Here is a 71005-nt window from a genome sequence, read left to right as displayed (position 1 = left end):
ATTGAGGATCAAGGTAAAGTTGGACTCACATTAGCCATGTCGCAGACAGTTACACGGTCACAGATAGGTGCCAAGTCAAAACTGTGCACTTTGTTCTTCACACTAAGAGCGATTTTGCAGTCGCCACAGCCGAAATCTGCCACCACCAGAGAGGCAGGCCTGGAATCAACACAAATGGTCTTACAAAGAAAGCCACACACTATTTCAATGTGGATCCCCCACCCCAGAACCAATACAGGAAAAATACAAAAACTATGAAAACAGCCATTTTAAATACTGCAAGTACGTTAGTCAGATAAAAGCATAACACAACTCACTTGTGGCGTATGTAGGAGATGATGGCGTCGACAGGATTAGCTGGCCAGTGCTGTACCTGTGCCGTGAAGCCCCTGTGGTAGATGCTAAAAGCCTGGGGGTCCTGTCTGAACATGCGTTTAGCCTCCCCACTAGACGTGGTGTACAGAACCTCGTTAATATAACGGAACCGTGCTGACTCCAAACGCTGCTCCATGCGGGACCTCAGAGCAGCCGAGCGGTCTGCAGGAGCCTCTTTCACCTCCTCTGTGGTGCGTATCTCCTCCTCCTGCTCTGCAGGTTGCTCTTTCTTTTCCGGGCTCTGGCCATGCAGCATTCTCCTGAGCTTCTCTCTCCTACGGTCCTGCCCTTTGCTCGCCTCCCGTTTCCTTCTCTTACTGCCAGACGGCTCCGGGTGATGCTCCGCCCTAACCACCTCCTGAGGTTTCTCCTCTTCCGTCTTTAACTCTTTACCTAGTGGGACTGCTTTTACTTGACTGCCCCCCTTTGTCTTTTTCTCTGAAAAGTTCTTATTGTTTTGGACTATTTCTGTGCCTGGAGTGGAAGCAGTCTCAGTGAAAGTCATCCCTTTTCCCTCTGGGACCTTTTTCCTTTTCTGTGTTTTACACTCACCCTCTTTCTCCTGTTTGTTTTTCTTTGTCTGGCGTTGCTGTGTCTGGACAACCGCTGTTTCCCTGTTCACATCAGAAGCTGATTTTGGTCCATCTTCTGTATCCTTTTGCACAGTGGTCACTGCTTTTGTGGTTTTTGGGGGTGTGGTATTCTCTCCATTTTGAATTTTGAATTTGTTTTGACATTTCTTCTTGTTCTTCATCTTGTTTTTCCATTGCTTTCGGTTTAATCTCTCAATCTCAGCATCTGCTGCAGCTTTTCCTTCATCCTTGATAGATTTTGAATCTTGTTTACTACCACCCTGAATGGACTCTGTATTTTTTACCTTTTTGAACACTAGGAAAATGAGAAAGAAAACCTCAAACATCTTTTCAACTTAAGACAATCAATTGACAGTTGTGCTTGTGAAACAACTCACCTGCTTTTATTGGCTTCTTAGCTAAAGGCACTGCAGCCTCCTTGGCACCCAGATCTCCACTGTCTTTCTCAGTCTCTTCTCCTGAAGCAGCTACTCTCTTGCGTCCTCTTTTGCTTCTTTTCTTCTTCCTCTTGGTGTGTGGTGTCAGTATGGCCTCTGTTTCACTGTCACTGCCTGCTTCCCGAGGAGGGGTACCATTGCTCTTGCTCCAGTTTGGTACTGACCCCAGTGTTTGGAGGGTCCGTAACAAACTCTTCTTCTTCCCAACACTTTTCTGTTCGAAAAAGCAGAATGACAGTGTCAAACTGAATACCAGTGTAAACCAGAATTCAACCCTCTATTTGAATTTGTGGTCACTGGCAGCATGAGTTATGCCTGGCTTGCTAGCTACATAGGTACATTTAATTATAAAGAAGATTGAGATGGCATCTCACCGTGATATTGGTACTGCCAGACAGTTTGAAACTGCTGATGACAGTCTTGGTCAGAGCTTTGGCTTCTGGGTCATCGTTCCACTCATCCTCCTCAGCGAACATGCTTGACCAGCACTGTAACCGTAACTGTAATGCATTAAGTGAGCAAGTAAACAAGAACGCACGTGTATTAGAATAAGTGGTCTCTAGACTAGTTTGATGCTTTTCGGTACTGGCAGTAGATTCCAGAAAAGCTTAAATCAACGCTAACCTGCTTCTTGATTGAACAAGCTAATGTAACTAGCTAGCCTTAGCTAGCGTTTCAGACATTACAGTATTTGGCGGCCATACGTCAAAACGGCTAGCAACATTCATTCCATTGCAGAGACGACAACTTCACTCACCTGTCAGATGACTTATCAACATGAGATGTTAACGGACTTAATTGAATCGATCAAATGTGTAGGTTTAGAAGGTAACCGGTGGATATTGCCAATTTCTGTTAAGCCACGTTTGGCTCGCGCATGGACCAACACAAGCGCATGTGAATGACGCCTCTCCCGCAACGGATGGTGGGACATGAGTCTTATCTGGTTTGTATGACTACAAATGGAGGACACAAAAAACACTTTTTAAATCATGAAACAATGGAAGTTACGAAATTAACCTTTATTATATAAGAGGCAGAGTTGTACAAAATAAAGGGCCTGTGGTTGTTCTCTAATGTGCTGATTTGACAACACTGTTGGGTGACATATTGACAAACTGTATGTGATTTTGTAGCTCAGTTGGTAGAGCATGGCCCTTGCAACGCAATTGTTGTGGGTTCGTTTCCCACGGGGGGCCAGTATGAAAATGTATGCACTCACTAACTGTAAGTCACTCTGGATAAGAGCGTCTGCTAAATGACTAAAATGTAAATGTAATTCTGTAACTGTCCCAGAACCAGAAGAGAATGGTTGCAGAGGCCCTCCACTGGCAAAATGTTCTCTCAAGACATAAACGTTTATTGGTATGAAACTAAAAAATAAATATACCACTAAAAGACAACATAGCATAAAATATATGCAGTAGTAGACATTTGATATGACTACGAGGATTCATTATCTGCACCTAGTCCATTATTGTTGTACATTTAAACATAATAATATATGCCATTTAGCAGACACTTTTATCCAAAGTGACTTACAGTCATGCATACATACATTTTCCGCATGGGTGGTCCCAGGAATTAAACCCACTACCCTGGCGTTACGAGCAGCATGCTTTACCAACTGAGCTACAAAGGACCATGTTTGACCCTGAACTCTCAGACTCCTGTGTTGTAAAACATTGTTTAGAACATCACCTGTGCAGTTTATTATAACAGACAGGCTTTTAATCCCTGAGTGGAGATTCTTCTGTCCTGGTCAGTCCAATAACGGAGTCCTTCTTCCCCTGAGGATAAGTGTCCAATGTCCTCCTCCTCCCTCACGGTGCTTTGCCTTGTTGCCGCTCCTGTTTTCTCTGTAGGTAGCGAGCACGGGCATCGCTCACAGAGCTTTCATCGTTCCGTTTCTCCAGTTTCTTGAACGCGTCTTCAGCAGACCCCTCTGGAAATAAACCAAACACACAGAATGACCTCTATTAGATTGTCAAGCAGACAAAACAAGCATACGAAGCATTCGAATCACCTGGGGGGCTTGAACAGAAAAGGCACTACAGTAACTTATCTTGTCCAATAGGAATGCTCAATTACATTTTCCATTAAAAAAAACTTTGCCCATATTAGAGGATTTTGAATGACACCTGTACTGTACATAATAAAGGAGCAACTACAGAAACATCAAATGTTATACAATTCTTTCTATACCAGTAAATTAATACTCATCACCAGAGTCCATCACCCACCTGTTTGTCTTTTAGCTGCTTCCTTAGTCTCCCACTTGGCCACCTCCTCGTCTGTCACCTCCTCTCTGGCCACGCTGCTCAGCTCGTACACATCCACCTCATGGAGCTTAGGAAGCAGGTCCTTCACCCAGTCATAGCGGATGGGGCACACCGTCCGGATGTAGATCCGCGAGGTGACCAGCAAATCATGGAAGATCACCCAGTCCAGCTGGGGCTCCTGGTCAAAGAGCTATGGGAGAGGGGGAGTCAGGTTAACATGCAGGAGAGATGGTGAATCTAATATACATTTTGGGGATTTTATGGACTGTTCTGAATTGAACAGAATATAGTCCTGGAAGTCTTTACCGTTGATGATGGATGAATGTGAACCATGGATCCGTGTCCATCCATCGTGCAAAACACCTTCCCAACTGACCTGAGAGAAAACCACAACATCTTAGTTATCTTTCTTGACTTTTTAACATTACTGGGATAAAAGCCGTACCTTCTTGCCACGTTGGTGAAGTAACCAGCGCATAGACATCTCCTGAACAGCTCACTCTTATTGCCATCAAACTTCTCCATAGGGAAATCTCTCTTCTGGAAACAACAGACATACCATGATTATAAATCTGTACATACATGCTCAGAGCTTCACATCATAGTTTTAGCTACACTAAAACTAATAAGATAAGTAAACAAACAAACAACAAACTGACCTGTTGTAGTCGTAGGAGGATCTCTCTGAGCTGGGTCTCCACGCTGAAGGCTGACTTTAGCGCTCTCCAGTGTATATAGTTGTCTTTACACCACGCTGACGGGGCATCACTACAGTAGACAGCAAAACAAACTCATGTTAGATGGAGACCCATGAACATGAATGCAGTGAATATAATGCATCTTATTAAATACATTAAGAGGAGTGAAGGTTGTATACCTGGCCTTGCACTTCTCAAACACACTGAGCAGCATGGTGAAGTCATTACAGCTGCCCGCCTGCACTCCCAACTGCCTGTGCTTCTGATCTGCCTCCTTCTGCTTCTCTGGATGTCCTGCAGAGAGAGCAATGCCAAACATTTTGATTAGAACTATGACTTGGGATTATGTCCGACTGAAATCCAATGGAATAAAACGATAAAGTCCATGATGTATACACGTGTATTCCTGACATAACGTAGCCGGCCGCGACCGGGAGACATGGGGCGGCGCACAATTGGCCCAGCGTCGTCCAAGGTAGGGGAGGGTTTGGCCGGCAGGGATGGCGTTTGCAATGCCAGGGTTGTGGGTTCGATTCCCATGGGGGGCCGGTATGAAAAAAATAATGTATGCACTCACTAACTGTAAGTCGCTCTGGATAAGAGCGTCTGCTAAATGACTAAAATGTAAATGTAAATGTATAACCACATCTTCATTGGCTAAACCCAGGCCTCAGGCCGTTATTGTCTACCTGGTCTGATGAAAATGTTCTCCACAGACAGCATGGCAGCTACAGGCAGCAGGAGGTCCTCAACGCCCAGGGAGGCAGCCTGGAGCAGGGCCCGGGTCAGCCCTGGGGGCAAGGGGAACTCTACCATCAGCTCACCCAGCCGGGTCACTTTACCTCTCCTATAGACCCCACACAGGGGAGGGGGTTATTGATAAGAGCTAACAAGAGCTATTAAAGATTGAGTGATAGTCATGAAGAACTGCAAAATACTGTATGTGGTATGTTCCCTCGGTTCTTGATGGTGAAAACAGCAGAGTTGTATCCCTATGTGGTTGTAGATGTAGCTGGTGGAGATTAGTATAAAGAATGAGAGATGTACACGGATATACATTATGTCTACATCTCTCACCTGTCGATGGCGTCACATTGGTAAAGCCGTTTCAATGCTTCTAGGATGAACCTCTCCTCTGGACGGTCCAGGTAAGGGAACCTTCGAGAGACACACCAAGCAACCATGGCCTCAAATGACTTGTTGGATTGTATTGTATTATCAACAGTCTTGAAAACGGACACTGGTTTCTCTGAGCACTTGAGGAAGTGGAGCTGTACCTACCTGATGACATCATGAACTCCCAGGCACTTGAGTGTGAGGATAACAGCGGTGAGACTGGTCCGCTGGATCTCTGGTACTGTGTACTCCGGCATGCACTTCTCCCAGAACGCCTGACTGTAGATCCGGAAGCACTTCCCGGCGGAGGTTCTCCCTGCCCGGCCTGCTCTCTGCAGGGCCTCACTCCTACAACACCACACAACATCACAGTCCTGTTCATTAGGCATGAAACAAAAGGAAGCAGACTGAAACAGGGACTTCCGGGACTTACTTTGAAATCGGAACCACTTCGAGGATGTCCATGCCAACCCTTGAGTTGTGGTTGAGTTGCTTCACAAACCCACTGTCAACAATATACCTGCAGTGAACAAATTACAGTCATGAAATTTGAGGCCTTGCCATTCTGTGATGGATAAAAACAGCTCTATGCTGCTCTGATATGCCTTGTGGTGACTTACTTTATTCCATTGATGGTGAGGGACGTTGCTGCAATGTTGGTGGCCACCACACATTTCCTTATACCCGGTGGGGGAGGCTGGAAGATCTGCTTCTGCTGATCTGTGAGAAGGACACAAATCATTCATATTATTTAAAAATGAATTTAAATTCAGTCATGAGTCATGACTTTATACTTTTGATTTAGCAAGCCAATGACATGCTAAACCGTGTCCACTTGAGTGTGAAAGGGAACTCAATCTGTTTTTCTATATGTGAATGTCACAGTCAGGGGTACTCGGACAGTACCGCAAACCTTACCAGTGGGCATAGATCCGTACAGGGGCAGGATCAGCATCCCCTCCACTTTACGGTCCTGCACATCGTAACGATAGTCTATTGATTCAGCCTTCTCATACAGCATGTCACAGGCCTTCTCAATTTCAGACTGCCCTGTTATAAACAGTTGTATGGAAAAAGTATTAACTTGTAATCAGAACATTAATATTCTGGAGATTATGTGTAGATTATCATTAGGTTTACCTGTTAGAAACACAAGGATATCCCCAGCCATCTCACTGGTGTGTATATCCAATGTCACCTTGACAACCTGTCACAGACAAGAGGTTTGTTCATACTCGAAGTTTCCCCCCATACATTTAGTAGCAAAAAATTATTAAATAAACAACTTTGCCTTTTGTGAACTAACAACCGCACATGACTTGTATTTATTTTTCTACCAGCAATGCCTTCTCTGATAGCTACTTTATTGAGGAAAAATGTACTTACTATGACTAAGATATGTGGCTGTCCCACCTAGCTATTTTAAGATGAATGCACCAACTGTAAGCAGCTCTGGATAAGAGCATCTGCTAAATGACATAAATGTAAAGCAAGGAGTATACAGTATTACATTTACATTTTAGTCATTTAGCAGACGCTCTTATCCAGAGCGACTTACAGTTAGTGAATACATATATTTTTTTTATACTGGCCCCCCGTGGGAATCGAACCCACAACCCTGGCGTTGCAAACGCCATGCTCTATCAACTGAGCTACATCCCTGCCGGCCATTCCCTCCCCTACCCTGGACGACGCTGGGCAAATTGTGCGCCGCCCATGAGTCTCCCGGTCGCGGCCAGCTACGACAGAGCCTGGATTCGAACCAGGATCTCTAGTGGCACAATTAGACCACTGCGTCACTCAAGATGCAGAAATAAATAAATAATATTTCTCCACTCCTGTTCCCAAGTCCACATTTGCCTACATTTGGTGTAAAATTTTACTGCAAGAAATGCTTAATTCTGCGGGAGTTTTTATTTTAGCTCAGTTGTACGCTGCTTTGCGATCTATTAACAGCAAGAGTTGCATTAAATAGTCGCAACATGTTGTAATGATGCATTTGGCGATGTTCAATTCAATCGCACAAAACGTATAAACGAAAGCATTCACTGTGAAAGTTGCTAAACCATACCAAACCACTGAATTAAACTTCGACAATGTCCTTTTTGCCTCCGTGGATTGATGTTAACTTTTTCTGCCAGTTCCCAAAAGCATTATCTGGCGATTGGCTGTGTAGGCAATTTGGTGTGCATACAGTTAAGCCCTAAAGTTTAGGCTTATGCACTAATACCAGATAGCCTAAAATAATGAATAAAAACCTAAATGTAGACTATATAAATTGCACAGTAATTATACATTTATTGATTTTTTAAAGGTATTATTTCTCTCTATTCAACCCGCCTGCCCTTCAGCCACACAATATTTAATGACCCTAAACCCGTCCACCCCGCAGTTATCCACTGGGACTGTGGGTTATGAGTCAACCTGCGCATCACTAGCTGAGTTTAAATGAGCTAAATCCTGGGATGGTACAATCACTGAATTTATTCATTATCATACATCATACTAACAGTTGGCCTGTCAGTAAAAGCAAGCTCACTCCCTACCTCTTTAACGTAAACAGAGCTCTCTGTATCTTTTGGTCCTATAGCACAGCCAAACTTGGAGGTGACAGGGAAGGTTCTTCCAGGGATGGTGAAGACAGGACAGCCTCCCAGGAACACAGAGAGCTTGTCTGTCTCCAGGGTGGCTGACATTACCACCACCTTCAGGGGGACAGAGCGACCCTTAGAGGCCTTATCTGGACTGGAGAGGGTCTGCTTCAACAGACCCAGCAAAATGTCCTGCAGTAAAACACGTTACACAACTGTTTAAAGCTACAATCTGGGATTTGTTTCTCAGCAAAACAGCAGCCCCACCACTTGCTTTGGTATACAACTGAGGGATGGAGTTGGGGATATAATCAGATTACTGTTTTGAAGTAGTTGAGTCTACTACTGACCGTGTTAAGGCTCCTCTCATGGGCTTCATCCAAAATGACCACACTGTACTGAGACAGAACAGGGTCTGCCAGGATCTCTCTCAGCAGACAGCCGTCTGTCATGTACTTCACCACCGTGTCCTGACAACACACAAACACAAATCTCCTTTCAGAGACACACATTTGCTGATATACACTACAATCTAATTATCTTTACATTTCAGTGACAATACGTAGACCTATAGAACACTTTCAAGGTGCCTAACACATAAGCGTATCTAATAATTTATGTGAAGTATCACTTTGAGCAGTCTAGTACAGTGTTTCCCGACCCTGGACAAGCACACCTGTTTCAACTTGTCAACTAATCATCAAGCCCTCAATGAGTTGAATGAGGCGTTTGTCCAAGGCTACAATGACAATGTGTACTGTTGGGAGATTCTAGGACCAGGGTTGGGAAACACTGGTCCAGTAGGTAGGTGTCTTGGAGCTCTCTCACCTGTGTCGTGCAGTCATCGAAGCGCACTTGGTATCCGACCTCTCTACCCAGACTACAGTGCATCTCCTGTGATACCCTCTGGGCTACAGTGATGGCTGCTACTCTCCGAGGCTGGGTGATGCCAATTTTACCATTATTCCAAAATCCTACACAAGAAATACAAGTTTACACCTATCCAAACCTTTCAGACCACTCTATAAGGGCAGATCATAGACGAAGGCTATAATAAAGGGTATAGAAGTTTGGGGTCAATTTTGAATTCTGTAGACACAGGTCCCATGGCACAAGCTTACCTGCTTGATGCAAGTATTGGGGAAGTTGAGTCGTTTTCCCACTGCCAGTCTCGCCAGTGACAACCAAAAATGAATTGTCTTTGACAGCCTGTTGAAGTTTGGCCTTATGTTGATATATCGGCAGGTTCTTTGATTCGTCTGAATCTCCCTTGCTCCACTTCGCCCTTTTCGACATGATGGACTCTATTGTTGTTCAACTATGCGAAGGGGAATGATGACAAAAGCTGGTTCCAATAACTTATTTTACACGTATACACTAACAAAGAGTAAACACATAACTGCTTACTTATATAGAGTTGTAGGTCTGACTCTCCGCCACAATATTCTAACTTTTAGGTCGTACAGATTCCAAGTTACACACGTTTCCATCGACAAAACGATAAAACACAGCGACTTCCGGGTACAATGCATTCTGCGTTTTCATTGGTCCTTGTCGCGGCCAAATATCCTGACGTAATACTCGAAGCCGCTCCCCCATGTCTGAAAAGCCACTGCTGAAGTATTGCTTTTATGCACAATTTTCAACGATTAAATGGAATAATATGCAAGAATTGATGAGAAAACGTACAATAGCATTAACATACAAGGGTTCGATTGCAACAATGAGTCAATTTTGTCAGTCTTTTATGACAGTAAATGTACAGATAAGAGATGTTCGGAACCATGGACAGCATCTTGGTAGATCCTCTGCACCTGCATAGGGGAGCTCCCTAGTCTCAAGCACTACACATCAGTCAAAATTAAATACATCAATAAAACAAGAGTAACTGTGTCCCAAATTATTTACACCCGAAGGATGACAGGTCCACCAGAGACAATGGTGTGCTGCAGAACACTCTACCTATGGTGTTCTCTCAGCACTCCCATTCACCTCCTCCCAGGGAGAATAGACATGGGACTTATTGATAAGACATGTATCCAGAGAATGGGACCTATTCCAAAGCAAAGTAAACACTTGGCTTCGCTTATATGATAAATGATTCTGTTACATGGCATTGAGCACCTGGTTCCTTTACAGACTTCTGTATCACAATGGACGTATACCTGGGGGGGATAGTGTTATTAATTGGCAGACAAAAGTGTCCGTCCACAATATGTATATTATTTTCACTGTAAACAGGAGCATTCAAGCCTCTGTGCCCAGAAAGTGGTGATGAATACCGCTCAGTTACTGAAAAGTATCTAATAATTTTCACACAATGCAATTTGAGTTGTATATGATTTAACAGGCACTCAGACTTTGTAAACTCATGGAATTTCACAAAGGAGAATAGCCTGACCACAAACTAATTGTGATGTGACGGATACTTGACTGGGGCCGGGGCGGCAGGTAGCTTAGTGGTTAAGAGCGTTGTGCCAGTAACCGAAAGGTCGCTGGTTCTAATCCCCGAGCCAACTAGGTGAAAAATCTGTCGATGTGCCCTTGAGCAAGGCACTTAACCCTAATTGCTCCTGTAAGTCGATCTGGATAAGAGCGTTGGCAGGTAGCTTAGTGGTTAAGAGCGTTGTGCCAGTAACCGAAAGGTTGCTGGTTCTAATCCCCGAGCCGACTAGGTGAAAAATCTGTCGATGTGCCCTTGAGCAAGGCACTTAACCCTAATTGCTCCTGTAAGTCGATCTGGATAAGAGTGTCTGCTAAAAAAAAAAAGACTAATTGACTTGACTCCCTTACTGCAGACCACTGGCAGAAACACAGTCCTGTGGCTGTCAGCACTGTAGGGACACCTGACAATGGAAACAAGAAGTCCTGAACACAGTGGTTTACCATTGAGAAATAAGTCAATAGGGATTGCTTGTCTGTGAACAATTGCAATTGGCTTGTAGTTATTGGTTTTGGTAATAAACATGTAAGAGCACACAGTCAATGGGGGGGTCCCGTCAGGGAGAGTAGAAGTACCTGAAAGAGGAGTCTGAGGAGAAAACACAACCAAGAATCAAATTGCTCACAATATATAGCAATTGGCTGAACAAACGCTACCTATTAAATTGTTTTAATGTGGTTGCACTGGAAAGACACATTTCATGTTTTTGTATTAAAACATGACAAATAAAAACCCTTGAACACACAATACAACTAAATGTTGAACTGATGAGCTTGCATACACAAACTCATAGCACCTTTGGCAAAGCTTAGCTCAGCCCGTAGAATTTCCTCACTCTTCAGTGCTGGTAGTGGGTAATCCTCCTCTGCTTCCTCTTTTTGGGTATCCATGCTGAGTTCTGACACACTGGTCAATGCATAGCTGCAGTGGAAGGTCATCCTTAGGAAGGGAGAAATCACACGCTAACATACAGTGAGGGAAAAAAGTATTTGATCCCCTGCTGATTTTGTACGTTTGCCCACTGACAAAGACATGATCAGTCTATAATTTTAATGGTAGGTTTATTTGAACAGTGAGACAGAATAACAACAAAACAATCCAGAAAAACCCATGTCAAAAATGTTATAAATTGATTTGCATTTTTAATGAGGGAAATAAGTATTTGACCCCTCTGCAAAACATGATTTAGTATTTGGGGGCAAAACCCTTGTTGGCAATCACAGAGGTCAAACGTTTCTTGTAGTTGGCCACCAGGTTTGCACACATCTCAGGAGGGATTTTGTCCCACTCCTCTTTGCAGATCATCTCCAAGTCATTAAGGTTTCGAGGCTGACGTTTGGCAACTCGAACCTTCAGCTCCCTCCACAGATTTACTATGGGATTAACGTCTGGAGACTGGCTAGGCCACTCCAGGACCTTAATGTGCTTCTTCCTTTGTTGCCTTGGCTGTGTGTTTTGGGTCATTGTCATGCTGGAATACCCATCCACGACCCATTTTCAATGCCCTGGCTGAGGGAAGGAGGTTCTCACCCAAGATTTGACGGTACATGGCCCCGTCCATCGTCCCTTTGATGCGGTGAAGTTGTCCTGTCCCCTTAGCAGAAAAACACCCCCAAATCATAATGTTTCCACCTCCATGTTTGACGGTGGGGATGGTGTTCTTGGGGTCATAGGCAGCATTCCTCCTCCTCCAAACACGGCGAGTTGAGTTGATGCCAAAGAGCTCGATTTTGGTCTCATCTGACCACAACACTTTCACCCAGTTCTCCTCTGAATCATTCAGATGTTCATTGGCAAACTTCAGACGTGCCTGTATATGTGCTTTCTTGAGCAGGGGGACCTTGCGGGCGCTGCAGGATTTCAGTCCTTCACGGCGTAGTGTGTTACCAATTGTTTTCTTGGTGACTATGGTCCCAGCTGCCTTGAGATCATTGACAAGATCCTCCCGTGTAGTTCTGGGCTGATTCCTCACCGTTCTCATGATCATTGCGACTCCACGAGGTGAGATCTTGCATGGAGCCCCAGGCCGAGGGAGATTGACAGTTATTTTGTGTTTCTTCCATTTGCGAATAATCGCACCAACTGTTGTCACCTTCTCACCAAGCTGCTTGGCGATGGTCTTGTAGCCCAATCCAGCCTTGTGTAGGTCTACAATCTTGTCCCTGACATCTTTGGAGAGCTCTTTGGTCTTGGCCATAGTGGAGAGTTTGGAATCTGATTGATTGATTGCTTCTGTGGACAGGTGTCTTTTATACAGGTAACAAGCTGAGATTAGGAGCACTCCCTTTAAGAGTGTGCTCCTAATCTCAGCTCGTTACCTGTATAAAAGACACCTGGGAGCCAGAAATCTTTCTGATTGAGAGGGGGTCAAATACTTATTTCCCTCATTAAAATGCAAATTAATTTATAACATTTTTTGCATACGTTTTTCTGGATTTGTTTGTTGTTATTTTGTCTGTCACTGTTCAAATAAACCTACCATTAAAATGATAGACTGATCATTTCTTTGTCAGTGGGCAAACTTACAAAATCAGCAGGGGATCAAATACTTTTTTCCCTCACTGTACAGGTGTAACTCCATTATATCTTCCACACTATAAATGACAATCTGGATCACTGTAATTTTTACCTAAAGGGGGTATCTCGAAATATAGATCCTTGTTTATGATGCAAAAGTTTATCTGCCTCAACGTTCACCCAATAGATAATTTACCCAATAGAAAATGTAAAAAAATAAAAAATCTAAATCAAGGGTACTTTTGAGATATTAATATTTTAAATGTTGAATAAATGAATGTGAAAAATTGTATTTCAGAGTCTAGACATACTCTATATTTGAGAGCACACTATAAGGAGTATGATGACACCAGAATGTTGGTTCACAGATCATAGGGTCTTACAGGAGGCATGTATAGGTCTAAAAGGGCCTAAAATTGCCACTTTCATCATGATTTTCTAATAAATTGTTTGTGTGATACAAATGTAAAAGCCATGTAAACATTTTCCTCCCAATGAAGTATTGTGAGAATTTCCAGAACAATCTGTGATACCAAAAATATTTTCTGCCTACGCTGGTGTGGAATCAGCCAATAGATTATTTTTCCATCAACAAACTGAAAGTAGGCCCAAGGAAAATTATCAATTTGACCTGATAGGGAAATAGATCTGATAGAGAAATAGACCATCTAAATGGTACACACCTGTGATTGAGCGCCACACTAGGTGAATGAAAAAGCAAAAGGTAATAGAGTGGTGAGTCCTGGTTTTGGGCTTGCAATTATGGCTGTGGCTGGAGGGGATCTGGACTGTGTCCAGGTTCTGAGGGGGGAATGTGGCATTCTGGAAGATGGGGATGATAAACCCTTCCTTGTCGCAGAGCCCAGGAGAACTTCTCGATGGTGGATTGTCAACCTTGCTGATTTCCTCTGAAGGGCATTTTTACAGACTGCTGATAACTGATATAATCTCACACTATAATGCCACTGAATACATTCTTTCCACAATGCAACTTTTGTATTATATAACGGTAACGCAAAGATTTTGTTACCTTTCAGGATGTCATAGCCTTGATGACCACTGTCAAACTGGCAATATCTCCCTGGCACATTGGAATAAAAGTGAGGTTTAACGTCAGCCTTTATGTGAAACAGCAACAACAAAAAAAAGAGATTGAATATTAGCGGAAATAGTTAGCCTACTTGACTTTTGACGAGACAGCCATAGTAGGGAACAGAAAGACAAGGATCCGGTCTGTCTCTCTGAAGAGCAATATCTATTGCCCTATAGTGTCCACCATGTTCATCTGTGTGAATTTTAATACACAGGACATTAGTAATTAGTAAAAACCACACATATAACCAATGATGTTCCCATTTAATTGATCAGGATGGAATATATAAGTTACTTACCTTGGACATAAATTGATGATTTGCTCTTTAGGAATGTAGAGAGACATATACCCATTATGACAGCTCACAGTGTCATTTATGTCTTTGTAAACTGCAGCTCTAGTTCATACTGTACCTTTCAGATGGTCAGTGCGGTTGAAAGTATGGATTATATACCTCTCGCTCCGCGCAGATTCGAGTAACAATAACAAATAATCTCTTCATCTCTGATGGTCAGCAAACAGTGGACATTGGGCCTGGGTGACCATCCACTGGTGGGGTGACACAGCTGGGGATCAGTAGTGTCACGCTCTGGCTCCGGGACTTTGTATTTTGAGCCAGGGTGTGTTCGTATTGGTTGTGTTTTCCTTGTTTGGTCAAATGACTCCCAATCGGAGGTAACGAGTGTCAGCTGTCGGCTCGTTATCTCTGATTGGGAGCCATATTTAAACTGTCTGTGTTCACCTTGTGTTTGTGGGTTTTTGTTCCTTGTCAGTCATTGTCTGAGGACGTTACGTATCGTTTATTGTTTTGTATTCGTGTTTGCACTTTACTATTAAAGTATGTTCGCTCAACACGCTGCGCCTTGGTCCTCTCTAACCAACGATCGTGACAGAAAAACCCACCAAGACCAGACCAAGCAGCGTGTCCAGGAGCCATCGCTAATTGATCTCCGTGGCAGCTTCGACTGGGTCAAGCCCATTGAGGAGCTGAGTGAAGAGGGTTGGAGACAGAGGAGCGAGAGGTGGGAGAGAATGTTGGAGGCCTGGTCCACGGGGAGGAGAGACCCCCAGAAATTTTTTAGGGGGGGGGCTCACGACATCGGGGCAGCAGGAGGCCGCTATGGAGCGGTCCAGCGGGGTTGCAGAGGAGGCCGCCAGGTTACGGAGGCCACTGGTAGAAGAGGGGATGGAAGGAGTAGAGGCACGGCGAGAGGTACTGGCGGGTGTTGCCAGTCCGGTCCGGCCCGTTCCAGATCCCGGTGTAGAGCCAGTGGTGTGTGTCCCCAGTACGGTCCGGTCTATTCCTGCTCCCCGCACCAAACCTACGGTGTGCGTCAACAGCCCAGCCCGGCCCGTTCCTGCGCTCCGCACCGAGTCTGTGGTGCGCGTCGCCAGCCCAGCCCGGCCTGTTCCTGCTCCACGCACAAAGCCTACGGTGTGCGTCGCCAGCCCAGCCCGGCCTGTCCCTGCTCCACGCACAAAGCCTACGGTGTGCGTCGCCAGCCCGACCCGGCCTGTTCCTGCCACTCGCACCAAACCAGGGGTGCGAGTCGCCAGTCTGGTCCAACCCGTTCCTGCTACTCGCACCAAGCCAGGGGTGCGAGTCGTCAGCCTGGTCCAGCCCGTTCCTGCTACTCGCACCAAGCCAAGGGTGCGAGTCGTCAGCCTGGTCCAGCCTGTTCCTGCTACTCGCACCAAGCCAAGGGTGCGAGTCGTCAGCCTGGTCCAGCCCATTCCTGCTACTCGCACCAAGCCAGGGATGCGAGTCGTCAGCCTGGTGAGGTCCGTTCCGGCTCCACGCACCAAGCCTAGGGTGCGTATCGTCAGCCAGGTCCGGTCCGTTCCTGCCTCACGCGCTAAGCCAGGGGTGCGCGTCGTCTGTCCTGATCCAGCCAGCTGGGTCAGATCGGATCGGGGCCATTACGGGGGGATTGAAGTAGGGTGGTGGTCAAGCCCGGAGCCGGAGCCGCCTCCGAGGAGCAACACCCACCCAGCCCTTCCCTATTTGGGGTTTTGAGGCGCGGTCGCAGTCCGCGCCTTTAGGGGGGGGTACTGTCACGCTCTGGCTCCGGGACTTTGTATTTTGAGCCAGGGTGTGTTCGTATTGGTTGTGTTTTCCTTGTTTGGTCAAATGACTCCCAATCGGAGGTAACGAGTGTCAGCTGTCGGCTCGTTATCTCTGATTGGGAGCCATATTTAAACTGTCTGTGTTCACCTTGTGTTTGTGGGTTTTTGTTCCTTGTCAGTCATTGTCTGAGGACGTTACGTATCGTTTATTGTTTTGTATTCGTGTTTGCACTTTACTATTAAAGTATGTTCGCTCAACACGCTGCGCCTTGGTCCTCTCTAACCAACGATCGTGACAAGTAGGGTTAATTGCCTTGAATAGAGCCTTTCTGATTCACATTGGATAATACATTGGTGCATGAAAGAATCTCAAACCATTGAAACAAAAATTATTTAACTTTATTTCATATTTGTTTCACTTTCAAGACAATGTCATATACAGTTGAAGTCAGAGGTTTACATACACTTAGGTTGGAGTCATTAAAACCAGTTTTTCAACCACTCCACAAATGTCTTGTTAACAAACTATAGTTTTGGCAAGTCTGTTAGGACATCTACTTTGTGCATGACACAAGTAATTTTTCCAACAATTGTTTACAGACAGATTATTTCACTTATAATTCACTGTATCACAATTCCAGTGGGTCAGAAGTTTACATACACTAAGTTGACTGTGCCTTTAAACAGCTTGGAAAATTCCAGAAAAAGATGTTATGGCTTTAGAAGCTTCTGATAAGCTAATTGACATCATTTGAGTCAATTGGAGGTGTACCTGTGCATGTATTTCAAGGCCTACCTTCAAACTCAGTGCCTCTTTGCTTGAAATCATGGGAAAATCAATGGTAGACCTCCACAAGTCTGGTTCATCCTTGGGAGCAATTTCCAAACACCTGAAGGTACCACATTCATCTGTACAAACAACAGTACGCAATTATAATCACCATGGGACCACGCAGTCGTCATACCGCTCAGGAAGGAGACGCGTTCTGTCTCCTAGAGATGAACGTACTTTGGTGCGAAAAGTGCAAATCAATCCCAGAAAAACAGCAAGTACCTTGTAAAGATGCTGGAGGAAACAGGTACAAAAGTATCTATATCCACAGTAAAACGAGTCCTATATCGACATAACCTGAATGGCCGCTTAGCAAGGAAGAAGCCACTGCTCCAAAACCGCCATAAAAAAGCCAGACTACAGTTTGCAACTGCACATGGGGACAAAGATCGTACTTTTGGGAGAAATGTCCTCTGGTCTGATGAAACAAAAATAGAACTGTTTGGCCATAATGACTATCGTTATGTTTGGAGGAAAAAGGGGGTGCTTGCAAGCTGAAGAACAACATCCCAACCGTGAAGCACGGGGGTGGCAGCATCATGCTGTGGGGGTGCTTTGCTGCAGGAGGGACTGGTGCACTTCACAAAATAGATGGCATCATGAGGAAGGAAAATTATGTGGATATATTGAAGCAACATCTCAAGACATCAGTCAGGAAGTTAAAGCTTGGTCGCAATGGGTCTTCCAAATGGACAATGACCCCAAACATACTTCCAAAGTTGTGGCAAAATGGCTCAAGGACAACAAAGTCAAGGTATTGGAGTGGCCATCACAAAGCCCTGACCTCAATCCTATAGAAAATGTGTGGGCAGAACTGGAAAAGCGTTTGCGAGCAAGGAGGCCTACAAACCTGACTCAGTTACACCAGCTCTGTCAGGAGGAATGGGCCAAAATTCACCCAACTTATTGTGGGAAGCTTGTGGAAGGCTACCGGAAACGTTTGACCCAAGTTAAACAATTTAAAGGCAATGTTACCAAATACTAATTGAGTGTATGTAAACTTCTGACCCACTGGGAATGTGAGGAAAGAAATAAAAGCTAAAATAAATCATTCTCTCTACTATTATTCTGACATTTCACATTCTTAAAATAAAGTGGTGATCCTAACTGACCTAAGACAGGGAATGTTTTACTAGGATTAAATGTCAGGAATTGTGAAAAACCTAGTTTAAATATATTTGGCTAATGTGTATGTAAACTTCCGACTTCAACTGTACTTTATTTACAAAAAAAGAAAAAGAAAAGTACAACCCAAACAGAAGCGAGACCAAGGAGTTGAGACCTAGTATCCTCGTCATCCCTGTCTACAGGTTGTTGAGTTGGTCTGTGCTGTTGTTGTAGATAGGGTTTTTAAATTCACATTCTGGGAGAGAGAGAGAGAGAGAGTGGTCTTAATGTAAGATAAGTTATAATGATTATGATTATACAGTAAGTTGTGAGAAAAAACCCAACTTACTCTCTTTGGGTTTCTTTCTCCAAAGGCTTCCTGCAATGAGAAGGAAACAAGGTTTTAATAACAAAATGCTAGAGTGCATATTGATTTGTATCAGAGGTTACTGTAAAGCATAGTGCGTAGGATACCTCTTTGGCGGTTGGCCATTTGGGATCTTCCCTCCTGGTTGGTTTCTGCTTCATTTGCTCTTTGGTGGTTGTCCATCTGAGCTCTGGCTTGCTGGTTGATCTCTGCTTGGTTTGCTGTCAGAGTTCACGACAAGTCAATGTAATTCATAAAAGGATCACTGCAAGCTGATACTGTAAATTGCTCATTACAAAGCTCTGACTTTACCATAGTAATGCCGTCCGAGACTTGATTGGCGCAATCTGCTCATCAGTTCTGGGGAAGGAAAGTCCATAAAGTTCAGTTACTTCTGAATTCAACGTGAATACCAAGCGGGGATGAAAATATTGGTATCATTGAACAAGGGAAAATGATTATGTTGACTGTATGTTACATACAGTATAGCTCACCTCTATGAAACCCCTGTCTTCTTTTCTCACTCAAATCTCTCACTGGTTTATTTTGGTATCTAGCTTGTTCGTGCTGGTTTCTTGGTGGTTCATGCTGAATTCCAGTTCGATCATGCTGAATGGTTGGATCATGCTGAATTCTGGTTGGATCATGCTGAATTCTGGTCGGTTCATGCTGCATTCTGGTTGGATCATGCTGAATTCTGGTCGGTTCATGCTGCATTCTGGTTGGATCGTGCTCATTGTTTTCTGTTAAAAGGAGGGAAGAGAACAGTTCAAACTACAGTGGGGAAAAAAAGTATTTAGTCAGCCACCAATTGTGCAAGTTCTCCAACTTAAAAAGATGAGAGAGGCCTGTAATTTTAATCATAGGTACACATCAACTATGACAGACAAAATGAGAAAAACAAATCCAGAAAATCACATTGTAGGATTTTTAATGAATTTATTTGCAAATTATGGTGGAAAATAAGTATTTGGTCAATAACAAAAGTTTCTCAATACTTTGTTATATACCCTTTGTTGGCAATGACACAGGTCAAACGTTTTCTGTAAGTCTTCACAAGGTTTTCACACACTGTTGCTGGTATTTTGGCCCATTCCTCCATGCAGATCTCCTCTAGAGCAGTGATGTTTTGGGGCTGTCGCTGGGCAACACGGACTTTCAACTCCCTCCAAAGATTTCTATGGGGTTGAGATCTGGAGACTGGCTAGGCCACTCCAGGACCTTGAAATGCTTCTTACGAAGCCACTCCTTCGTTGCCCGGGCGGTGTGTTTGGGATCACTGTCATGCTGAAAGACCCAGCCACGTTTCATCTTCAATGCCCTTGCTGATGGAAGGAGGTTTTCACTCAAAATCTCATCATACATGGCCCCATTCATTCTTTCCTTTACACGGATCAGTCGTCCTGGTCCCTTTGCAGAAAAACAGCCCCAAAGCATGATGTTTCCACCCCCATGCTTCACAGTAGATATGGTGTTCTTTGGATGCAACTCAGCATTCTTTGTCCTCCAAACACGACGAGTTGAGTTTTTACCAAAAAGTTCTATTTTGGTTTCATCTGACCATATGACATTCTCCCAATCCTCTTCTGGATCATCCAAATGCACTCTAGCAAACTTCAGACGGGCCTGGACATGTACTGGCTTAAGCAGGGGGACACGTCTCGCACTGCAGGATTTGAGTCCCTAGCGGCGTAGTGTGTTACTGATGGTAGGCTTTGTTACTTTGGTCCCAGCTCTCTGCAGGTCATTCACTAGGTCCCCCTGTGTGGTTCTGGGATTTTTGCTCACCGTTCTTGTGATCATTTTGACCCCACGGGGTGAGATCTTGCGTAGAGCCCCAGATCAAGGGAGATTATCAGTGGTCTTGTATGTCTTCCATTTCCTAATAATTGCTCCCACAGTTGATTTCTTCAAACCAAGCTGCTTACCTATTGCAGATTCAGTCTTCCCAGCCTGGTGCAGGTCTACAATTTTGTTTCTGGTGTCCTTTGACAGCTCTTTGGTCTTGGCCATAGTGGAGTTTGGAGTGTGACTGTTTGAGGTTGTGGACAGGTGTCTTTTATACTGATAACAAGTTCAAACAGGTGCCATTAATACAGGTAACAAGTGGAGGACAGAGGAGCCTCTTAAAGAAGAAGTTACAGGTCTGTGAGAGCAAGAAATCTTGCTTGTTTGTAGGTGACCAAATACTTATTTTCCACCATAATTAGCAAATAAATTCATAAAAAATCCTACAATGTGATTTTCTGGATTTTTTTCCTCCATTTGTCTGTCATAGTTGACGTGTACCTATGATGAAAATTACAGGCCTCTCTCATCTTTTTAAGTGGGAGAACTTGCACAATTGGTGGCTGACTAAATACTTTTTTTCCCCACTGTAGGTCCATGTAGAAAAGAAAACAACAACATAAAAATTCTATTCCAGTCCATTGAATGAAAATGGGGAATATAAAATAATAATCCTACCATAGATAGGTCGCTCATTGCCGGCTCCTAAAGTAAGACAAAAAAACAGATGTGAGCATCAGTCTGTAAATGCAACATGACTGTGTACTTTGGTAAATATAGAGTGATGTTGTAATGTTAATAATAATAATCTTAACCACATGGACATTATTACATTTACGTCATTTAGCAGACGCTCTTATCCATTATATCCATTATATCCATTATAAGACACTGTGTGTGTGTATGTGTGAGTGTGTGTGTGTGTGTGTGTGTGTGTGTGCGTGCGTAGCCTACGTGTGTGTACGTTTTTTACCTCTCTCCTGTGCCACGTCTCTCCCGACATTGTCACTACATGTGACGTTCTCAGGAGGTGCACTGGATCCTGTCATATTATACAGAATTCTACATTCATTTTATGCTTCAATCAGATTTGAAAGGGGTGCTCAAATGCCATAGTGGTAAAACTTTATCTTTCAAAAAAAAAATGAAAATTAACATTGAGGATTAGAACAAGAGCATAGAGGCCCAACCTGCATAGAAATGGGTGTTGATGTAGTCGGGTGTTCTTTCACTAGAAACTCCTAAAACAAAAAAAGGGACTTTATTAAAGTACAAGTACATACACTACCGGTCAAAAGTTTTAGAACACCTACTCATTCAAGTGTTTTTATTATTTTTACTATTTTCTACAGTGCGGTCCGGCCTGTGCGGTCCGGCCTGTTCCTGTCCCTCGCACCAAGCCTGTGATGCGCGTCGCCAGCCCGGTCCGGCCTGTTCCTGCCCCTCGCACCAAGCCTATGTTGCGCGTCGCCAGCCCGACCCGGCCTGTTCCTGCCCCTCGCACCAAGCCAATGGTGCGCGTCGCCAGCCCGGCCCGGCCTGTTCCTGCCCCTCGCACCAAGCCAATGGTGCGCGTCGCCAGCCCGGCCCGGCCTGTTCCTGCCCCTCGCACAAAGCCAATGGTGCGCGTCGTCAGCCCGGTCCGGCCCATTCCTGCTCCCCGCACCAAGCCTGTGGTGCGCATCGTCAGCCCGGTCCGGCACGTTCCTGCTCCCCGCACCAAGCCAGGGGTGCGCGTCGTCAGCCCGGTCCAAGCCAGGGGTGCGCGTCGTCAGCCCGGTCCGGCCCATTCCTGCTCCCCGCACCAAGCCTGTGGTGCTCATCGTCGGCCCGGTCCGGCCCGTTCCTGCTCCCCGCACCAAGCCAGGGGTGCGCGTCGTCAGCCCGGTCCGGCCCATTCCTGCTTCCCGCACCAAGCCTGGGGTGCGTGTCGTCAGTCCGGCACAGCCCATTCCTGCTTCCCGCACCAAGCCTGGGGTGCGTGTCGTCAGTCCGGCACAGCCCGTGCCCGGTTCACCGGTGCCTGGTCAGGTACCGGTCAGCTGCTCCACACCGGAGCCTAAGCAATCCGCTCCACCGATGTCCAGTCCAGCTCCAGCCAGCGGGACCAGACCAGGGGCACTACGGGGGGGTTATTAGAGGGTGGTTGTCACGCTCGGAGCCGGATCCGCCTCCAAGGAGGAATGCCCACCCGGCCCTCCCCTGTTCGGTTTATGTTTGGCGCGGTCGCAGTCTGCGCCTTTGGGGGGGGGTACTGTCACGCCCTGGCTCTGGGACTCTTATATGTTGAGCCAGGGTGTGTAGATTCTATGTGTTTGTATTTCTATGTTAGGATCTAGTTAATGTGTTTCTATGTTGGCCGGGGTGGTTCTCAATCAGAGGCAACGTGATTCAGCTGTTGCTTGTTGTCTCTGATTGGGATCCATACTTAGGCAGCCTTGTGTTCACTTGTGTTTGTGGGATCTTGTTCCGTGTATGGTTTGTGTATGTACCCAAGGACTTTACGTATCGTTTTGTTGTTTTTGTTCGTGTGGTGAATAAAAAATAAAAGTATGTTCGCTTATCACGCTGCGCATTGGTCCACTCCTTTCGACGATCGTGACATACGGTGGAAAATACACATGCAGAGATCATCCGTTCACCCACACCGTGTCTCACAAAGACATGGCGGTTGGAACCAAAAATCTCAAATTTGGACTCCAGACCAAAGCACACATTTCCACCGGTCTAATGTCCATTGCTCGTGTTTCTTCACCCAAGCAAGTCTCTTCTTATTATTGGTGTCCTTTAGTAGTGGTTTCTTTGCAGAAAATCGACCATGAAGGCCTGATTCACACAGTCTCCTCTGAACAGTTGATGTTGAAATGTGTCTGTTACTGGAACTCTATGAAGCATTTATTTGGGCTGCAATTTCTGTGGCTGGTAACTCTAATGAACTTATCCTCTGCAGCAGAGGTAACTCTGGGTCTTCCATTCCAGTGGCGGTCCTCAGGAGAGCCAGTTTCATCATAACGCTTGATGGTTTTTGCGACTGCACTTGAAGAAACTTTCAAAGTTCTTGAAATGTTCCGTATTGACTGACCTTCATGTCTTAAAGTAATGATGGACTGTTGTTTCTCTTTGCTTATTTGAGCTGTTCTTGCCATAATACGGACTTGGTCTTTTACCAAATAGGGCTATCTTCTGTATACTCCCCCTACCTTGTCACAACACAACTGATTGGCTCGAAATAAATTCTACAAATTAACTTTTAACAAGGCACACCAGTTAATTGAAATGCATTCCAGGTGACTACTTCATGAAGCTGGTTGAGAGAATGCCAATAGTGTGCAAAGCTGTCATCAAGGCAAAGGATGGCTATTTGAAGAATCTCCAGTATAAAATATATTTTGATTTGTTTAACACTTCTTTGGTTACTACATGATTCCATATGTGTTATTTCATAGTTTTGATGTCTTCACAATTTTTCTACAATGTAGAAAATATTAAAAATAAAGAAAAACCCTTGAATGAGTAGGTGTTCTAAAACTTTTGACCCGTAGTGTACATCACATTTCACAAACAAATCAGGCTACTTTGAAATGTTCCACCACTGCATCGGTGCAGTTCCTCTTTCTACCGTGCATACTGGGTGGCATTAAGACATGTGTTTAGGCCTGTTTAAAGTGTGCAATGTGCATCATTTTAGTAGGATATGTAGCTACATAACTGACATGGAAGCAGCTTGCAAAGTTGCACAATCAGCCTCATTACATTTACATCAGAAAGAAAGGATGCTGCTTAATGCTCATAGGAAGATTCGGATTAGCCCAAATAACTGTCAATGTACTCCGTGTGTTATACTGTATAGTGTGCAGTATGCCATGCTAGCGGCTTCATCCATATCATTCCAATACTGAAGTAAGACTGAGGGAGTCAGACAGAGGAACATGGAGGTGCTCACGTGTCCATTTCACCCAGCAGAAACAGCCACTCAGGAGCACTATGAGGATGGCCACACCACAGATGCTGAAAAACAACACTTGCAGATCTGTGCTGTCTGAAGAGAGGAAGAGGAGGTTTTATTTACATGTATCTTATAGGAAACATTAAGCAAGAGTGCTGCTAAGTCTAACCTGACCAGAAATGGGTTGACCTTTACAGAAAGTGACTGTGGAAGTAAAAACCAACCACATGCTGTGTATACAGCGTGCATCTCTGCAGTTTGCATATACAGTATGAAGCCTGCACCAATTATTTTGACTCATTGCTGGTGACTTGAAAGGGTCCTATATTTTCGGATACAAAAGTATAAGAGATTATTGTTCTAATGTAACACTAAAGTGACTTTCTCTTGATACAAATATTTGGTTGAGGTTGCAAGAAGGAATCAAACCTACAACTCAGGAATTGTTACAAGCACCAACTGAGCCATTGGAACAATATACTACTGTAGATACTAGCATAGTGTTACCTTGATCAAGTTCCTCAACTTCCACTCGATGGCACTGGTCATTACTCTGTAGCTCACAGCAGTAGGAACCCAGGTCTGAGGCCTGAAGGACATCGATGCTGATGGAGAAGTTCCCCAGAACTCCCTGATTGGGGAAAGCCTTCACTCTGCCTTGCCTGGGGTCCAGAAAGTCCACCTGATAATAATACATTCAGATTTGATTTATATATTATTTGAAGAGCGCTTTTCATTACATGCAGAAATTACAAAGCTGTACATCAAAATTAATGTTAAAATGCTTTAAAAAAGCTAACGTCTCAAAGCAAAAAATAAGTCTAGTATTGTATATGATACGCAGACAACTGAAGGAGGCAACAACCTTCCCAGACGACGTGATGTTGACCAGGCTGACACCAGAACCAGAGCCATGGTTCCACACCACCCAGCCATGGCCAGGGCTGATGCCCAGAGAGGTAGACCCAAAGCTGCATGACAAGAGCACCACAGAGCCCAGTGGAGCCTGGAGGGTGGATGTTTTACAGGAGTCATGGCAATGTTTGTTACCTAGAGAAGGAGTTTTGGGTTTGGACGGTTATCAGGCTCATAGACAAAACGTTGCAATGTAATGGTTAAAATGAACAGCCATTTTATGGTAAATTCTCAGCGGCATACACTACCGGTCAAAAGTTTTAGAACACCTACTCATTCAAGGGTTTTTATTTATTTTTACTATTTTCTACATAGCAGAATAATAGTGAAGACATCAAAACTATGAAATAACACATATGGAATCATGTAGTAACCATAAAAGTATTTAACAAATCAAAATATATTTTATATTTGAGATTCTTCAAATAGCCACCCTTTGCCTTGATGACAGCTTTGCACGCTCTTGGCATTCTCTCAACCAGCTTCACCTGGAATGATTTTCCAACAGTCTTGAAGGAGTTCCCACATATGCTGAGCACTTGTTGGCTGCTTTTCCTTCACTCTTCGGTCCGAATCATCCCAAATCATCTCAATTTGGTTGTGGTCGGAGTATTGTGGAGGCCAGGTCATCTGATGCAGCACTCCATCACTCTCCTTATTGGTAAAATAGCCCTTACACAGCCTGGAGGTGTGTTGGGTCATTGTCCTGTTGAAAAACAAATGATAGTCCCACTAATCCAAACCAGATGGGATGGCGTATCGCTGCAGAATGCTGTGGTAGCCATGCTGGTTAAGTGTGCCTTGAATTCTAAATAAATCACAGACGGTGTCACCAGCAAAGCACCCCCACGCCATAACACCTCCTCCTCCATGCTTTACGGTGGGAAATACAAATGCGGAGATCATCCATTCACACACACCGCATCTCACAAAGACACAGTGGTTGGAACCAAAAATCTCAAATTTGGACTCCAGACCAAAGGACACATTTCCACCGGTCTAATGTCAATTTCTCATGTTTCTTGGCCCAAGCAAGTCTCTTCTTCTTATTGCTGTCCTTTAGTAGTGATTTCTTTGCAGCAATCGACCATGAAGGCCTGATTCACACAGTCTCCTCTGAACAGTTGATGTTGAGATGTGTCTGTTACTTGAACTATGTGAAGCATTTATTTGGGCTGCAATTTCTGCGGTTGGTAACTCTAATGAACTTATCCTCTGCAGCAGAGGTAACTCTGGGTCTTCCATTCCTGTGGCTGCCCTCATGAGAGCCACTTTCATCATAGCGCTTGATGGTTTTTGCGACTGTACTTGAAGAAACGTTCAAAGTTCTTGAAATGTTCCGTATTGACTGACCTTCATGTCTTAAAGTAATGATGGACTGTCGTTTCTATTTGCTTATTTGAGCTGTTCTTGCCATAAAATGGACTTGGTCTTTTACCAAATAGGGCTATCTTCTATATACCCCCCTACCTTCTCACAACACAACTGATTGGCTCAAACACATTAAGAAGGAAAGCTTTCCACAAATTAACTTTTAAGAAGGCACACCTGTTAACTGAAATGCATTCCAGGAGACCACCTCATGAAGCTGGTTGAGAGAATGCCAACAGTGTGCAAAGCTGTCATCAAGGCAAAGGGTGGCTATTTGAAGAATCTCAAATATAAAATATATTTTGATTTGTTTAACACTTTTTTGGTTACTGCATGATTCCATATGTGTTATTTCATAGTTTTGATGTCTTCACTATTATTCTACAATGTAGAAAATATTAAAAATAAAGAAAAATCCTTGAATGAGTAGATGTTCTAACACTTTTGACCGGTAGTGTATGTACATTTTTCTAATGTAAGGTAAAAACAGGATTTGAAAAATTACACCATTATTTTCCTGATGCACAAGACATTCACGACAGGAAGCTTCTCTTACGTTTCTACTCTCCTATTCTACATTTATTCTCTCAGATCTCTACATAAAATGCTATATCTATGTTATCATTCTCTTAAGCACTTACCCATTGAAACAACAGAGGTATAATATAATACCATCCAGAAAAAACAGCCTTCAGTTTTGACAAAGAACATTTTCCGTATTTTAATATATGGCAGTGAGTGGTACCAGAAATGTAAGTGAAAGTATCCAGTAGCTACTCTATGAGCAAGGTAAAGGGTAAACCTCTACAACTAAGTTCAGACACAGAGGCAATCGATTAGGTCACTTCCTGTCTAAGCAGCTGTGCCTGTTTAGATTCTTCCCATTTCTTTTTATACGTTTCTGAAAACATTGAATATAGTGTTACGTTTGAACTGGTACTTGATTCATTTGATATGTTATAACATGTTTAACAACGTTATTACATGTTATTCACATGTTATAACAATCTCACGTACTTGGATTATGTGCATGTATACAGCAGGTCTTATTTACTTCTCTCTGTGATTATAAACAACTATGAGGCATGTTCATGCACTAAAATAACCTGGTTTATGTGCATGACACATATAATTTAGTTAATTTAGGTTCATGAATGCTTATTTTACTGTATTCACCGTAATACTATTTGTAGCTGCAGCCAACGGAACAAAGTCCTGAGCAGTAGCACAGATGAGGTGTGGTGAGATGAGCAATCTTACTGAGAAGACCACAGTAGCTTCCTGTTGAAGGGGGCCTTCAGTTGCAAGCGATATGCAGAGGTAAACCACACTCTCTAACTAGGCCTCTGTCTGTTGGATTGATGCAGCGTGGGGTGATAGTCAAGAGTGAGACACAAGCATACAGTTGAAGTCAGAAGTTTACATACACTTAGGTTGGAGTCATTAAAACTAGTTTTTCAACCACTCCACAAATGTATTGTTAACAAACTATAGTTTTAGCAAGTCGGTTAGGACATCTACTTTGTGCATGACACAAGTACTTTTTCCAACAATTGTTTACAGGCAGATTATTTCACTTATAATTCACTGTATCAAAATTCCAGTGGGTCAGAAGTTTACATACACTAAGTTGACTGTGCCTTTAAACAGCTTGGAAAATTCCAGAAAAAGATGTTATGGCTTTAGAAGCTTCTGATAGGCTAATTGACATCATTTGAGTCAATTGGAGGTGTACCTGTGGATGTATTTAAAGGCCTACCTTCAAACTCAGTGCCTCTATACACATCATGGGAAAATCAAAAGAAATCAGCCAAGACCTCATAAAATAATTTGTAGACCTCCACAAGTCTGGTTCATCCTTGAGACTAATTTCCAAACACCTGAAGGTACCACGTTCATCTGTACAAACAATAGTACGCAAGTATAAACACCATTGGACCACGCAGCCGTCATACCGCTCAGGAAGGAGATGTGTTCTGTCTCCTAGAGATGAACGTACTTTGGTGTGAAAAGTGCAAATCAATCCCAGAACAACAGCAGAGGACCTTGTGAAGATGCTGGAGGAAACAGGTACAAAATTATCTATATCCACAGTAAAACGAGTCCTATATCGACATAACCTGAAAGGCCTCTCAGCAAGGAAGAAGCCACTGCTCCAAAACCGCCATATAAAAGCCAGACTACGGTTTGCAACTGCACATGGGGACAAAGATGAGAAATGTCCTCTGGTCTGATGAAACAAAAATATAACTGTTTGGCCATAATGACCATCATTATGTTTGGAGGAAAAAGGGGGTGCCTTGCAAGCCGGAGAACACCATCCCAACTGTGAAGCACGGGGGTGGCAGCATCATGCTGTGGGGGTGCTTTGCTGCAGGAGGGACTGGTGCACTTCACAAAATAGATGGCATCATGAGGAAGGAAAATTATGTGGATATATTGAAGCAACATCTCAAGACATCAGTCAGGAAGTTAAATCTTGGTCACAAATGGGTCTTCCAAATGGACAATGACCCCAAGCATACTTCCAAAGTTGTGGCAAAATGGCTTAAGGACAACAAAGTCAAGGTATTGGAGTGGCCATCACAAAGCCCTGACCTCAATCCTATAGAACATTTGTGGGCAGAACTGAAAAAGCGTGTGCGAGCAAGGAGGCCTACAAACCTGACTCAGTTACACAAGCTCTGTCAGGAGGAATGGGCCAAAATTCACCCAACTTATTGTGGGAAGCTTGTGGAAGGCTACCTGAAATGTTTGACCCAAGTTAAACAATTTAAAGGCAATGCTACCAAATAATAATTGAGTGTATGTAAACTTCTGACCCACTAGGAATGTGATGAAAGAAATAAAAGCTGAAATAAATCATTCTAGCTACTATTATTCTGACATTTCACATTCTTAAAATAAAGTGGTGATCCTAACTGACCTAAGACAGGGACTTTTTACTAGGATTAAATGTCAGGAATTGTGGAAAAACAGAGTTTAAATGTATTTGGCTAAGGTGTATGTAAACTTCCGACTTCAACTGTATGTACAGTAGATGAACATTTGGGTGAAAGTATTTTTTTATTTTAGTCCTCATGTTAACATGTCTTTTGACAAGAAAGTAGAGGTTGTAATGAACATACCTCCAATATGAATCCTTGTATGCTACACAATGTTGACTAGAAAAAAGGTATACAAAATAAATGTATACAAATTAATATTGTAAAGACTGATCATGGAAATAAAAAATACAGAAATTATACTAAGATCAACCATGAGATATTTATTATATTTATTTATTTGTTATTATTATAATTATAATTATAATTATTATTATTATTATTATTATTATTATTATTATTATTATTATTATTATTATTATTATGTATTATTATTTGGGTCTTTGGGAGGTTCTCAACTGGTGAAAAAAAGTCCATCCTCTCCTCGATTCCTCCGTCTTCCTCTCCTGCATGAACTGGAAACCGATAAGTGGTTGAGTGGTTGAGGAGAGTGTCAATTCGTTAGTAGGGAACAGAGGATTCTGCTCACCTCCTTGATTACCTACTTCGGCAGAGGATACACAAGAATGTATACACACCCCCTATGAATCAGCTGTTGTTTTCTCAAAGGAGAAAAGCATGCACACATTTAAAAATGATACGCTACGCTACCTTTTATCTATAACATGTCTTGCATACAACTAGTTAAATTGGTTTTCGCACTTTACACATTTATTTGGGGATTCCACCCCTCTAACCATAATTTGCCTGATGACGCATGAGTGGAGAAGGAGAGTCTCATTTCATACAAGCACATTTGTTTCCACGTTTCCTCTCCTTGCATCCACTCCTTGATTACCTTTGACCTTTTTCAAAAGCAGGCAAGGAGAGGACAGAGGAGACACGAGGAGTCAAGCAAAACCAATTGAGATTCTCTCATTGTCTTGTCACTTTAGTTTTTGCAACTAACATCTGTGTTGTCACAAAATACATTCACCATGACTACTCAAGCAACTTACTTCCTTTTTAACAAGGAAAGACAAATCCTCTGTTAACGTGACACATAACTTTGTGGTAAAAACCAAAGACTGACACTGAAGACAACCAGGAAATCGTTTCTATACTGAATTTATTTTCCATCCCAGGTTCATGCATTGCAAAATATAAAACCCTCATAGCCATGCTATATCTGCCAACACAATTTTAATAGCTGATATCAGACATCTCATGCAACAACTTTCATCAATTTAAATAGAAAATGGGGAATGTTTGTCAATATAGTTTGTTGTTTAGTCTAGTTGAACCTGGTGACAGAGCAACTTTGTAGAGGTACACAGAGGGCCTCTTGTCACCTTTGTTAGAGTAATGTCACTGTCTGTGGTCCAGACCAGATACAACTGAAACCCACTTTCAGTTCTGCTGGTCTGCTGGAGACAAGGGAGAGAGAGCAGTTACAGGAAACAGATCAAAGATCAATTAAAGTTAAAAATGCTCCCTACAAAAACTGAACTGAAAATACACGCCTACTGTTAACACTTTGCGCTAAATGTATTATATGTAATGTATTAGTATTGTAATTATACATTGTATGTAATGTAATGTACTGCATGTCAAGCACTTTCACACAACCCAAGGGTTTACATGACAACAAGGCAAGAGCCACCACCCACCACTACCACCACTGTCTGTCTGTTTGTCTGTCTGACAGAGAGGTTGTGATGTCATCACCTCATAGGAAATCTAGCATATATGAGCAGTTGTCAAAAGGTTTGATAAGTTACAAGCAAGTTATGATCAGACTGATCTGGTTTAAGCAGTTTATTTTTCTCAGACCTGACATGTTCTACTAGAAACATGATTCGAGGACACATTTTGCTGACTGGTATGTATTATGTTTTTGAGCATTAGGTAGTCATTAATTCAATTCATGTAAAGAGTGATAAAAGATCTGTATCGTCACATCTCTTTGCTTTACAGTGATATGCACAGTAGCAGGCTTCAACATTTTCACAAAACCAGTCAAGCATTTTCATAACAATGATACACTATTTGGGCAAACTACTGTTCAGTCCAAAGAAGGGTAAGTCACTATGGCATCATCTGCTATATGTTATGTCAAATGAATTTGTGTTCATGTCATATAGATCTACAGTACTGTATTACATCTAGATTATTTTCTCCGTATCCATGTTCTCTTATGTAATTCAACAGGGTATTGGTTCCATCCCCAAATTCTAGACCCCAGAAAGTATTGCATTGTGATCTGGAAAACTGCATGGAAGTCAATATCTCAGGTGAACTATGTCACTCTTGCTAATCCAAATTTCAGAAGTAGGTTAATTTATTCTAGTACATTTCAGGGCCTATTTTTGTTAACCATATGCTGAATCCAAGTCGACTTGTTTTGTAGCCAATGCAAGTAAAGGACTCCGACCCATTGTGGCAGTAACCAACAGTTTGACTGGGGAGAAGGAGCAGCACATGGTATTTATTCTACGACAGTTTTTTACATTCATAGAGATAACCTATTTAACCTGCTGTGTTGTCTTTTATTGAGTCATTTCATTTGCCATTCACAATAAGTCAGTCATGAAAGTGTCATGAATTTTTATGACATTTGTCCATGATTTGTACATGATGACACAGTATATTGGCTGTATGACAAATAGTTATAGTAGTTCAAGACAACTAAGAGCTGTGTTGTATTTAATTTATGTGGATAAATGAGAGGGAGAGTGAGGGGTGAAGTATTAGAGGGGGAGAGGAATGGGCTGCAGGTCAGATTGGTACCGTAGTTAATTGTATTGCAGTAAATCACATGAGAGTAGCAGCAGAATCGTTGCCTAGTCAATTACTTCTCAGCAAAGCCACAGCTTCCTCTTCTGTAGGCGTCAGACGCTACTAACGTCTGTATTTCACATGACTTCCCTTTCATCATGAAAGATGGGCCCCACTCTTCCCAGAAACACCTTTTCCAATGTAACTGATTATTTTCTGCTACTGTAAGATTGTTTTTGCTAGATGGACTCACAGAGTAGGACCACATCTCTGGTCTGAAACAATACATAATTGTCTTTAAGTCTAGCATAGAAATGCTTCCTCAAACTCTGTTGATAAGATTATTGAGAGTGTACTCTGTGTCTGCTGCAGATATGTGTCACTGTGGTCACATTCAGACAGACAACTGCATGCACGCAGGCATCCACATCCGTTTTTTGAGCACAAGGTGTAGAAAATACCATACACTGTCCTGGTACCATACAGTGTCCTGTCTGAAGATTGAGAAAAAGTCACAGATTTGTTTCCTGTTCCACTTCAGACATCATATATTTGTCCAGCGAATGAAATACAGCTCAAATCGCCTTTATCTTGGGCCCTATGTTGCTCCAGGAATGAAGAGCATTAAGTCAGTAAGCAAGTTATCTTGGACAAAGATTCATGTGACTTGCTCACATGAGGAAGCCCTCGGCTCCGAGTCCATTTTAGACATCAGTTGAATGGTGTTTCTATAGCCTGCAGAAAAACTACTCCTCTGTGTACACTATCAAACTGATCGGGCCATAGAGCTATCCTGCTCAGCAGTATGCCATGTGGACTGATGACTTGCTCTGCTCTCCTCTCACCAGGTCTGCCAACAGGTCAGGAAGCAGAATAACTCAAATGATTATCTCAATGCAAACTGTACACTCCTGTCTGGCCTTCTGAAGCATGAGGTTTATTATCCTGCCACGCTAGGTAGGCATTCCTATGATATTGAACCAATGGAAACAGCTGTGAAAAAGTTAGATCTCAGATGAAGACAATGGAAACATACTGTACATCAGCGCCATATAAAGAGTGTAAAGTTAGTAATGAATGTCTACATTTTCTGAATTTAAGTTGTAGATCAAATGGAAAGAAACATCTCCATCAATGGCAACAATCACAATAACAAAAACAACAACAACAATAACAACAACAGTGATGAGGATGATGAGGGTGGTAGGTCTACATTTATTACAAATACAGGGAAGTGATGTGCATGTGTTTTTTTTTGTTCATGTACAATATCGCTGTTTTGTTTCTAGATCCTGGGACTGAGATTGCATTTGTACTTGATGGATCTGGTAGCATTAATGTGACAGACTTTGAAAGGGCAAAACATTTCATCTCAACTGTGATGAAAAATGTTTGGGAGAAATGTTTCAATGTAAGTATTGATCCACATTAATGCACACTTCAACAAAAGATTTGGTCATAAAACTGTGCTTTCTCTAGAATTGGCATTAAATAAAATGAATGATAATGCTTTATTGTGATAACAAAAATAAATAGCTCTTTCTTTTTATAGTGTGAATTTGCTATTGTTCAGTATGGCTCAAAAATCAGAACTGAACTGTCACTGAATGAGAAAGACGGGCCAACAGCTTTTGAAACGGTCAAAAACATTGAACAGATCAAAAACGCCACAATAACTGCTTCAGCTATAATCTATACAATGTAAGTACCATACTATAGGCCCATATTTTTATATCATTTAGATTGCAAATATCATTACATTGTTGACATTTGTTTACATTTGTATTTTCAGTGAACATGTTTTTGTTCCTGAGAATGGGTCCAAAGAGGACTCCAAGAAAATCATAATAGTGGTGTCAGATGGAGCAATATCCCTTTGGGATAAGAAAAATTTGCGAAGAGCAAATGACTTGCTTGAAACAAACCATATCACCAGATTTGCTATTGGGGTGAGTGTTCTCTTTTGTGTATCTTTTAATTCATCTTCCTGACTAAAGTAACAGGTTTAATCGATTCAATGAAAATGTTAACTTATATTCTGGTATATCAAGACATAGATTTTCTCTGTACATTTATGAATCACAGGTTGGTAATGAAACCAAAATAGACGAGATGAAGAATATTAGTGGCAGTGAGAGTAACCTGTTCTTGGTTGGTGACTATAAAGCCTTGGAGAGCATCCTCTCCCAGCTAGAGACCAGTATCATCAAAGGAATCGAAGGTAACACTAAAAGGCTGTAATCATCAGTTTACATTGTGTCCCATTATTGTCATATTCTGTATGTGTGCAATTTAATGTAGGAGGTTTAGGGTAGTCTAACACTGACAGGCTGTAAGGTGCATTTTGCATCCTACTCCATTAGAAATATTATTTCTGACTCACTTTATAACAAAATGTTTGTGTTGCTTTGATTTATGAACCAGGAATCAAAAAGGGGGATGGCTTTCAATTTCAACTCGCCGAGGCTGGATTCAGCAACCACATTGCACTTGATGTAAGTTGTTTGGTTTTTAACTTTGTTTTTTTACACATGGTTTTGTAGTTGGTTTAAGGCCAAAGTCTGCAGTCTGGGGTACCATGGTCCAACGTGTACTATTCCTATTAGCTGGAGACCGTGACCATATCTGAGATGCAGTTTGATGATCATAATAGTATCTCGATCCACTTGCCTAAGATTTGTATCTATTTTTTATTGGCTTCTGGCTAGTAACATCCATTCCCTCCTCTTCCTAGGGGTCCCTACTGTTCGGCGCTGTGGGCGCCAATGACTGGAGTGGAGGAGTGATCTTAAAACACCCCAAGGAGAATAAGGTCACCTTCTTAAATGGGTCATCCTCAGAGCCAAGGTTCTCCTACTTAGGTAAGTTATGGGACATGTAATCTCGGTTACCCAGAAGTAAAATTCACGCAAAGGTTAATTTGTCCACGAGAGATTATGGGACATGCAGTTTCAGACAAAGTTTTTGAAGGTTTTAGTTTTGTATTCCTTATCCTCATCCCGGGGCCATAACTGAAGGTCAGAGCTGCCAACTCTCACGCATTAGCCATGAGACACACGAATTTGGCCCTCTTCTCACAGCACACCTCATATATTTCACGCATTGAAAAGTACTGCTTTTATTTTTCTAATTAGTCCATTATATAGTCAGCGTGTTAAGTTTTCAACTGTGCTCCAAATCGTTTTGAAATCGGAGCATCTGCAATTTAACATCACGAGCGGAACCTCTATCATTGTCCTGTCTTGCCACAGCACTGTGAACTGTGGCACATTGAAGCATGTGATTGGTCTAGTTATGTAAGGGATCAAGGGGATTGGATCCATGTTTTAAAGAAACGCCCCTCAAGGTTAGAGCAGCTGAATAAGGAGAGAGAACGTTCTCCGCTGAGTTTATAAAACTGTAAAAAGAGCAGCATGGTAGCGTTGTTTTATGTACAATGTTGTCAACAAAATGAGGTTGCTGTTACTCCAGTCCCTATTGCAGAATACAGCCTTTTGACAGCATGTACTAAAGTCGATTTAATCGCAACTTGCATTAGTCCCCTCTTTTGGTGATTGGTATTTAGGCTGTGACAACGAAAAGGCAGCAGACAGACCTTCACAGTATGTTTGGTAGGGTTACCTGATTTGTAACTCTGAAAATCATTTTGACAAACAGATTTTGAACCCAAAAGTGTAAGTTTGATTCTAGAGGGGGGACAATACACAATAATTTGGTTAGGGTGTAGGGACAGATTTATGTAATCTTGTCTTCAAGAGATTTTATTATCTATTTACATGATTTAGTCTGATCAGTGGAACAATTCTCATTCTTAACAATGGGCTAAAATATAGGGTAATTACTGTGCTTGTCAGCAAGAACATGACTGTTATTCCCCACACTTGTTTTATTATTCCACTTCTTCCAGATGTTGCAAGTGTAATCACATATTTGAAATCTGATTTGCCTACTTGTATTTTTGCAGCCATTCATGGACAGTTTTGAATAAGTCATAAAAATAAGCATTTGATATTAAATGCTCCAGGAATCAAATATAATTTGTGACATTTTAGTATTGTGCACAAGCTAAGCGGAAATGGTAGGGGGACTCTCAATTCATAAAAGCACCATATTTTGTCTATGTAGAGGAAGATGATGGCAAGGATCTTCAACTAGGAGGCATAAACCACCTGAATATTGATATTCATTCGATTTTTCTTGAAGGTTGGGGGATTTTGTGAAATTAGCCCTATTTTTAAAGTGAGAGTTCACCCAAATTACAAAATATATTTTGGTTACCCACTGCCATCAACCATTAATATTTACATTTCCTGTGCAGAACCTTGGTGTGGTGGTAACACTCCCCAGCACATGTCGCATACAACTTTCCACCTGAGAACAGGGATCAGTCCCTGCTTCCAACCTTCCCACTGTTTCTAGAATCTCATTTCATTGCCATCTGAATAAAGTGTAAAACCACCTAAAAAATATTAGCATGCTTTAAATTTTATCCCCAAAAATCTAAAAGTAACAAAGTTGTAGAATTTGGAGTGTTCATTTAATGTTCAAAGCATCCTGAATACACCTGACCTGTGGTTTTATTTTTTAAATGTCCATGCTGGTCATATGCCTAAGCCATATCAAAATACATAGAATTGCAGGAAATTACCTTTAACACAGTACTGGGGGAGGATTCTCAGTCCCCCTTCTAGGTGTTGTGCCAGGGGGGCAATGAAATTCACATAGCATATCTCACTCCAAGCTTTCTTCAAAAGTGGCAGCCCTTCTTGAATGTATTCTGTTAACTTCTGTCTGTGTGTCCCAGGTTACAGTGTTGTGTCTGCCATGGCCACCTCAGGGACTCTGTACATCTCAGGGGCCCCTCGTCACAGCCTGACTGGGGGGGTCTTCGTCTTCAATGCAACTTCACACAAACTGCAGGAAATACTACTGGGTGACCAGGTAGGTCTATGTGTATAACAGATATATTGTGAAATCCATCTAAGAAATAAACTTGGACAGGTACTGTATCCATCTTTCGTTCCACTGTTAAGAGTACACAACCTGATGCTTACTGCCATCTCGTGGAGGTTACAAATAATAACCAAAATCTCCACTCTACAGGTGGGCTCTTACTTTGGCTCTGTGCTGTGTGCCCTGGACTTTAACGGGGACACTAAGACAGACTACCTGCTTGTAGGAGCACCGTACTTCCACCAGAGAGGAGAGGAGGGCAGAGTGATCATCTTCAAGCTAAACCAGGTCAGTAGAAATGCACTCATAAAATTGTGTTTCAGTGCTCAGAACTGTACTTTTCTGATGGTTGTGAGGGTTGTGTCCTAGGCCAAGGGTGAGTTTGATAAGGAGTCCTGGGAGTGGCATGGGCTGGACAGCTATGTATTTGCCAGATTCGGTTCAGCCATCTCTTCTGTTGGAGACCTGGACGGGAACGGATACAACGACGTGGCAGTTGGAGCTCCTCTGGAGGAAGATGAGATATGTGGCTGTTCTGGAAGCATCTATATCTATAACGGAGTCCAAGAAGGACTTCAGAGGGACCACTCACAGGTGATTTAGTAGAAGTCTAGCTTGCTGACAAAGAGCCTCTTGCAATGATCCTGATGCCTGCAGTGAAAGGACTTTATACAGAACCCAAACATAACATCACTCATAGTGTTTTCATGAATTAACATGCGGTTAATGATTATGACAAGTGTTCATGACTTGTTCTTACTTCTAGAGAATTAAAGCTGCAGAGTTTGAGACAAAACTCCGCCACTTTGGCCAGTCTGTGAGTGCCTTCTCTGACAAAAAAGGTGCTGACAGGAGGAGACAGCTTCACATCATTGTCGGGAGCCAAGGCACTGTCACTGTCCTGAGGTGAGTATAGACAGTAGGAATATATGTACAGGAAGCCCTGTACTGTATATGTCCACCACAGATGTGTATACTGTTTCATTTAGTAGAATGCTTTTAAAAAAAAAAGGTGCTACCTAGAATCCCAAAGGGTTCTTCGGCTGTCCCTGTATGAATCGCTTTACGGTTCTAGGTAACAACTTGTTTAAAGAGTATATGCGCTGTCCATTTACTGAATAATCTCTAAACTCTGAATGTCTACCAGAACAATCCCTGTCATCGTGTTTAAACCCAAGCTGACCATGAAGCCTAACACCATCCCCACATCCGCGCAGACAAACACAAAAACCAAGAAGGAGCAGGTCACCCTGGCCATCTGCTTCCAAACACAAAAGGGAAATATTGACAGTATGTCCAGTACAGTTCTCATCACCCATCGTCTCAGTTGACATAAACTAGAAAATGTAGATGTATTTGCTTGGAATTTACAGAATCACTTATTTTGTTCCATGATTTGTTTGTCTTTCAGCTGATGAACAACTTCCCATATCTTACAACATAGATCTGGATGCAGGTCAAAACAAAAAGCGTCTGTCTTTTGAGGACAAGGCAAATGGGGAAGGCATTTTCACTATACTATCTGATACAGACTGCCTTAACCCCATCAAACTGTTTTTTACGGTAGGTTTCTGAGGCATCTACATACATGACAAATATTACAACGGTCTTTAAATCTCTATTTTGAAGTATGAACAGTCTCCAGTAAGACTTGCTGATGAAACTGAATCACACGAGAGAGAGGGATAGGCACATGTAGTTTTTTCTCTCTTTCAGGGTTGCTATGACTGCTTCTCACCGATAGAGGTCAAGCTAAACTTCAAGTTGAATACCACTGAACCACCTCTCCGCATTCTGGATTTCTTTACTCCCACAGAGTTCACAGAAAAGGTGAGCATTTGGTAGACTACTCAACAAATTTGTGAAAAACTGTTCAAGCCTAATTCTTAATTATAATAATTATGTTATCATATGTGCTGTCAATTGAAATCTTCAGATTCAATTTGAGAAGGAGTGTGAGATTAAAGACAAATGCATGGCAAACATATCCCTATCTGATTCAAGGCTGAGGTAAATTAGTTTTCAATCACAATGCTATTATTTATCTTCTCCTATCTACAAACACTTATTTTTAACAAGGTGGAAATAATTAGTCATTGATTTGATACCCAAACAGATTATATATTGTCCTTTTTATCCTGTCATTTGTGTAACAGCAAGGATATGGTCATAATCGGATCGACCCAGAACTTGATGATTGACTTCAATCTGACCAACATTGGGGATAGTGCCTACATGACAACACTTGTTCTGGCATATCCCAACATGCTCCTTTTTAACAAGTTCACAACGGTAATTCCTCCTCACTGAAACAAAAATCAATTTGTTGAGTCCTGAGAACTAGATTTGAGGTTGGAAATATTAGGTCAGCTTTGTTGCATTGACTGACAAAGGAGTCAGCAACTGACTGACTATTGATCTGTTCATCATTCACAGAAAATGGAAGGGTCTGTTTGTGAGAACCAAATTAAAGAGAATATTTCTTGTTTGAAGTGTCATCTCTTACACCCAGTCTTCAAGAAAAATACCCAGGTACCGATACCCACCATGACTTAACTAATACAGCCTAGTGGCATTACTCAAGCCAAATGTCTCCCATCAAAATTGAAATGTCATTTTTCTCTGACCTGTCAGCATGTTTCTTTTTTGTTTTGATACCCTAGGTCAATTTCTCCATCTCCTGGCAGCCTTTGAACAAGAAATCAGAGATGCGAGAGGCTGAGATCACAGCAAACCTAACATGGTTTGAAACTTTCCATACCGATACTTCTTAAAATGTAGCATTTTACTATTTTATTTTAATGAAGTTGTCTACATTTTCCCTTCCTATCGTTGTTTTTAGTGAGAATGGTGGCACCCAGGTTTTGGATTTTAAGACGTACCACTTTGGAATAAAGAATGCTTTAAAGGTCCAACTGACTGGGTGGGTTAAGACTGAACGACAGTAAGACAGGGATGATTTCAAGGCAGAGAATGTCTTTATAGATCCTACTTAACGCTGTTGAATGTTGGATTTCAATTCCATTCAATTCAACTTTATTTTTCTGCTACCTTGTTGTTTACAGGGAGGCCACACCGAACATTATCAAATTCACGGACAAAACCATTGAGAAGAAAGACCTGACATTTAAGTTTCAGGTATGCTTGCTTTGTTTCCGTATGTGGTTGTGTTTCTATAATGTGTTCAAATCAAATCAAATTAAATTGATTTATAAAGCCCTTTTTTACATCAGCAGATGTCACAAAGTTCTATACAGAAACCCAGCCTAAAACCCCAAACAGCAAGCAATGCAGATGTAGAAGCACGGTGGCTAGGAAAAACTCCCTAGAAAGGCAGGAACCTAGGAAGAAACCTAGAGAGGTACCACGCTCTGAGGGGTGGCCAGTCATCTTCTGGTGGAGATTACAAGAGTACATGGCCATTAAGGCCAGATTGTTCTTCAAGATGTTGAAACGTTCATAGATGACCAGCAGGGTCAAATAATAATCACAGTGGTTGTAGAAGGTGCAACAGGTCAGTACCTCAGGAGTAAATGTCAGTTGGCTTTTCATAGCCGAGCACTCAGAGGTCGAGACAGAAGGTGCGGTAAAGAGAGAGAAAGAGGGAGAGAGAGAGGGAGAGAGAGATGGAGAGAGAGATGGAGAGGGAGAGAAAGAGGGAGAGCAGAAGAGTCGAAAACAGCAGGTCCAGGACAAGGTAGAACGTTCGGTGAACAGGTCAGGGTTCCATAGCCGCAGGCAGAACAGTTGAAACTGGAGCAGCAGCACGACCAGGTGGACTGGGGACAGCCAGGAATCATCAGGCCAGGTAGTCCTGAGTCATGGTCCTAGGGCTCAGGTCCTCCGGGAGGGGAGGGAGAGAGGGAGAGAGAGAGAATTAGAGGGAGCATACTTAAATTCACACAGGACACCAGATAAGACAGGAGAATTACACCAGATATAACAGACTGACCCTAGCCCGCCGGCACATAGACTATTGCAGCATAGATACTGGAGGCTGAGATGGGGGGGGGGGGACGATACTACCGCACAGGGCCAACCAGGCAGGATATAACCCCACCCACTTTGCCAAAGCACAGCCCCCACACCACTAGAGGGATATCAACAGACCACCAACTTACTGAATATAGCCCACGAAGATCTCCTCCACCGCACAAGCTCGAGGGGGCGCAAAACCGGACGGAAGATCACGTCAGTGACTCAACCCACTCAAGTGATGCACCCCTCCTAGGGACAGCATGGAAGAGCACTAGAAAGCCAGTGACTCAGCCCCCGTAATAGGGTCAGAGTCAGAGAATCCCAATGGAGAGAGGGGAGCCGGCCAGGCAGAGACAGCAAGGGAGGTTCGTCGCTCCAGTGCCTTGCCATTCACCTCGCACCCCTGGGCCAGACTACACTCAATTATATGATGAGATGAGTCTTCAGTAAAGACTTAAAGGTCGAGACCGAGTCTGCGTCTCTCACATGGGCCGACCATTCCATAAAAATGTTGCTCTATAGGAGAAAGCCCTGCCTCCAGCTGTTTGCTTAGAAATTCTAGGGAAAGTAAGGAGGCCTGCGTCTTGTGACCGTAGCGTACGTGTAGATATGTACGGCAGGACCAAATTGGAAAGATAGGTAGGAGCAAGTCCATGTAATGCTTTGTAGGTTAGCAGTAAAACCTTGAAATCAGCCCTAGCCTTAACAGGAAGCCAGTGTAGAGAGGCTAGCACTGGAGTAATATGATCAAATATTTTGGTTCCAGTCAAGATTCTAGCAGCCGTGTTTAGCACTAACTGAAGTTTATTTAGTGCTTTATCCGGGTAGCCGGAGAGTAGAGCATTGCAGTAATCTAATCTAGAAGTGACAAAAGCATGACAAAAGCATGTTTGCGTCTTTAATGTGTTTGCTGAAAGCAAACCCACTCTAGAATTGTACATATATATTATTATTCCGCCCACTCTAGTGCTTAAACCACCTATAAGCTATCGACACCAAACAAACGTTAGAATGTACAGACTGTTCCAACTTATAAAATATTTGTTTATGCTATTAATACTTTGTGTACCATAACCTCATTTGCATAAATTAGCATAACACGTCATGAATTCGATGTCAACCATAAGAACACAGTGACATTTCAAATGCTACTGCTCGTTAACCATTTCAGCTACAAACATTTAAAAAACTAACATTTTCAAAACGTTATAAACGATAACAATTCAAATTAGCTCAAATTAGCATAAAATAACCCAGGCTATCCTATCCTATCAATCAAGTGATCCTTCAAGACAAGCGAGCAAGCACACTAATTTTCTTCAGGAAATTTACTTTTCTAGTTCTATAATGTGAATGTTTGCATCTTTCTACAAATATTTTCTCCCTTCCAGCTTCACGGTGAGAACAAACACAACACAACTATATACGTCAACGTTACAATAACAGTACAGGCGCATGACACCAAAATGACAATCAAGAGTACTACACCTAAGGTATGTTAAAAACATCCAAACATTTCTATTGTTGTAATATTTGGTACCCAGTGTTCGTCCCTGACATAATCATTTGGTTTGGATTACAGGAGAGATGTGTGATCCCTGCAAATGCAGAAGTAAAAGTGAGTTTCATCCTTTCTCATTACACCTACAGTATAACATAAAATGATTCATGAAATCAAAATATTATACAGCATATTTATCTTAATATGTCAGCAGAAATGACAAATAAGAAATATATTAGCCAAAGTAACTTATATCTACAATGGTTAAATGTCACTATTTTATCATAATGAGAACATGTTGCCTTTTGAGTAGTAAATATGTGTTATTCCGCCAGGCCTTCGGAGAGTATCTCATTCAGTGTGCGGTCACAGATGTACAGGAAATCACGGTTGAGGCTGAGGCTTCAATCAGAGAAGTTCAGGTTGGTAGATACACCTTTATTGACTTCCTCTGCAATATAGAGTTGAAGATCCTTACGCATTTTATGATTTTTATGGTCAAAATGCTTTGTTGTGACCATCCATCATCAATCATTACAGGGTAAATCTGAGAAGATTACAGCTAAAGCCACTCTGGGATTTGATGAAGACCAATTCGAAGCACTGGAATTGAGATCGATGGAATCGGTGGGTTAAACGTTCAATATCAAAATCAAATCAAATCAAATTTTATTGGCCACATGCGCCGAATACAACAGGTGCAGACATTACAGTGAAATGCTTACTTACCAACAGTGCATTTATTTTTAATAAAAAAGTAAAATAAAACAACAACAAAAAAGTGTTGAGAAAAAAAGCAGAAGTAAAATAAAATAACAGTAGGGAGGCTATATATACATGGGGATACCGGTGCAGTCAATGTGCGGGGGCACCGGCTAGTTGAGGTAGTATTAACAATAATAGAGATGTCCGATTTAAAAAATAGAATAGATAGTCCAAAAAAGTATATTTATTCATTTACATATATTATTGGAAAAGTTTAACTATCTTGCTCTGTCTGCTCTGCTTTGTGGTTCTGCTTCTTAGGTGGAGGTGATGATAATCAAACTGGTAGTGGAGAAATCATTACCCGTCATCATCGGAGGCTCCATTGGAGGCTTTCTATTCCTAGCCATAATCATTGTCATACTCGTTAAGGTAATAATGAGTGTTTTAGATGTTTTTGTACATCAAATACATGTTAAACTACTTTAGCTGGGCTTGATTGAGCTTGCATGAACCAATAGAATAGTCATAGAAGTGCAAACACTGCCAATCTAGCACTCAAGACAGGCTAAATCAAACACAAAAAATATTTGAAAGATTTCAATTTGAACCCAGGTCTGACTGCAATGTGTGTACAGTACATTCATTCGGTTAAAGTATCAAGGCACCACTATTCTAATCTTTCCTTTTTGAACTCGCAGTGTGGCTTTTTCAAACGACGCCATCAAGAGGATAAAGCAATAGATACTGAGTGATGCTCTGTCACTGGTAAGATTAGTGCTAAATGCTAAATTAGCTATTTGAAAGCTGGGATTTTACCATAAATAAACATTCCCACTGTACACTGGATCTGCATGGTGTTCCTCTGAACTTTAGCCTTAGCAGCCAAAATGCCCATAAGGAATTTGCATTGTTGAGTGATTTAATGAGAACTTTAAAATATGACAAAGCCATGTGATCCAAGAGACACTTTGTTTTGAGTATTTTGTTAAATATTTTGTAGTATATTTTTTTGTATTTCACATTTCTACATATTCAGATAATTGACTTATAGCCTACTGTGATGACTGTTTTAAAATATGTTATATTGTACGGTTTTATATAACATATTACTCAATTAAAATATAGCACACTTTTTCAAATTTACTCAGATTTGTATTATGAGAACTTTGAAATATGACAAAGCCATGTGATTCATGAGCCACTTTGTTTTGAATTTGTTAATTATTTTGTTACCTATTGTATATTTCTACAAATGGAGATAATTGACTTACACTGTGATGATGTCTGTGTTTTTAAAGTATTCTATACTGTAAGGTTTACTATAAAATATGTCTCATATTTCTAGTGTACATTTATGTTTACATACAGTGGGGGAAAAAAGTATTTAGTCAGCCACCAATTGTGCAAGTTCTCCCACTTAAAAAGATGAGAGAGGCCTGTAATTTTCATCATAGGTACACGTCAACTATGACAGACAAAATGAGAAGAAAAAAATCCAGAAAATCACATTGTAGGATTTTTAATGAATTTATTTGCAAATTATGGTGGAAAACAAGTATTTGGTCAATAACAAAAGTTACTCAATACTTTGTTATATACCCTTTGTTGGCAATGACACAGGTCAAACGTTTTCTGTAAGTCTTCACAAGGTTTTCACACACTGTTGCTGGTATTTTGGCCCATTCCTCCATGCAGATCTCCTCTAGAGCAGTGATATTTTGGGGCTGTCGATGGGCAACACAGACTTTCAACTCCCTCCAAAGATTTTCTATGGGGTTGAGATCTGGAGACTGGCTAGGCCACTCCAGGACCTTGAAATGCTTCTTACGAAGCCACTCCTTCGTTGCCCGGGCGGTGTGTTTGGGATCATTGTCATGCTGAAAGACCCAGCCATGTTTCATCTTCAATGCGCTTGCTGATGGAAGGAGGTTTTCACTCAAAATCTCACGATACATGGCCCCATTCATTCTTTCCTTTACACGGATCAGTCGTCCTGGTCCCTTTGCAGAAAAACAGCCCCAAAGCATGATGTTTCCACCCCCATGCTTCACAGTAGGTATGGTGTTCTTTGGATGCAACTCAGCATTATTTGTCCTCCATTATTTGTCCTTACTGATGGTAGGCTTTGTTACTTTGGTCCCAGCTCTCTGCAGGTCATTCACTAGGTCCCCCCGTGTGGTTCTGGGATTTTTGCTCACCGTTCTTGTGATCATTTTGACCCCACGGGGTGAGATCTTGCGTGGAGCCCCAGATCGAGGGAGATTATCAGTGGTCTTGTATGTCTTCCATTTCCTAATAATTTCTCCCACAGTTGATTTCTTCAAACCAAGCTGCTTACCTATTGCAGATTCAGTCTTCCCAGCCTGGTGCAGGTCTACAATTTTGTTTCTGGTGTCCTTTGACAGCTCTTTGGTCTTGGCCATAGTGGAGTTTGGAGTGTGACTGTTTGAGGTTGTGGACAGGTGTCTTTTATACTGATAACAAGTTCAAACAGGTGCCATTAATACAGGTAACGAGTGGAGGACAGAGGAGCCTCTTAAAGAAGAAGTTACAGGTCTGTGAGAGCCAGAAATCTTGCTTGTTTGTAGGTGACCAAATACTTATTTTCCACCATAATTTGCAAATAAATTCATTAAAAATCCTACAATGTGATTTTCTGGAAATTTTTTTCTCAATTTGTCTGTCATAGTTGACGTGTACCTATGATGAAAATTACAGGCCTCTCTCAGAACTTGCACAATTGGTTGCTGACTAAATACTTTTTTCCTCCACTGTAGGTGTGAATTGCCTCAGCATTTTTGTTTTTAAATGTTTGCTCCAAATAACTAAATACAAAGATTTAATAAATAAAAAATCTGGAAAGCAACATTTTCCTGTTATAAATCTCAACATGCTTTGCATAAAGGTTAAATAAAGTCTGATGAGTGAGAACATAGAGGGTGGTTAGTTAGAGCAAGGCTTTTCTTCACTATATTCAAAACGGAAATAATAACCTACCTGACATGAGACCTGAGACCTTGTGGTGAAGTGAAGTTACATACTTTACTTCAAACCTTTGACATTTTGCAAACTGTTGACAGCTTTGACATCTTCGCCTCAGATTGAAACCGACACATAGGCCTACTGGTCTGTTATTCATATCTTACCGACTCATGTTTTCCTTCCATGTCATCGCTAAAACCAATAACAAAAGCATCCCTGCCTTTCAAAACGTGGGTTTCATGCAAAAGCAGAAATAATTTACATTCCAGTGTGTACTGGTGTTTTGTACAGAACATCATAGGATGTGGGAAAATGTTGCAACAACTTGCACCTGTGACCTGCACATACACCTCTGCGTCATGTGACTTGTTCTAAGTCTGCCACACATTTCTTGTAAATCACTTTGGACAACTGGTTGTCAACTGAATGCTTTTTGTTGTTGCTATGTGCACAAACTGTCTCTTCTGAAGATTTAAAATCCATGCCACTTGAAACTCATTGGCTGAATTGAAATATGACCTAAGGAAATGATGTCATCAGTACATTGTTTTTCGCATGAAAGCTGATGGGTAGAGACAAGATTTGAACTTGATTCCAGATTTCAATAATCTCGTAGACCAGGGTAAGAAACTAAACTATGATCTCATTTCATTATAATTTTTTATGTGTTTGAATGTATATTTAGAATATAATGAGTGTTACACTAGCACACTGAAATTACTCTGAAATCATCATCAGAACGTTTGCCAATGTAGTTTATTTAGCTCTGGTCATTTTGGCCCCCATGAACAAGTACTGGACTGTGATGGCTTCTGTGGGTTCAACGGTTGTAGTGGCTGTATAACCAACCGACTGTTGTCTTCAGATTTACAGTATCACCACCATGGGATGGCTTCCAATAGCTGGAAAAGCAAAGTTATTTCGAATGTTCTTTCCTACCTTGACTATAAGACAGGAAAATTCATCATTGTAAAAAGCAAGAGAGTCGGCAGTTTGTACAGAGTTATACAATTATCCATCATTGGATACCTTGTTGGGTAAGGGACTCAACAAATACATTTCCACATTTTCAAGATGTATGCCCTTATAACGGTGTAAAGGCATTTGAAATGTTATTAATAAAATACAATCTAGTCCATCTATTTGTTAGTGCATATAAACTTAACGTGTACAAATATATTCCAACCAATATTTTAAACCCCTATCAGACAGTAACCTCCACATTTTCTAAGCTTTAAACAGATTTGTTTTTATTATCCCCATTGAGATAGTTACATTATATTGTCCTCCTGGTCTACACAGGTATGTATTCCTGAGCAAGAAGTCCTACCAGACCGAAGAGTCTATCCAGAGTGCTGTGATGACCAAACTGAAGGGAGTGGCGGTCACCAACACATCAGAGTCCGGACGGATGGTGTGGGGACCTGTGGACTACGTCATTCCACCCCAGGTCAGACTAACCACAATCCTCTTTAAGTCGTTTGATGTTAATGTTAGCTCTTATTTCTATCTCATCCACTGTGCTTGACTGCTAGAATAAATATAATTATAAACTGAATGCCGATGGTATATCAGATTGTATACCACGGGTATGACCCCAATATTTTTTACTGTTCTAATTACATTGATAACCAGTTTATAATTGCAATAAGCCACCTCAGGGGTTCGTGGTATATGGCCAATATAATAGCAATAAGGCACCTCAGGGGTTCGTGGTATATGGCCAATATACAATGAGGGAAAAAAGTATTTGATCCCCTGCTGATGTTGTATGTTTGCCCACTGACAAAGACATGATCAGTCTATAATTTTAATGGTAGGTTTATTTTGACAGTGAGAGACAGAATAACAACAAAAAAATCCAGAAAAAAGCATGTCAAAAATGTTTTAAATTGATTAGCATTTTAATGAGGGAAATAAGTATTTGACCCCTCTGCAAAACATGACTTAGTACTTGGTGGCAAAACCCTTGTTGGCAATCACAGAGGTCAGACGTTTCTAGTAGTTGGCCACCAGGTTTGCACACATCTCAGGAGGGATTTTGTCCCACTCCAAGGCTGACGTTTGGCAACTCGAACCTTCAGCTCCCTCCACAGATTTTCTATGGGATTAAGGTCTGGAGACTGGCTAGGCCACTCCAGGACCTTAATGTGCTTCTTCTTGAGCCACTCCTTTGTTGCCTTGGCCGTGTGTTTTGGGTCATTGTCATGCTGGAATACCCATCCACGACCCATTTTCAATGCCCTGGCTGAGGGAAGGAGGTTCTCACCCAAGATTTAACGGTACAAGGCCCCGTCCATCGTCCCTTTGATGCGGTGAAGTTGTCTTGTCCCCTTAGCAGAAAAACACCCCCAAAGCATAATGTTTCCACCTCCATGTTTGACGGTGGGGATGGTGTTCTTGGGGTCATAGGCAGCATTCCTCCTCCTCCAAACACGGCGAGTTGAGTTGATGCCAAAGAGCTCGATTTAGGTCTCATCTGACCACAACACTTTCACCCAGTTCTCCTCTGAATCATTCAGATGTTCATTGGCAAACTTCACTTGGGCCTGTATATGTGCTTTCTTGAGCAGGGGGACCTTGCAGGCGCTGCAGGATTTCAGTCCTTCACGGCGTAGTGTGTTACCAATTGTTTTCTTGGTGACTATGGTCCCAGCTGCCTTGAGATCATTGACAAGATCCTCCCGTGTAGTTCTGTGCTGATTCCTCACCGTTCTCATGATCATTGCAACTCCACGAGGTGAGATCTTGCATGGAGCCCCAGGCCGAGGGAGATTGACAGTTCTTTTGTGTTTCTTCCATTTGCGAATAATTGCACCAACTGTTGTCACCTTCTCACCAAGCTGCTTGGCGATGGTCTTGTAGCCCATTCCAGCCTTGTGTAGGTCTACAATCTTGTCCCTGACATCCTTGGAGAGCTCTTTGGTCTTGGCCATGGTGGAGAGTTTGGAATCTGATTGAGTGTGCTCCTAATGTGTGCTCCTAATCTCAGCTTGTTACCTGTATAAAAGACACCTGGGAGCCAGAAATCTTTCTGATTGAGAGGGGGTCAAATACATATTTCCCTCATTAAAATGCAAATCAATTTATAACATTTTTGACATGCGTTTTTCTGGATTTTTTTGTTGTTATTCTGTCTCTCACTGTTCAAATAAACCTACCATTAAAATTATAGACTGATCATTTCTTTGTCAGTGGGCATACGTACAAAATCAGCAGGGGATCAAATACTTTTTTCCCTCACTGTACTTCTTAACAGCACTTTCAACAAGGCAGGTCCTACAGGCCCTAGTTTTGTCGAACCTGGACTACTGTTCAGTTGTGTGGTCAGGTGCCACAAAAAGGGACAATTGGCTCAGAACACGGCAGCACGGCTGGCCCTTGGATGTACACAGAGAGCTAATATTAATAATATGCATGTCAATCTCTCCTGGCTCAAAGTGGAGAAGAGATTGACTTCATCACTACTTGTATTTATGAGAGGTATTGACATGTTGAATGCACCGAGCTGTCTGTTTGAACTACTGGCGCACAGCTCGGACACCTATGCATACCCCACAAGACATGCCACAAGAGGTCTCTTCACAGTCCCCAAATCCAGAACAGACTATGGGAGGCGCACAGTATTACATAGAGCCATGATTACAAGGAACTCTGTTCCTCATCAAGTAATTGATGCAAGCAGTAAAATTAGATAAAAATACACCTTATGGAACAGCGGGGACTGTGAAGCAACACAAACATTGATACAGACACATGCATACACACACACACACACACGTAAACATGGATTTTGTACTGTAGATATGTGGTAGTGGTGGAGTAGGGCACACAGTGTGTTGTGAATGTATTGTAATGTTTTTACAATTGTATAAACTGCCTTAATTTTGCTGGACCCCAGGAAGAGTAGCTGCTGCCTTTGCAGCAGCTAATGGGGATCCATAATAAATACAAATACAAATACCACGGCTAATGGCTGTATCCATGTCAGGGCGTGTGTAGGTGTAGTGTAGGAAATCAGATGCAGGACGCAGACGGTAGGTTCCAAATGCTGTATTCCGGCCCAAACACAGGCAACAGGGCAACACAGCCCAACAGCTAAACGACGCACAAGGCGTAATGGCAAAATGCGCACAAACAGGTGCGACAAAATGCAGTAGTGCACGAAACAAGTGCAAGCGAGCTCCAGCGCAGTGGAGAGAATATGCTCAACCGAGCAAACACAACACTGACGAAAAACAATCATACACAACACATGACAAACACAACGAGAAACTTATAGGACACTAATCACGTAAAACAGAAACAGGTGTGACCCAAACAGACAAAAGCAAACGAACATGAAACATCTATCGGTGGCAGCTAGAATTCCGGAGACGACGAGCGCCGAAGCCTGCCCGAACAAGGAGGAGAGGCAGCCTCGGCCGAAACCGTGACAGTACCCCCCCCTTGACGCGCGGCTCCAGACGCGCGCCGACTCCGGCCTCGGGGACGGCCAGGGGGACGCGGCGCAGGGCGCGTCGGATGCCTCCGATGGAACTCCGTCAGAAGCGATGGGTCCAACACGTCTCTCCTCGGCACCCAGCACCGCTCCTCCGGACCGTACCCCTCCCACTCCACTAGATACTGGAGACCCCCCATCCGACGTCTCGAATCCAAGATGGATCTCACGGAGTACGCCGGTGCCCCCTCGATGTCCAACGGGGGCGGAGGAGTCTCCAAGATCTCATCGTCTTGGAGTGGGCCCGCTACCACCGGCCTGAGAAGGGACACATGGAACGAGGGGTTAATACACTTATACTCCACAGGTAGCTGTAATCTATAACAAACCTCGTTCAACCTCCTCAGGACTTTAAATGGCCCTACAAACCGCCGACCCAGTTTCCGACAGGGCAGGCGGAGGGGCAGGTTTCTGGTAGAGAGCCAGACTCGATCACCAGGTGCGTACACCGGTGCCTCACTGCGGTGGAGATCAGCGCTCGCCTTCTGACGTCGGAGGGCCCGCTGCAGGTGGACGTGTGCAGCGTTCCAAGTCTCCTCCGAGCGCCGCGCCCACTCATCCACCGCAGGAGCTTCGATCTGGCTCTGCTGCCAGGGCGCCAGAACCGGCTGGTAACCTAACACACATTGAAATGGGGTTAGGTTCGTGGAGGAATGGCGTAGGGAATTCTGGGCCATCTCGGCCCAGGGAACGTACCTTGACCACTCCTCCGGCCGGTCCTGGCAGTATGTTCTGAGAAACCTACCCACATCCTGGTTTACGCGTTCCACCTGCCCATTGCTCTCCGGGTGGTAGCCCGAGGTGAGACTCACCGAGACCCCCAACCGCTCCATAAACGCTCTCCAGACCCTGGAGGTGAATTGGGGACCCCGATCAGCCACAATGTCCTCGGGCACCCCGTAGTGCCGGAACACATGGGTAAACAGTGCCTCGGCGGTTTGCAGGGCCGTAGGAAGACCCGGCATGGGGAGCAAACGACAGGCCTTAGAGAACCGGTCCACAACGACCAGGATGGTGGTATTCCCTTGGGAGAGGGGAAGATCTGTTATAAAGTCCACTGAGAGGTGGGACCATGGCCGTTGTGGAACGGGCAGGGGTAGCAACTTACCCCTAGGTAAATGTCTAGGCACCTTACACTGGGCGCACACCGAGCAAGAGGAAACATAAACCCTCACATCCCTAGCCAACGTGGGCCACCAGTACTTGGCACTAAGACAGTGCACTGTCCGGCCGATACCCGGATGTCCAGAGGAGGGTGACGTGTGAGCCCAATAAATCAATCGATCCCGAACCTCGAGCGGAACGTACTTCCGACCCTCCGGGCACTGTGATGGACTAGGGTCGGTGCGTAACGCCCGCTCGAGTTCAGCATCGATCTCCCACACTACCGGCGCCACCAGACACGACGCAGGCAGTATGGGAGTGGGCTCCACGGACCTCTCCTCCGCGTCATACCGCCGAGACAGCGCATCTGCCTTGCCATTCTGTGACCCAGGGATGTACGTGATCTTAAACGTAAACCTGGTCAAGAACATACTCCATCTTGCCTGGCGAGGGTTCAGCCTCCTCGCCGCTCGGATGTACTCCAGGTTACGGTGGTCCGTCAAAATGAGGAAAGGGTGTTGAGCCCCCTCAAGCCAGTGCCTCCACACCTTTAGAGCCTGTACCACGGCTAACAGCTCCCTGTCCCCTACGTCATAGTTCCGCTCCGCCGGACTGAGCTTCTTAGAGTAAAAAGCACAGGGGCGGAGTTTAGGTGGCGCGCCAGATCGTTGTGAAAGCACGGCTCCTAACCCGGCCTCCGACGCGTCCACCTCTACTTGGAACGGCAAAGAGGGATCCGGGTGCGCCAGCACCGGGGCCGAGGTAAACAGGTCCTTCAGCCTCCCAAACGCCCTGTCCGCCTCGGCCGACCACTGCAGACGCACCGGACCCCCCTTCAACAGAGACGTGATGGGAGCTGCCACCTGTCCAAACCCCCGGATAAACCTCCTGTAGTAATTTGCAAACCCCAAGAACTGCTGCACCTCCTTCACAGTGGTTGGTGTTTGCCAATTACGCACGGCCGATGCTCGATCTACCTCCATCCTCACCCCTGACGCAGACAACTGATAACCCAAAAAGGAGACAGACTCCTGGAAAAACAGACACTTCTCTGCCTTCACATACAGGTCGTGCTCCACCAGCCTCCGCAACACCTTGCGCACCAGGGCTACATGCTCGACACGGGTAGGTGAGTACACGAGAATGTCATCTATGTACACCACCACCCCCTGCCCCTGCATGTCCCGGAAGATCTCATCCACAAATGATTGGAAAACTGATGGAGCGTTCATCAACCCGTATGGCATGACCAGGTACTCGTAATGGCCCGAGGTGGTACTAAAGGCTGTTTTCCATTCATCGTTCTCCCTGATGCGCACCAAGTTGTACGCGCTCCTGAGATCTAGTTTCGTGAAGAAACGCGCCCCATGCAACGACTCAGTCATGGTCGCAATCAGCGGGAGTGGATAACTATACTTCACCGTAATCTGATTGAGACCACGGTAATCGATGCATGGGCGCAAACCACCATCCTTTTTCTTCACGAAAAAGAAACTCGAGGACGCGGGGGAAGTGGACGGCCGTATGTATCCTTGTCTCAGTGATTCGTCTATGTAAATCTCCATAGCTTTCTTCTCCTCCTGAGACAAAGGATACACATGGCTCCGTGGGAGCGCAGCTCCTGCCTGGAGGTTTATCGCACAATCCCCCTGCCTATGGGGTGGCAACTGCGTCGCCCTCGCCTTACTAAACGCAATAGCCAAATCCCCATACTCAGGTGGAATGTGCAATGCGGGCACCTGGTTTGGACTCTCCACCGAGGTAGCCCCTACGGAAACGCCCAAACATCTACCCACACACTGAGCAGACCACTCCATCAGAGCCCTCTCCTGCCACGAAATCACTGGGTTATGGGTACTCAACCAGGGCATTCCCAGCACCACCGGATACGCAGGAGAGTCAATCAGGAACAGCTGAATCATCTCCTGATGACCCCCCTGCGCACACATCCTAAGTGGCGCCGTGACCTCCCTGATCAAGCCCGTACCCAACGGACGACTATCTAGGGCGTGAACGGGAAAAGGAACATCAACAGGAATGAGGGGAATCCCTAACGCTAAACAAAACTTTTTATCAATAAAATTCCCAGCTGCGCCTGAATCTACCAGCGCCTTATGCTGGGCATGAGGTGCTACCTGTGGAAAACGTACAGGCATACAAAAATGGGCAACAGAGAGCTCTGGGTGAGTGGGGCGCCTACTCACCTGGAGGGAATCCCCAGTGCGGGGCCTGTCGTCATCTCCCCTAGGAGGCCATCCCCAGCACCTAGCCGCGGTGTGTCCTCCCCGGCCACAGTTGGTGCAGTGGATGGACCCCCTAGCCTGCCGACTCCTCCTCTCTCTAGCGCCAGCGCCCCCGAGCTCCATGGGACAAGGCTCGGAGGCGCTGGAGGGTGGAATGGACGGACCCTCCGCAAGACGTCCGCGGGTAGCCAGCAGGGTATCCAGCCTGATGGACATATCCACCAGCTGGTCGAAGGTGAGACTGGTGTCCCTGCAAGCCAGCTCCCGACGGACGTCCTCTCGTAGGCTGCATCGGTATAGATCGATGAGGGCCCGATCATTCCACCCTGCATCTGCCGCCAGAGTACGGAATTCGAGTGCGAATTCCTGGGCACTTCTCCTCCCCTGTCGGAGGAAGACCAGACGCTCCCCCGCCGCTTTCCCCTCCGGGGGATGGTCGAACACCGCTCTGAAGCGGCGGGAGAACTCAGGGTACGTAATGGTCGTGGCGTCTATCTTCCTCCACTCCGCGTTGGCCCACTCCAACGCTTTTCCGGCCAGGCAGGAGATCAGAGCGGACACGCTCTCGTGCCCTGAAGGTGCCGGGTGCACGGTGGCCAGGTATAGCTCGACCTGGAGCAGGAATCCCTGACACCCAGCCGCTGTCCCGTCGTAAGCCCTCGGGAGAGATAGTCGGACTCCTCGAGGTTCCGGTGCTGGAACGGGCGGGCTGGCCGATGGTGCTGGCAGGGCGGGCGGTGGTGGAGGCGAACCCCAGCCTCGGAGTGTGGTAATCACCTCCTGCAGGACGTTCCCCATCTGCAGGAGTTGCTCCTGCTGATCCCGAACCTGGGCTTCCAGTCTGGTCTGGGCTGCTTCGGCTCCTGCTGATTCCATGAGTGGTGTATGATTCTGTCAGGGCGTGTGTAGGTGTAGTGTAGGAAATCAGATGCAGGACGCAGACGGTAGGTTCCAAATGCTGTATTCCGGCCCAAACACAGGCAACAGGGCAACACAGCCCAACAGCTAAACGACGCACAAGGCGTAATGGCAAAATGCGCACAAACAGGTGCGACAAAATGCAGTAGTGCACGAAACAAGTGCAAGCGAGCTCCAGCGCAGTGGAGAGAATATGCTCAACCGAGCAAACACAACACTGACGAAAAACAATCATACACAACACATGACAAACACAACGAGAAACTTATAGGACACTAATCACGTAAAACAGAAACAGGTGTGACCCAAACAGACAAAAGCAAACGAACATGAAACATCTATCGGTGGCAGCTAGAATTCCGGAGACGACGAGCGCCGAAGCCTGTCCGAACAAGGAGGAGAGGCAGCCTCGGCCGAAACCGTGACAATCCAGGCACTCCGCGTTGCGTTGTGCGTAAGAACAGCCCTTAGCCGTGGTATATTGGCCATATACCACACCTCCTTGGGCCTTATTGCTTAAATGTAATAAAGGCTGAGACTGCGGTTCCGAAATTAACCGCCCTGTTCCCCCCATGTCCCTCGCCCCGGAAGCGTCATCGTCAGAGCAAAAACTCTGTATCAAATCTGTAGAATGTGTTTCTTTACCTTTACACATACATTTTTGTGGTCACCCTCCCTTCACATTTCTCACTGTCAGTCATGAATGGTGAAATGTCCGTGCAGCATCGGCATGCCAATATTTGATCTCAATCAATTTAATGGGAATATGCATTTAGATCTTCTTGATATGAAGTTATGAAGCTTCAGATTTTTTGCTATTGTGAAGAGGCTTCCAGAGAATTCGGAACTGGAGCCACTATGTAGAATAAAAAGGAGATAGAGGACAGCCCTTTTAACTCATTTAATTAACATTATATTATTGATAAGCGTCAGTCTGGTATGCTTTTGCAAAATGTAAATTAAATAGTATGTATAAGCTGGAAGTAGAACAAGTGTTGCTGTCCATTAGTTTACTCCAAATAGGGGCATTAGACCGGTGGAAATGTGTCCTTTGGTCTGGAGTCCAAATTTGAGATTTTTGGTTCCAACCGCTGTGTCTTTGTGAGACGCGGTGTGGGTGAACGGATGATCTCCGCATGTGTATTTCCCACCGTGAAGCATGGAGGAGGAGGTGTTATGGTGTGGGGGTGCTTTGCTGGTGACATTGTCTGTGATTTATTTAGAATTCAAGGCACACTTAACCAGCATGGCTACCACAGCATTCTGCAGCGATACGCAATCCAATCTGGTTTGGTCTTAGTGGGACTATCAATTGTTTTTCAACAGGACAATGACCCAACACACCTCCAGGCTGTGTAAGGGCTATTTTATCAAGAAGGAGAATGTTGGAGTGCTGCATCAAATGACCTGGCCTCCACAATCCCCCGACCTCAACCCAGTTGAGATGGTTTGGGATGAGTCGGACGGCAGAGTGAAGGAAAAGTAGCCAACAAGTGCTCAGCATACGTGGGAACTCCTCAGGGAGCTGACCAAGAACCCGATTGTCACTCTGACAGAGCTCTAGAGTTCCTCTGTGGAGATGGAAGAAACTTCCAGAAGGACAACCATTTCTGCAGCACTCCACCAATCAGGCCTTTATGATAGAGTGGCCAGACGGAAGCCACTCCTCAGTAAAAGGCACATGACAGCATGCTTGGAGTTTGCGAAAACCTAAAGACTCTCCGACCATGAGAAACAAGATTCTCCTTCTATTCTCTCTCCCTCACCCTTCTTTCACCCCCACCACCTTGTCGTGACGTGACTTTCACTAATCTGATGACTGTTATTTATCGAATAAACAATCTATGTTTAATTGTTACTCGACTAAATTAATCATGTAACAATTAACTCATTAGGATTTGGGGCACCACGGAAGAAGTTGTTTAACGAGTTACCATCTCCCGAATTAAACCTATCACATCCATAAAACTGTCAACGTATTAATTAATAACCTCTTAGCATATCATAATTCTGAAAGGTCGTAACCTTCTTGGATCTGCAAAAACCCCAGATTGACTTATGATTCAGCACTACAGAAATTGGTTTTAATTATTTATTTACTAGCTAACTAAATAATAACACAGAATAACATACACACTTAATACATGAGAAAAAGGTCCCTAGCGGACTAACAACATGACTGCTTGTTTACCAAAAGAGGGAGGGGTAGAGAGAGAGAGAAAAAGAGAGACACAACACTTATCATACATTTGGAAACTACGCTCACTGTAATCATTTGTGACCGTTCCTGGTGTAAAAACAATGTCCTATCCCGGAACTCGAGTAAATGACGTTACTAAGCTCCACCCGAATGTACTACGCCAGGACATGGAAATCGATTCTATCGTAGTCCATGTGGTTTTAATGACATTATGACGGGCAGCTCTGAACAGTTAAAACTGGATTGTAAAGAGCTGATTGCTAGACACTAACAAAAAACACATCATATCTGGCCCTGTGCCCTCGCTGAATCGTGGCATTGAACGCTTTAGCAGGATTCTTGTGTGATTATTGCAGCTCAATGGGTGTAACTTTTGTCAACAATTTCGATACCTTTTGGAAACAAAACACGTTTTATAAGGAGGATGAGATCCACCCAAATCATAGAACAATGCTTGTCTTTCCCAAATGCCAAGAGTGTGCAAAGCTGTCATCAAGGCAAAGGGTGGCTACTTTGAAGAATCTCAAACATGGGCGGTGTGTTCAATTGGGCGATATGGGCGACGCACTGCCAAACGGGAAAAGGAAGGGATTTTTTTTCTAATCAATTATATCATGGCAACAGTAGTTCAGTGTTCACGTCTGATCTGCCAGCCACTAAATGTCCAATCAGGCTAAAGTCGTGCTTCAAATGTCCCCGCCCGTTTTGGGGCGATTTCAGTCAGGTTGAAAATCGCCCAGAAGTCTCTCATAGCCTCTAATGTAAAATATTTTTTTTTCAAATTTCTGAGCTTTCAATACATTCTCTATGGGTGTCTGAGGGCTTGCACTTATGCGCTTTCGTCATACGTAACGTAACGTAACCATGAACGGCAGACAGCAACGCTTGGACAGCGACTGGTGTAACCGACATGCACCATCTTTCAGAAAAGATTAAGAAAAATGAGCTGTCAAAGACCCACATTGATAGCTGTTTGAGATTGTCTGCTTTGGTGAGAGTGAATATTGCCACTCAACTGGATGAGGGATACAGGCTAGCTGTCCGCCGCCACAACGATGAGGTTAGCAACAGCAGAGTCGTGAACACTGTCTACGAGAATCGAGACGACCTCATAGAATGTTTTGAAGCCATCCGGACGGGTTCATTGGGTTCATTTGACCAGCCCACCGTACCAGAAGCTACAGAATAAGGACATCGATGCTGTCTTTATCAAACGTGCCCTCGACAGCTTCGCAAGCAGTGTGCAGGCCATAAGGTAAGATAAAGATTAAACAATATCATTCGATCTTTCTCAAAGCAGAGCTTTATTTGAAAATGTATGCATGAAAGGAGACTGCATTTGTGTTTGAAATTACATTATTGTCATTATATATGGCCAGTGGTGTAATCTATCTTATTTAATATACTATGTGTACTGTACAGTGGTGCTCATAAGTGTATGAACACATTCTAAAGCTGACTAAAAAGAGGAATAAAAAAATAAAAAAATCATCTTTTGGAAATTGATCTTAATGACTTAATTAAAAAAGTTGGAAAATCCAACCTTTAAGGACACCAATTTTCGTTTCTTTTTTATTCCTCTTTTTAGTCAACTTTAGCATGGGATCATAAGCTTATGAGCACCACTGTATACTGTGCTGAACATCCAGGCTATGTGAGACACAAAGGCTAACTTAAACACTAAAGACTTTATGCATCCCTGCCCATTTTAAGTGGAACTGAAGTATTTGTACTATACATGGATACATTGCATATACCTGTGCATCACATAGACAACAATACTGTACAAAGCCAACAAACACATTGGTCTGTTTGCCTTCAGGGACTCCTCTCAACAGCAGCTGCAAGAAGCAACAGGAGCCAAAAGACCCAGAACAGCTTTGAGGGAAGAGGAGAAGCAGAGGCTGTCTGAAGAGGTCTGCAACACCATCCTGGATCACACCAAAGAAAGGTTCTCTTTCTCTGGCCACCTTGTGAGTGCTACCTTACTGCAAGCAGACATGTTTGAAAGGTACTGCCATTCAAAAAAATAAAAAATCTGTTCATGTTCATTTTTACAAATCTATACAATTGGCCAGAATATGGTTGTTCATATTTACAAATCTATACAATTGGCCAGAATATGGTTGTTCATTTTTACAAAGCCATACATATTGTTTATGCAGTGTTGAGGAATGTGAAAGAACACCCTTGATTATTTTTACTGTGATAACTTATTTTGCTTTTGTAAGCCAACACTTTTGAGATCAGTCAATAAATGCTTCTGGTATTGACTTATATGCTGCCCCTGTCTTCATGTTGTTGCTGGACATATCTTTTTAAAAATGTGTGTAGGTCACCTAAATCATCAGAAAAATTGCCCCTCCTGAGAATTTTCTCAGGAGCCGCCACTGATCTCAAATATAACATATTTGATTTGTTTAACACTTTTTTGGTTACTACATGATTCCATATGTGTTATTTCATAGTTGTGATGTCTTCACTATTATTCCACAATGTAGAACATAGTAAAAATAAAGAAAAACCTGTCACGGTTCAGACAGACGACCAGAGGACCACAATTGCGTCACACCAGAAAGTTTATTAAACTTAAGGGAAAAGGGGAGTAGGGAGTGAATGAAGGCTCCAGGGGTAACAGGGGTCCCGTCCAATGCGCTGGGTCTGTGCCCCCCCCAGTGGCAGCGATGCGTCCTATGAAGCCGGTGGTGGGTGGTCCAGAAGTCCTGGGGGGGGGAGACACAGACACAACAGGGCGGAATGAAACCAGGCAGCAGTACAGTTCAAGGGAAATCCAAAATACGTAGTAGCAAGGCAGAAGGCTGGTCAGAGTTACCGGGATTGAAGAGTAGTCAGGAGTCGTAATGGCAGAAGCAGGTCTGGATCTCCTGAGGCAGAAGAGTATCCAAAAAACAGGCAGGTCCGGGGTCACAAAACCAGGGTGAGCCAGAAGCGCGAGCAAACAGGTTCCGGGTGTGAGCTTTGCAGACGATCTGACACCGGAGAGCTGAAAGACAGGGCCTTAAATACTGGGAGAGGTAGTGGGTAATGCAGCGCAGCTGGCAGAGTAATTAGAGCAGAGCAGAGCAGGGACAGGTGGAGCTAGTTAGGCTGAGTAGAGAGAGTGGTGAGCAGAGTGGAAGAAAATTAAGGTGGTAACCCGGTGGAGTGAGAGGCCCATGACAGAACCCCCCCCCCAAGGGACGGCCCCAGAAGTCCCAAGAGCAACCCCACGCCGGGCGGGAGGAGGGGAGCCGGAGGAGGGCTAGAACTCCTCCGAACGGTCCGAGTGAACGTCCTCATCCTCGGAGGAAGCCGGAGGGCCGTGGTCGGGAGATGGGACAGGTCCCGAGACAGGATCAGGCACAGGACAGGAAGCCGAGCGGGCCGGACGGTTAGGGACCCCTCTGGGGCGGCCCCTACGGATTGCAGGTTGATCAGGATGCCGTTGGTGGAAAGCGGTGATGAGAGTCCTATCCACAATCCGACTAGCTGGCACCCAGGTCCTCTCCTCAGGTCCATAGCCCTCCCAGTCAATGAGGTACTGGAGACCCCTACCCCTCCGTCTGGACCGAAGCAGGCGGCGGACGGTGTAAACCAGACCACCATCGACGAGCCGTGGAGGAGGAGGACCAGGCGCAGCAGGGACCAGCGGACTCTCATGGATGGGCTTAATCTTAGACACATGGAAAGTGGGGTGCACCCTCAGGGAATTAGGCAGTTGGAGCCGGACAGCAGTTGGGCTAATCACTCTTATGATAGGGAATGGGCCAATGAACCGAGGTGCCAGCTTCTGCGACTCCACCCTGAGTGGCAGGTTCTTCGATGACAACCACACCCTTTGACCAACATGGTAGGTGGGAGCAGGAATTCTCCGACGGTTGGCCCCGGTAGTGTAGCTGGCAACGGATCTGAGGAGTGTGGCTCGGGCTTGTGACCAGGTGCGGCGACATCGACGGGCAAAAGCAAGTGCAGATGGGCAAGTAACCTCCTCTTCCTGGCTGGCAAATAGAGGAGGCTGGTATCCATAAACACATTGGAAAGGGGACATACCGATGGCAGAGCAGGTCAGAGAATTGTGTGCGTACTCCACCCATGTCAATTGCTGCGACCAGGAGTGGGGGTTGCGTGAAGTCATGCATCGCAGTGCCTTCTCGAGCTCCTGATTAGCCCGCTCTGACTGCCCATTGGATTGGGGATGGAATCCGGAAGTCAGACTGACTGTGGCTCCCAGCAGGTGACAGAACTCCTTCCAAAAAGCGGAGGAGAATTGTGGACCACGGTCAGAAACTACATCCTTTGGCAGTCCGTGGATCCGGAAGACGTGTTCCAGGACCACCTGGGCGGTCTCCTTGGCGGTTGGGAGCTTGGGGAGGGGAATGAAGTGTGCCATCTTGCTGAAACGGTCAACGATGGTGAGAATGACGGTCATGCCACTTGAAGGGGGCAGCCCCGTGACAAAGTCAAGGGCGATGTGAGACCAGGGACGTCTGGGCACAGGCAGGGGCTGCAGCAATCCGGCTGGGGGCTGGCAGGACGACTTGTGTTGGTTGCAGATGGGGCAGGCTTGGACGAATTCCCGTACATCCTTCCTCAGAGAGGGCCACCAGAACCTCTGGGCGAGCAGGTTGTAAGTGCGGGTGGAGCCAGGGTGACAAGCTAGGCGGGAGTCATGTCCCCACTGAACGACCTGGGACCTCAGGTCTTCGGGGACAAAAAGGCGGTCAGCTGGGCAAGTGCTGGGACCTGGCTGGTTACGGAGAGCCTCCAGCACCTGTTCCTCAACAGCCCAGGTCAGAGCTGCAACGATGCAGGGACTTGGCAGAATCGACACAGGGTCCTTGGAGGGGGTGTCATCCTTCTGGAATTGACGGGAGAGGGCGTCTGGCTTGGTGTTGCGTGATCCAGGCCGGTATGACAGAGTGAAATTAAACCTGGTGAAGAACAGGGCCCAGCGGGACTGCCTGGAGTTCAACCGTTTGGCCGTGCGGATGTACTCCAAGTTCTTATGATCGGTCCAAACGAGAAATGGAATGGTGGACCCCTCCAGCCAGTGACGCCACTCCTCCAAGGCAAGCTTCACAGCCAGCAGCTCACGGTTCCCTATGTCGTAATTGCACTCAGAGGGGGACAACCGACGTGAGAAAAAGGCACAGGGATGGAGCTTCCTATCCTCCGCAGCCCACTGAGAAATCACAGCACCAACTCCCACATCCGAGGCGTCCACCTCCACAATGAATTGCCGGTCCACATCAGGCATCTGGAGGATGGGAGCGGAGGTGAACCTCACCTTGAGGGTACTGAAGGCTTTGTCGGCTGCTGGGGTCCAGGTGAAGGGTTGCTTGGTGCTGGTTAGAGCAGTGAGAGGGGCAGCAACGGTACTGTAGTTCCGGATAAACTTCCTATAGAAGTTAGCAAACCCCAGAAACTGTTGCAGCTTCTTTCTGTTCTCCGGAACAGGCCATGAAGTGACTGCTGATACTTTGGCAGGATCCATTTGGATACTTCCCTCTGCCACTATGTACCCCAGGAAGGCCACTGTCTTGACGTGAAACTCACATTTCTCTGCCTTGGCGTAGAGGGAATTCTCCAGAAGACGATGAAGGACTTGCTGGACATGGCGGGTGTGTTCAGACAGGTTTCTGGAGTAGATTAAGATGTCATCCAGATAAACGAAGACAAACTTGTTTAACATGTCCCGCAGTACATCATTCACTAGAGCCTGGAACACAGCAGGAGCATTGGTGAGGCCAAAAGGCATAACCAGATACTCGTAGTGGCCTGTTGGTGTATTGAATGCGGTTTTCCATTCATCTCCCTCCCGGATCCGCACTAGGTGGTAAGCGTTTCTGAGATCCAACTTGGTAAAAACAGTGGCTCCCTGGAGCAACTCAAAAGCAGAGGTGAGCAGAGGCAGAGGGTAACGGTTCTTCACTGTGATGTCGTTGAGTCCCCTGTAGTCGATGCAGGGGCGAAGAGATCCGTCCTTCTTCCCCACAAAGAAGAAGCCAGCACCAGCAGGAGATGAAGATGAACGGATTAATCCTGCGGACAGAGAGCCATTGATGTAGTCCTCCATGGACTTTCTTTCAGGAGCAGACAACGAATAAAGACGACCCTTTGGAGGAGCTGTTCCAGGGAGGAGGTCGATGGCACAGTCGTACGGTCGGTGAGGGGGCAGAGATGTGGCTCTTGCTTTGTTAAACACCTCTCTGAGACCATGGTAGCATTCTGGGACATTGGAGAGGTCAGGAGCGGAGTTAGTAGGTACTGGCCGAGGGGGTAGTGCGGCAGCAAGCAGGCAGGTTCGGTGGCAGTCCTCTCCCCACTCCCTGATCACCCCGGTCACCCAGTCGAGCTGAGGGTTGTGCCGGCGGAGCCATGGGTAACCCAGGATGAGGGGTTGGCCTGGAGAGGGGAGCAGGTGAAACTGGATAGTTTCTTGATGGTTTCCGGACAGACCCATCGAGACCGGGGCCGTGACATGAGTGACCGATCCGAGTAAGTGTCCGTCCAGTGCCCGGGCAGGAATAGGAGGTGTCAAACGGAGGTTCTCCAGTCCCAGTTGGCGTGCCAGCTTGATGTCCATTATGTTGGCTTCGGCGCCAGAATCCACCAGAGCAGCCAGGGTGTGAGTTGAGTCAGAGAGGCGGAGGTGAACTTGCAGCAGGGGCTTGCGGTCGGAGGACTGGATGGTCATTGAACTCAACCGGACTCCCCCTATGCCCGGTGAGCTTCGGCCCTTTAAAGGGCAGGTTACCACACGATGTCCCTCACCTCCACAATAGAGGCAGAGGTTTGAGGTGAAGCGGCGCTGGCGCTCTGCAGGAGTGAGGGAGGCTCGCCCAATCTCCATAGGCTCAGACTGATCAAGCTGACCTGGGTGAGTGGCAGTAGATGACAGGAGCCCAGTCGGATCTCTCCGAATGCCGGTAGTAGGTGGACCTTGGCGCCCCCTCTCACGACGACGGGTCTGTATCCTTCTGTCGATCCTGACAGTCAGTGCGATGGCTTCATCAAGAGTGGAAGGCAGTTCATGGGAGACCAACTCGTCCTTGATATAGTCAGCCAAACTATGGAAGAACGCGTCCACCAACGATGGTGTGTTCCAAGAACTTCGTCTAGCCAGGGTTCGGAAGTCGATGGAATGGTCTGCGACTGTACGTCTGCCTTGTCGAATACTGAACAGTTCACGAGACGCCTCTGCGGTGGGTGAATCCAGGTCAAACACCTTCAGCATCTCCTCAGCAAACAGGTCGAAGGTTGCACATGCGGGGGTTTGACGTTCGAACTCTGCTGTTCCCCAGAGTCGAGCTCGGCCCGTCAGGTGAGTGATGGCATACCCAACTTTAGCCCCCTCCGTGGCGAAGGTCCTTGGCTGCAAGGAGAACTGAAGTCGGCAGCTAGTCAGGAATGGCCGGACCTGGGTTGAATCGCCGTTGAACCGCTCGGGGTTTCCAATCTTGGGTTCCGGAGCAGCGGCTGCAATGACCGGGGCAGGTAACTCGGGGGCTGGGCTGGTGGGCAGACTGGCTGGGGTAAGGTTGGTGAGGAGTTGAATGATCATGGCGAGTTGTTGTTGCTGCTGCTGGAACTGCTGCTCATGCTCATCGGTTTCCATGTCGGGGAAAGTGTGCGCTGAGTCCATAATGGTCAGATCGTACTGTCACGGTTCAGACAGACGACCAGAGGACCACAATTGCGTCACACCAGAAAGTTTATTAAACTTAAGGGAAAAGGGGAGTAGGGAGTGAATGAAGGCTCCAGGGGTAACAGGGGTCCCGTCCAATGCGCTGGGTCTGTGCCCCCCCCAGTGGCAGCGATGCGTCCTATGAAGCCGGTGGTGGGTGGTCCAGAAGTCCTGGGGGGGGGAGACACAGACACAACAGGGCGGAATGAAACCAGGCAGCAGTACAGTTCAAGGGAAATCCAAAATACGTAGTAGCAAGGCAGAAGGCTGGTCAGAGTTACCGGGATTGAAGAGTAGTCAGGAGTCGTAATGGCAGAAGCAGGTCTGGATCTCCTGAGGCAGAAGAGTATCCAAAAAACAGGCAGGTCCGGGGTCACAAAACCAGGGTGAGCCAGAAGCGCGAGCAAACAGGTTCCGGGTGTGAGCTTTGCAGACGATCTGACACCGGAGAGCTGAAAGACAGGGCCTTAAATACTGGGAGAGGTAGTGGGTAATGCAGCGCAGCTGGCAGAGTAATTAGAGCAGAGCAGAGCAGGGACAGGTGGAGCTAGTTAGGCTGAGTAGAGAGAGTGGTGAGCAGAGTGGAAGAAAATTAAGGTGGTAACCCGGTGGAGTGAGAGGCCCATGACAAAACCCTGGAATGAGTAGGTGTGTCCAAACTTTTGACTGGTACTGTATATTTACAAAATAAATATGGGGATTGGAAATTATGCAGACAATTACATTGATGGAAGCCATAATCTGTCTGCAATATTAAAGCTGATTGAATGCAATGTATTGACTTATGTGTCACGTCTCGTGAAGCACATCTTTCTCAAATGTGTGCCACACTTACGCTTATCAGTTGATATCAGGCTGGTTTAACACCCCTTTATTATTTCCAATAGGGGGAAGCAGTTTTTTCCATTGTTACCAATTTAATAGAGACACCAAACCAGAAGTTGGGCAACTGTGCTGAGGTAAGGAAATTCCCTTTCATTGCTTTGTGTTGTCACCTTTAATCACCCTTTTAAAACGGCAATATACTCTGTATTTGGTCTGTATTTGTTTCACAGAGCCCCAATGTGCCAGATGGCCACTGTAAGGGAGATGAAGACTGTGCAGAGGGAGAGTTAGTGGAAGCTGGCCATGGTAGGAATCTTTGAATTTAAACAAATTGAAACGAGAAATTACTCTTCACAAACATACTGTAAAATCTAATTTTCTGTAGGAGTTAGGACAGGCCGCTGCTTGAGAGACAATGGGAAATCCAATGGTATGTGTGAGATATATAGCTGGTGCCCCGTTGAGAGAAGCTGCAAACCACAGTAAGTGCACTCACACAGTTTCACTTTTGTAGCCAGACAACACACACACACACACACATACACACACACACACACATGCACGCACACAAACACATACACACACAGGCACATACATGCACGCACACGCATGAGCATGTGTACGCAGTAGTAATGTTCATTCCCTTTCATTCCTTCAGGGGTAGACATAAACACAAGAATATGTTAACGGAAGCTGAAAACTTCACCATCTACATAAAAAATGTCATCCGATTTCCCAAATTCAGTTTCTCAAAGTAAGTTGTCTATGTTAAAACCATGTTAAAACCATCTAAAAACAGACAGATGGTTTTCTGCCAGAGTTTTCTTTAAATGTTTAAATCAATAAACTGGAGCTGGAGTCTTTTAATCTGTTAATATGAAGTATTTCAGAGACTGTTTGCTGTCTGCAATTTGATAAATAAAAACGTTTAACTTTAAAATGTTTCACCCAATTATCAGGGCCAACGTCCAGGACACGGCTGATAAATTCCATCTGAAGAAATGTCACTACGATGAGGCCCTTGAACCCTACTGCCCCATATTCCGTCTGGGAGATATTGTTAACCGAACTGGACACAGCTTTCAGGACATGGCTTTGATGGTCAGTTTTCACAATTGAAAAGTTTATTTGTCGTTGTTGTTGTTGTTGTTGTTGTTATTGATGATGATGTTGATGAGGATAATGTTTTCAATTACCTTAAGCAGTTAAATGCACACTCTGTACGATGTGCATACCATCAAAGAGTAAGCAACCAACAATATACATAAATAATGTAAATAATATAGCATTTTGCTATCAATACTCTCTCACTCTCCAGGGTGGTTCAATTGGAATTCTGATTGAGTGGAAGTGTGACCTTGACAGAGATCTCTCAGAATGCCAGCCACGGTACAACTTTACTCGCATTGACATTAACGTGTCCAGAGAGTCCTCAGGATTAAACTTCAGGTGACATACACACACACAGGAAGTTGACACATGACACATAATACTTAATTTGAACATACTTTAATCTTCCACATTTTTGGTACTCTCATAACAGACATGCTCGCTATTACAAAACTGAGTCTGGAGAAATCTACCGAACACAATTCAAAGTGTATGGTATACGCATCAACATCATGGTGCATGGAAAGGTATGAGAAATATGCATTATTCTATGGCTTTTCAGGATAAATGCATCTATTTTGTTTCCTGATGTTTTGATTCCCTTATTGTTACATCCTTCTATTTTCTACTACAGGCTGGAAAGTTCTGTATCATCCCCACCGTTATCAATATAGGCTCAGGACTAGCTTGTATTGGTGGTGTAAGTATTATTCAACAAACCTGTACATACCTGTACAGTCAAAACAATACTTTCAGACCAACTTTTTTTTTTGTTAAGATCACATTTTGTATGGACTATACAAAATGTAATCTGCTATCAATACAGCAGAGGAGGCTAGTGGGAGGAGCTATAGGAGGATGGGCTCATTGTAATGGCTGTAATGGAATAAATGGAACGGTATCCGTTTAATTTATTCCATTCCAGTCATTACAATGAGCCCCTCCTCCTATAGCTCCTCCCACCAGCCTCCTCTGCAATACAGGTATATAGTATATTCTGTATATTTTATTATATAAGATTATATTATATTATATATGTTCATGGACCTCGTTTTGTTGCAGGGGGCCTGGTTCTGCGACTGCATTATTCTCTACCTGATGAAAAATAGGGAGTTCTATAAGCACTGGAAGTTTGAAACACTGAAGAAGTATGGCATTTACAATAAATATTTGTCTGAGTTACAAGACATTTGGAAATATTTTTCCTGGTAACGGAGATTAAGAGAGACTCTTATTATAAAATGTCACGTTATTTTTCCCTCTCCCCTTTTACAGGAAAGACAGCAACACACGTAACATCATAGAACACCATAACAGTACTACAGAGGATATAAAACAAACCCCAGAAGAGCAGCAGCTCACTGACCTATCACCAGAGGTTTAACACCATGGCAGCAGCTCACTGACCTATCACCAGAGGTTTAACACCATGGCAGCAGCTCACTGACCTATCACCAGAGGTTTAACACCATGGCACCAGCTCACTGACCTATCACCAGAGGTTTAACACCATGGCAGCAGCTCACTAACCTATCACCAGAGGTTTAACACCATGGCAGCAGCTCACTGACCTATCACCAGAGGTTTAACACCATGGCACCAGCTCACTGACCTATCACCAGAGGTTTAACACCATGGCAGCAGCTCACTGACCTATCACCAGAGGTTTAACACCATGGCACCAGCTAACTGACCTATCACCATAGGTTTAACACCATGGCAGCAGCTCACTGACCTATCACCAGAGGTTTAACACCATGGCACCAGCTCACTGACCTATCACCAGAGGTTTAACACCATGGCAACAGCTCACTGACCTATCACCAGAGGTTTAACACCATGGCAGCAGCTCACGGACCTATCACCAGAGGTTTAACACCATGGCAGCAGCTCACTGACCTATCACCAGAGGTTTAACACCATGGCAGCAGCTCACTGACCTATCACCTGTGGTTTAACACCATGGCCGCAGCTCACTTAGCTTTACCTAAAGAAGCCGGTGTAAAATAAACGCCTGAGCGGAATGCCACACATTCTGGTCATGAGGAGAGAGAGAAAAACTGTTGGGGAGGTTCTCTTCTGCACTGTTCAACCAATCCACACTCTTTTTGGATCCAGGTAGAACCCTTTTAGGTTCCAGGCAGAACCCTTTTGGGTTCCATGTAGAACAAAAAAGGGTTCTTCAAAGGGTTCACCTATGGGGACAGCCGAAGAACCCTTTTAGGTCCTAGATAGCACCTTTTTTTCTAAGAGTGCAGTAAATGTGGAGGAGGAGTTAAATAAATAAATAAAATGCCATTTAGCAGACGCTTTTATCCAAAGCGACTTACAGTCATGCGTGCATACATGTTTTTTTTTTTGTGTATGGGTGGTCCCGGGGATCGAACCCACTACCTTGGCGTTACAAGCGCCGTGCTCTACCAGCTGAGCTACAGAGGACCACAGTTAAGATGGAGTGTTGCCTTGTTAATATTCCGGAATGAAACAAATTCAAAGAGCAAGCAAGCACGTGCCGTAGCTAGCTAGCCAGATATTAGCTAGCATTATCTAGTTATAATGGAATCTCGGACAAAGTTGACACCAACAAAATTGGTATGTGGTGTCTGTCGACTTTGCGGCAAGAACTTCATCTCGAGGAAAGACAGGCACTATCTATAGCACAGGAGGTTGGTGGCACCTTAATTGGGGAGGATGGGCTCGTTGTACTGGCTGGAGCGGAATTAGTGGAATGGTATCAAATACATCAAACTCATGGTTTGATGCCATTCCATATGCTCCGTTCCACCCAATATTATGAGCCGTCCTCCCCTCACCAACTTCCACTGATCTATAGGCATCTGCTATATGTTTCACCGGGACTGTAAACAGCAAGGCGCACGTCCAAAAGCAAATCGTTTCTCCTTAAAACCGGATGTTTCCGTGTTCCTTCGACCCTGCTGAGAGTGCTGATAGCCTGGGTGCATGCCTGTTTCTGCTCTCTTGCCAACTCCTTATGGAATTTAAACTCGACCTCATGTGTGACTGCAGATAGGCTTCCTCTGTAGAACTATTCTTGTGTTATTCACTGATGGATAGTTTGTTTTATCACTTTTGTTTTACCATTGTTTGTTTGTTTTATCACTGTATATTGTGTGATTTAGCATACATAGTTTGCTATTTTTTAGTAATTGCTGTTAACCTGTATAATCTACAGTACTTTGATTGTATGTTTTACTTTTGTCCTACTTTCATGACCATGTACAGTGGGGAAAAAAGTATTTAGTCAGCCACCAATTGTGCAAGTTCTCCCACTTAAAAAGATGAGAGAGGCCTGTAATGTTCATCATAGGTACACGTCAACTATGACAGACAAATTGAGAAAAACATTTTTTAATGAATATATTTGCTAATTATGGTGGAAAATAAGTATTTGGTCACCTATAAACAAGCAAGATTTCTGGCTCTCACAGACCTGTAACTTCTTCTTTAAGAGGCTCCTCTGTCCTCCACTCATTACCTGTATTAATGGCACCTGTTTGAACTTGTTATCAGTATAAAAGACACCTGTCCACAACCTCAAACAGTCACATTCCAAACTCCACTATGGCCAAGACCAAAGAGCTGTCAAAGGACACCAGAAACAAAATTGTAGACCTGCACCCAGCTGGGAAGACTGAATCTGCAATAGGTAAGCAGCTTGGTTTGAAGAAATCAACTGTGGGAGCAATTATTAGGAAATGGAAGACATACAAGACCACTGATAATCTCCCTCGATCTGGGGCTCCACGCAAGATCTCACCCCGTGGGGTCAAAATGATCACAAGAACGGTGAGCAAAAATCCCAGAACCACACGGGGGGACCTAGTGAATGACCTGCAGAGAGCTGGGACCAAAGTAACAAAGCATACCATCAGTAACACACTACGCCGCCAGGGACTCAAATCCTGCAGTGCCAGACGTGTCCCCCTGCTTAAGCCAGTACATGTCCAGGCCCGTCTGAAGTTTGCTAGAGTGCA

At 44.3% G+C, this 71005-nt stretch overlaps 4 protein-coding genes across 9 annotated transcripts in view; 2 read left to right on the top strand and 2 right to left on the bottom strand.

Moving 5' to 3' along the window:
• The window catches only part of LOC311105428 (uncharacterized protein), a 3247-nt gene extending 931 nt beyond the window's left edge, over positions 1–2316 (bottom strand). The window contains exons 1-5 of the mRNA XM_084147579.1: positions 2163–2316; positions 1780–1905; positions 1346–1619; positions 318–1263; positions 30–159 (exon numbers count right to left, since the gene is read on the bottom strand). Of these exons, the coding sequence (XP_084003705.1) occupies positions 30–159; positions 318–1263; positions 1346–1619; positions 1780–1881 (1452 nt within the window). The 5' untranslated portion in view covers positions 1882–1905; positions 2163–2316. The remainder of the gene's footprint in view (positions 1–29; positions 160–317; positions 1264–1345; positions 1620–1779; positions 1906–2162) is intronic.
• Positions 2317–2408: 92 nt separating this feature from the next.
• dhx40 (DEAH (Asp-Glu-Ala-His) box polypeptide 40) lies at positions 2409–9617 on the bottom strand. 6 transcript variants are annotated; one of them, XM_084147556.1, is made up of 17 exons: positions 9214–9617; positions 8921–9066; positions 8443–8562; positions 8048–8284; positions 6642–6708; positions 6420–6551; positions 6122–6221; positions 5935–6021; positions 5667–5849; positions 5463–5543; positions 5075–5232; positions 4565–4679; positions 4347–4455; positions 4133–4227; positions 3994–4063; positions 3625–3877; positions 2409–2562 (listed from the first exon to the last, which is right to left on the bottom strand). In XM_084147556.1, exons 1-16 carry the CDS (start codon positions 9386–9388, stop codon positions 3641–3643), a joined length of 2112 nt encoding a protein of 703 aa, XP_084003682.1. In that variant the 5' UTR covers positions 9389–9617; the 3' UTR covers positions 2409–2562; positions 3625–3640. The 6 variants fall into 6 exon arrangements, with proteins under 6 accessions (XP_084003682.1, XP_084003678.1, XP_084003681.1 ...); XM_084147552.1 differs by having other exon boundaries at positions 2409–3350; positions 3649–3877; positions 9214–9599; XM_084147555.1 differs by having other exon boundaries at positions 2409–3350; positions 3649–3877; positions 8048–8206; positions 9214–9586.
• A 21627-nt stretch (positions 9618–31244) lies between these two features.
• On the top strand, positions 31245–44711 carry LOC311105893 (integrin alpha-E-like). Its single transcript, XM_084148118.1, has 31 exons — positions 31245–31404; positions 31500–31602; positions 31734–31816; positions 31933–32006; positions 33149–33257; positions 33402–33503; positions 33590–33711; positions 33853–34001; positions 34093–34249; positions 34386–34521; positions 34725–34795; positions 35035–35161; positions 37105–37241; positions 37404–37541; positions 37623–37847; positions 38020–38159; positions 38401–38543; positions 38665–38816; positions 38970–39083; positions 39190–39263; positions 39410–39545; positions 39690–39785; positions 39917–39996; positions 40096–40176; positions 40319–40391; positions 42623–42724; positions 42814–42849; positions 43068–43154; positions 43273–43359; positions 43759–43869; positions 44139–44711. The coding sequence occupies exons 1-31, from the start codon at positions 31377–31379 to the stop codon at positions 44190–44192; spliced, it is 3327 nt and encodes a 1108-aa protein (XP_084004244.1). The 5' UTR covers positions 31245–31376; the 3' UTR covers positions 44193–44711.
• Positions 44712–47310: 2599 nt separating this feature from the next.
• LOC311105692 (P2X purinoceptor 5-like) lies at positions 47311–68480 on the top strand (the record flags this gene model as incomplete). The annotated part of the gene is made up of 12 exons (XM_084147911.1): positions 47311–47459; positions 47725–47872; positions 65963–66034; positions 66131–66206; positions 66286–66382; positions 66559–66654; positions 66860–67001; positions 67219–67349; positions 67444–67537; positions 67645–67710; positions 68073–68158; positions 68286–68480. 12 exons carry the CDS (start codon positions 47311–47313, stop codon positions 68392–68394), a joined length of 1266 nt encoding a protein of 421 aa, XP_084004037.1. The 3' UTR covers positions 68395–68480.
• Positions 68481–71005: the final 2525 nt, after the last annotated feature.

The sequence above is a fragment of the Coregonus lavaretus genome, assembly GCF_964263955.1.
Source record: "Coregonus lavaretus genome assembly, chromosome: 30".
NCBI lineage: Eukaryota > Metazoa > Chordata > Actinopteri > Salmoniformes > Salmonidae > Coregonus > Coregonus lavaretus.
The sequence above is the reverse complement of the archived record's forward strand: the minus strand, read 5'-3'. Positions and strand labels throughout refer to the sequence as shown.

Excerpts from the sequence above, each read along its gene's own strand:
- LOC311105893 (XM_084148118.1), top strand. The coding sequence starts at position 31,377 with ATGATTCGAGGACACATTTTGCTGACTG. Across the intron at positions 34,796-35,034 it reads GCAACCACATTGCACTTGAT|GGGTCCCTACTGTTCGGCGC; the intron begins GTAAGTTGTTTG and ends TCCTCTTCCTAG. Across the intron at positions 43,870-44,138 it reads TCATTGTCATACTCGTTAAG|TGTGGCTTTTTCAAACGACG; the intron begins GTAATAATGAGT and ends TTGAACTCGCAG.
- dhx40 (XM_084147551.1), bottom strand. The coding sequence starts at position 9,388 with ATGTCGAAAAGGGCGAAGTGGAGCAAGGGAGATTCAGACGAATCAAAG. Across the intron at positions 5,233-5,462 it reads CAATGTGACGCCATCGACAG|GAGAGGTAAAGTGACCCGGC; the intron begins GTGAGAGATGTA and ends TGGGGTCTATAG. Across the intron at positions 3,351-3,648 it reads AGCAGCTAAAAGACAAACAG|AGGGGTCTGCTGAAGACGCG; the intron begins GTGGGTGATGGA and ends GTTTATTTCCAG.